Below are 70,127 nucleotides of genomic sequence, written 5' to 3'. Positions count from 1 at the left end.
AGAAGAGGGTGTTGGCAACTTCCCCGGGATAACTTGTGAAGCTTTGTGTCAGAGGCAGCATTTAAGCCGAGTCTTGAAAGGTGTGCAGGCAGAGGGAACAGAGTCAGGAAGGGCCAGTGTGTTCAGAGTGACCGTAACCATGCCCAGCGGTCCTAGCAGGACTATGAGGCCAGGAGAGGCAGATAGGAGTCATATTGTAGAAACTCCCCTACCTAACTCAGAAATTGGCACTTTTTGCTCTGGACAAAATATTTTTGAGCCGTGAATGACATGACCATGGCAAGTTTGTTTGAAGACATTTCGTAGGTTAAACGTGAAGGGAGGATGCTTGGAGATCAGTAACAGGCCGTTCCTTCAGGCCTGGGTGTGAGACGCTGGATCTGGCCACCTCTGTGAACAGAGGAGGGGAAATGGGAAGGACACCATAGGGGAGACTAGTTTCATGAACAGGAGGCAAGGGACGCACGGGTGCGGAGAGGACCCTATGGTGTTAAGCCTTAGGTAACAGAGCAGCGGAAGCCACTGGCAGAAATCAGAACCTACTAAGAATCTCCTAAGAGAAGGAGCTTATTTTGCAGGAGAAGATGGGGCGGGTGGGGGAGGGGTGTCTGGGTCAAGTTGAATTGGAGGTGACAACAGAAAATCCAGCTGGAGCAGCTTCTAATTAAAGGTGGCCAGTTGAGCTCATGCGTTTCCCTTCCAGCCATCTGAAGCCCCGCTAAACTACAGCAGAGGGACTTGTTTTAGGGTGTAGACTCATAGAAACGAATAGAATAGAACAAGGGAGGGAATTCCCTGGCAGTCCAGTGGTGAGGCCTCTGCTTTCACTGCAAGATCCCTGGGTTCGATCCCTGGTTGGGGAACTAAGATCCCCGCAAGATGCACGGCACAGCAAAAAAAAAAAAAAAAAAAAAAAGAAGAACAAGGGAGAAGACAAGTTTCAAGGGAGAAGACAACAGCAAGTTTCAGAAGCTGGAGAGAGGATGGGCAGAGAAAGCTGAGTCCTCAGCCAGTGAAGAGGGCAGCTGAGAGGCAATCTCCCTGCCTCCCCCCGCTCCACACTCAGGGCCCAGAGCTCAGGGCAGGATTGGCATGGGTTACCTTGGTTACCTCTAGAGCTAGGGATAAAAGTGAATTTTTTTTTTTTTTTTTTTTTTTTGCGGTACGTGGGCCTCTCACTGCTGTGGCCTCTCCCGTTGCGGAGCGCAGGCTCAGCGGCCATGGCTCACGGGCCCAGCCGCTCCGCGGCATGTGGGATCCTCCCGGACTGGGGCACGAACTCGTGTCCCCTGCATCGGCAGGCGGACTCTCAACCACTGCGCCACCGGGGAAGCCCTAAAGGTGAATTTTAAAAAGTAAAATGTAGGTGGTTGCCAGGGGCCGGGAAGAGGGAGGGATGAATAGATGGAACACAGGATTTTTAGGGCAGTGAAAATACTCGTTGTGAGACTGTATGGTTGATACTTGTCTTTATACATTGGTCCCAACCCAATGGGACCATGGAATGTTCAACGCCAAGGGTGAACCCTGCACGTAAACTATGGACTTTTGGGGACAATGATATGTCCCTGTAGGTCCATCAGTTGTAACAAATGTCCCCTGGGCTGACGATGTGGATGACGGGGGAGACTGGGTATGTGTGGGGCAGGGGGTATATGGGAACTCTCTATACTTTCTACCCAATTTTGCTGTGAACCTAAAACTTCCCTAAAAAATAAAGTCTATTAAAAAAAAAAAAGCAAACTAGTTGAAAGTCAGTTTAAGGAGCAGTTAGTCCTCCAGATCCCTCCCCTACTCTGTGCAGGCAGCTCCCTTCCCCTCCCTGTAGCACTGTAGATGATGGGAGATGCATATTCTGGAGTGAGTAAAATGGAGGGCCTTTGGGCTGGAGGAAACACTGATGTAGGAGAGGCAGGACCACTACAGGGGACTGGGTGAAGGACTCGGACATCAAGGGTTTCTAAGTTGCAAAGCTTTTAGAGTTCCATGCTTCAGCAGAAACACAGGGACTTCCCTGGTGGCGCAGTGGTTAAGAATCCGCCTGCCAATGCAGGGGACATGGGTTCAAGCCCTGGTCCGGGAAGATCCCACATGCTGTGGAGCAACTAAGCCCGTGCGCCACAACTACTGCTCTCTAGAGCCCGCGAGCCACAACTACTGAAGCCTACAAGCCCTAGGGCCCGTGTGCCGCAACTACTGAGCCTACGTGCTGCAAGTACTGAAGCCCATGTACCTAGAGCCCATGCTCCACAACAAGAGAAGCCACCACACCGCAACATGGAGTGGCCCCCACTCGCTGCAACTAGAGAAAGCCTGCGTGCGGCAACAAAGACCCAACACAGCCAAAAATAAATAAATAAACTAAAAAAAAATCCAGAAACCCAAAGATTCACAGACATATAAGGAAAGCATCTAATGTGAAAAACAGAGGTCAAAACAGATGAAAGCAACTTGGAGGAAATGGTTATGCAGACAGAAAGAAACTTTTAAAAAAATTATTTATTCTCAGAGAAATGTGATATTGCATCCATGAAATAAGAATAAGATGCTATAAAAATGAACGTTCAGAGAACAAAATGAGGTCTCAGCAGTTTAAAACGTAAGAGGAATGAAAATTAAACAGGAAGACTGGCAGTTAAAGATATCCTCCCAAACTGTAGCAAGCAAAGAAAGAAACAAAAACAAAGAAGGAAAACAGAAAAAACAGAGGAGAGAAAATCCCTTAAAAAGTGTTTCAAGAACATTTCCCAGAATTGATGAACATGAGTTCCAAACGGAACAGGCCAATGAGCATATAAAAATGTACCCTCATCGGATGAATGGATAAAGAAGATGTGGCACATATATACAATGGAATATTACTCAGCCATAAAAAGAAACGAAATTGAGCTATTTGTAATGAGGTGGATAGACCTAGAGTCTGTCATACAGAGTGAAGTAAGTCAGAAAGAGAAAGACAAATACCGTATGCTAACACATATATATGGAATTTAAGAAAAAAATGTCATGAAGAACCTAGGGGTAAAGCAGGAATAAAGATGCAGACCTCCTAGAGAACGGACTTGAGGTTATGGGGAGGGGGAAGGGTGAGCTGTGACAGGGCGAGAGAGAGTCATGGGCATATACACACTAACAAACGCAGTAAGGTAGATAGCTAGTGAGAAGCAGCCGCATGGCACAGGGATATTGGCTCGGTGCTTTGTGACAGCCTGGAGGGGTGGGATGGGGAGGGTGGGAGGGAGGGAGACGCAACAGGGAAGACATATGGGAACATATGTTTATGTATGACTGATTCACTTTGTTATAAAGCAGAAACTAACACACCATTGTAAAGCAATTATACCCCAATAAAGATGTTAAAAAAAAAAAAAAAAGTTTCCCACAAAAAAAAAAAAAAAAAAAAAATGTACCCTCACCAAAGCACAGCATCATGGAATTTCAGAACTGGAGACACAGATGCTACAAACTTCTAGAGAGAAAATGAGTCACATGAAAGGATCAGGATTCAAAACACCACTGGTTGTTCAACAGCACAGTCATAGAAGATGATGGAGCATTGCCATAGAAGTTCTAAGAGATTTTTTTCCAACCTAAAATTCCATACCCTGCTAAACTATTAATTTGTAAAATAAAAACATGTTGAGACATGCAAATTCTCCCCAAACTGCAACTCTCATTTACCGTTTCTCACAGCGGGAGGGTGGAGGATGTGTTCCCTCTCCCAAACACAAGAAAAAGAAAGCAGAAAATCAACATAAGAGAGAGGTTAGGATCCGTGCCAGGAGGAGAGAGCAAGCAGGTCCTCCTGGAGAAGTGAAAGGGCTCTGGGAGAGATTTTTTCAAGAAGATGACATGCACAGAATGCCTAAAATTTGGACATATTGAGATGAGATCCACACTACCAGGGAAGATTTAGAGATTGAATCACTAATATGTATGAGGAAAACTAAGCAAATAAAAAAGGGCAGCTCACTCTAGAGAGAAAAAAATGTTGAAATAGTAATAATATACTAACTACATGGTTTAGCTATAAATAACATTCAGTCATAAAAATGAAGACACTGAGATCTCATTTAACCAAGAGGATGATGTAACCATATTGGGAGAATGGGGAGACAAGAAGGGGTTCTTGGGGAAGGTTATAATGGGGAGGGTGGATAAAAGGGAATTTAATCTACATCTTATAAAGTGAGAACTTCATTGGCACTTAAAACTGAAAAGTCGGGCTTCCCGGGTGGCGCAGTGGTTGGGAGTCTGCCTGCCGATGCAGGGGACGCGGGTTCGTGCCCCGGTCTGGGAGGATCCCGCGTGCCGCGGAGCGGCTGGGCCCGTGGGCCATGGCTGCTGAGCCTGCGCATAACGGGAGAGGCCACAGCAGTGAGAGGCCCGTGCACCACAAAAAAAAAAGAAAACAAAAAAACAAAACCTGAAAAGTCAAAAAGTAGCGATGCAAGTCTCTTTTCTACAGATATGTATGATGCTAAAACTCAAAGGAATCATCTAAAAGAATTGAGAGTGGGGGGACTGGGGGGTGGGGGGCAGGGAGCCAGGACACTGATGTTTTCTTCACAAGACTGGTAGAGCTCTATTCTTTCAACCACGGCACAGCACATAGCCCTCTATGGTTTAATTCCGTGCTTATTCACCTGCCTGTCTTCTAGAAGGTGAGCTCTGCAAAAACCAGGCCCCATTCATCTTGTTGCCCCAGCACCCAGCCCAGTACCTGTCAGACAGCAGACCCTCAATTACGTGTTTGTGGAATGGATCATCGTAGGTTCAAGCTGGGAGGGAACGTTCATTTCAACCCTATCATTTTACAGGTTAGAAAACCAAGGCCCACAAAAGAAAGGGCGTGTTCCCCAGGGCTCAGGTGGTGAGTGACAGCTCCAAGGCTACACTGTCAACCTCTGGATTCTTTGTCCATCCTCCTGCAAGCCCAGGGGCACCTTCGAATGTACAGAATAAGTGACAGTTTGGAAACTGAGTTGCTCTCATGGGGAGAGGATTGAAAGAGGGAGGAGAGGTAATAAGAAGAGAGAAGACAAGCGTCCAGGCAGAGGGAGATGTGGCTCCTACCAGAAAGGTGGGGCCCTGCCCAAGTCAGGAGAACGACCTCTCCCAGAAGAGGAGGTGACCACCTGGGACCCACCAGGGACTTCTCCCTCTGAGGCCCCACTGGAGCGCAGAGTTCAAGATCACACCCCATGGCTGCCATCCAGGGATCAGGAAGCTGCTACTGCTTCTGCCAAACCGGCCTCTCAACACCCAGGAAGCTACAGAATGGCCCCTGGGAGGCTGCAGCAGAAAAATGGCCCATTTCCTGCACGTTTCCCGGGAGCCAAAGCAGCCCAAAAGGGCATTCACTGCTGCTTCCAAATACCACCCAGTAAACCTACATTAGGGGGAAACTAATTTGCACCCGGATCCCTATTGCCAGCGAGGTCTGAGAAATGTGGCTTTCAGCTCTCTGACGTCTCCAGAGAAGGGTGGACTGGAGGTTGAGAGCGACACTCCACAGTCCCCTCTGTTGATTTCACGTCACTCCTCTCCTGTCTCGCTCTGTCCCAGGCTATGGCACCAGAAACATCCCTTCTCTTCCCAGGCCTCCAAGGAATGCCCACCTGTCTGTTAGTAAATTCATGCAAACAGATGCCTGGAGGGACCCCTGGGCACCCAGCTCTGAATCACGGTGCGGGCTCTACGGGCCTGAGGAGATACTAGTGTCGTTAATGTCCCCTCTCGGCCATATAAACATCCAGGATCAAGGGGGGGGAGGGGAATTTCAGGTTTACTTTGTGACATGAAAAGATTATTTGTCAGGGTGCCAGCAGACAGGCAGGCGGGACCTCTGTGCCAGGGAAATGCCCACAGTGGGCAGCCCCGTATCCATCACAGCATGGGCACTGGGTAGCAGGAGGCTGGCCACGTGGGTCCCGGGGTTGGCAAGCTGGACAAGCCAGGAGACTGTCTCAGAGATAGTATCCAATTAGGACCATGTGAAGTCTGGTGGTGTCCCAGGCAGGGTGGGGGGCTGGGATCCGTCTGAGTCAAAGAGTTCCTGGTCACGGAGCCTCTTTCTCCCCACGTTAACCCCCAGTGCAGAACCTGGCCTCCTGTTCCATCTTGCAGTGCCCCCCTCAGCCGGCTGCACTCTGGCCAGGGCACCAGAACGGTCCTGGACGAGAGCAAGTTGGGCGGCACCTCTTTCTCCCTCCTGGCATGGGAACACGGGTTCTCCCCCGGTCTCCCAGCCAGCCCCTTGTCCTGCCCATCTTGGAGTTGGACAGACTAGGTCCAGCCTACACTCCAGCACTTTCTAGTTGTGAGACTGCAGGCATGGTGATGTCACCCTTCTAAGCCTGGGTTTTCGCATCCGTAAAATGGAGCGAAAGGTAACATTTCTCCCAGGGATGCTGGAAGGATTAATAACATGTGTAAGGCTGTTGGCGGTGCTTGGCATATGGTCAGTTGCCCACTGTTGTGTAAAAACTGCTCCAAAACACAGTGACTTAAAAGAACAGCTATTTACTTCTCATGATTCTGGGGGCTCAGCTGGGCAGCACCTGTGCTCCTTGTGGCGGTAGTGGGGCACTCATTTGGTTACATTCAGCTGGAAGTTCAACTGTGGTGGCTGGACCTCCTTCTCCAGCAAAGTGGGCTTCTCGCATGGCAGCCCAGGGCCCCAAGGAGTCCAGGCAGAAGCCGTCAGTTCATGCCTGGGCTAGAACTGGCACACTTCGCTTCTGGTGCATTCTGTTGTTCAAGGTGAGTCCCAAGGCCAGCTCAGACTCACGGGAGTGGAGATAGCCTCTGTCTCCTGGTAGGAGGAGCGACATGGCACAGAGATGGGAGAGATTGTTGGGGGCGGTCTTTGGAGACAAGGTACCAGCACATAACGTTAGGTCAGTGGTAGATGGGGAAGTCTGGCTTGACCACTCGGCTTTGCACCCTCAGGAGTCTGGCCCAGAGCAATGTTTCCCAGACGATGCGGGCTGTATCACTGGTGTCCCAGAGATGATTTGATGGCAAAAAGTAACTTTTCTGGGGACTTCCCTGATGGTGCAGTGGTTAAGAATCCGCCTGCCAACGCAAGGGACAAAGGTTCAATCCCTAGTCCAGGAAAATCCCACATGCCGCAGAGCAACTAAGCCTGTGTGCCACAACTACTGAAGACTGAGCGCCACAACTACTGAAGCCCACGCACCTAGAGCCCATGCTCTGCAACAAGAGAAGCCACCACAACAAGAAGCCCACACACCACAACGAAGAGTAGCCCCCTCTCGCTGCAACTAGAGAAAGCCCACACACACAGCCAAAATAAAATAAATAAACATAGCCAAAAATAAATTAATTAATTAAAATATATTTTAAAAAGTAACTTTGCACTTTGAGTCTTTTTTAATCCTTTTGATACCATCAAAGAGAAAGATGTTGGCTTAGTGCTAGCCTGTGTCTAACACGCTCTACCGCTAGCTATTGCTGGCCCGGCATTAGTGGTATCTGGCAGGCAAAGTATCTTGCCAGAACGTAGTATGTTGCTTTGGCTGCGTTGGGTCTTCGTTGCTGCGAGCAGGGACTATTCTTCGTTGCAGTGCACAGGCTTCTCGTTGCGGTGGCTTCTCTTGTTGTGGAGCATGGACTCTAGGCGTGTGGGCATCAGTAGTTGTAGCACGTGGGCTCAGTAGTTATGGCTCGCGGCTCTAGAGTGCAGGTTTAGTAGTTATGGCGCATGGGCTTAGTTGCTCCACGGCATGTGGGATCTCCCCGGGCCAGGGCTCGAACCCGTGTCCCCTGCATTGGCAAGCGGATTCCCAACCACTGCGCCACCAGGGAAGGAAGCCCTCATGCATTTATCTTTACAATCATCAAGTGAACTGGCTTTCCACTCCTGAGGGTAATAGAACATTGGCTGAAGTAAGGAAATCATCTCAACAGAGTGGTCAGAACCCAAGTGCTTTCCAGCTCCAGGCTACAAGCTCTCTCCTGATAACCCTACTTCCAGTGAGTCTGTTGTCCCCAGAAGAAAAGCCCTTAGCATCCCCACCGCCCTTACCTCCTTCACCCATTAAACTTTCCTCCTGTACATTAAATTCCACTCCCACAGACATTCCTTGGCATCTTTACAGACCTTTTTCAGAAACTCCTCTGTGTTTTATTCTTTTTTCCCCCCTACTGAAATATAGTGGGAATCGATTTATTTATTTATTTTTGAATACAGTATTTTGTTTATTTATTTATTTTAATTTTTTTTCCTTTTGGCCATGCCGCACGGCACGCGGGATCCCAGTTCCCCAGCCAGGGATCGAACCCATGTCCCCTGCAGTGGAAGTGCGGATTCTCAACCACTGGACCACCAGGGAAGTCCCATTATTTTATTTATTTTTTAAATTAATTTTATTGGAGTATAGTTGATTTACAATGTTGTGTTACTTTCTGCTGTACAGCAAAGTGAATCAGTTATACATATACATATATCTACTCTCTTTTAGATTCTTTTCCCACTTGGTCTTTACAGAGTATTGAGTAGAGTTCCCTGTGCTATAGAGTTGTGCTTTACTCTTCCCCAATACTCTCCCCGTTCTCTACTAGCAGGCAGTATGGTGCAGTGGGGAGCACTTGGGGTCAGACCACTTTGGTGAGGTCTGGGGTCTATCACCTCCTAGACACAGCCCCACATTTCATGTTTGCAGCCCAGGGCAAGAGTGCAGAGGAGACTCCCCAGTTCCATAACTTGAGAGTTAAAAACTGCAAATAAAGCTAACAAACCATTACATTAAAAAAGTTCCAGCTTCCCAGGTTGACAAATACATCTTCCTTAAAACCAAAAACGCGTAAGCGTGTGTACACAGAGCTATGCTTTTTCTACGATGACAGACAGAAAAATATAAAAGTCACTGAATTTTGTGTAATTTTATAATAAGTCTTGAAATCAGTATAAGTCTTCCTACTTTCTACTTCTTTTCAAATTTGCTTTGACTATTCCAGATCCCAGTTTTTCTAGGTCTGAGAAAGTCTAGGTAGGTTGCCTTCATTTTGAAAGATATTTTTACTAAGTATAGAATTCTAGGTTGATGGTTTCTTTCTTTTCTTTCATTTTTTTTTTTTTTTTTTTAGTACTTTAAGGATGTCTCTCCATTGTCCTATGGCTCGCACAGTTTCTCACGAGAAATATGCTGTCACTCTTTTTCTTTGTTCCTCTGTCTGAGATGTGTTCTTTTCCCTCTGGCTGCTTTTACAGTTTTCCCTTTCTCACCGGTTTTCAGCAATCTGATTATGATGTCTTCTTATGTGGTTTTCTTTGTTTCTTCCGCCTGGGTTCATTGAGCCACTTGGCTCTGTTGTTTTTAGTTTTCATCAAACCTGAAAATTTTTTTATCATTATTTCTCCTTTGGAGAAATATATATTTTTTATTTCCCTGCCCCAATCTGGGTCTCCAATTTCTCATACGTTAGATGACTTGGTAGTATCTCAAATGTCACTGATGTTCTATTTATGTTTTTTTCCCCCTCTTCTTTTTGTGATTTTTATTGCTGTAACTGCATATTCACTGATCATTTCTTCTACAGTGTCTAATCTGTTCTTAATCACATCCAGTGTATTTTTTTGTTTAAGATATTATATATTTCACTTCTGGACATTACAATTGGATTTTTTTTATAACTTCTGTTTCTCTCCTGATCATGTTCATGTTTCTCTACCTTCTTGAATACATGAGACATATGAGTGAGGCACAATTATATTATCTCAGTGTCTTCCTCTGCTAATTACTTCATCTCTTCATTTCTAAATCTGTTTCTACTGATTGATTTTTCTCCTGATTGTGGGTCATACCTTTCTACTTGTTAGCATGTCCTTTTGTTGTTGTTGTTTGTTTGTTTCTAGTTGTTGTTGTTGTTGTTTTTTTGCCCCTCTGCACATCTTGTGGGATCTTAGTTCCCCAACCAGGGATTGAACCCAGGGCCATGGCAGTGAAAGCATCAAATCCTAACCACTGGACCACCAGGGAATTCCCTGTTTCTAGATGTTCTTTATCAGACTGAGGAACTTTCCCTTTTATTCCTAGTCTTCTGAAAGTTTTTAACAGGAATGGATGTTGGATTTTGTCAGTTTTTCTACATCTATTAAAATGATCCTATGGTTTCCCTTTCTTCATTTGTTAATATGGCGAGTTCAATTGATTGGTTTTCAAACATTAAACCAACTTTGCATTCCTGAGATAAACCCCACTTTGTCATGATGTATTATTACCCTTTTTATATATTGTTGGATTTCTTCTTTTTTTTTTTTTTTTTTTTTTTTTTGCGGTGGTACGCGGGCCTCTCACTGTTGTGGCCTCTCCTGTTGCGGAGCACAGGCTCCGGACGCGCAGGCTCAGCGGCCATGGCTCACGGGCTCAGCCGCTCCACGGCATGTGGGATATTCCCGGACCGGGGCACGAACCCGTGTCCCCTGCATCGGCAGGCGGACTCTCAACCACTGCGCCACCAGGGAAGCCCCCATATTGTCGGATTTGATTTGCTAAAATTTTGTTTCGAATTTTTGCATCTATGTTCGTGAGGGCCATTGGTCTGAAGTTTGATTAGATGCTGGACATCGTGAATTTTCCATTGTTTGGTGTAGGAGTTTGTTGCATTCCTTTAAGCAGGGTTGGGCTTTGTTCTGGCACATAGCTAACATACTTGAAGTAAGATGTATACTTTTGAGGCTTGCTTTTAAGATTTTTAGGACAGATACAGAGTAGCTGTTGGTCGAAGGTTCATTTAGACCTCTGCTAAGGGGATACGCTTCTGAGGACTGTATTCAATACCCCGTGTATTATGAGGTCTTTCCACTCTGCCTGATGGGAACACAAACTAATCCCTGCCCTGTGTGAGCTCCAGGCATTGCTCTGCCTTCAGTGGCTCTTTTCCTAGCCTTTCCTTTCATGTGTGTGCAAATCAGTGCTCAGCCAGACCCAGGGAGACACCTCTGCAGATCTCTGGATATATGTTCAGCTCCACTTCCCTGGGACTCTGGCCTGTGAATTTCTAGCACCTTTCTAAATCTGTCTTCTCAATCAGCAAGACATCCAAGCTCTGTTTGCATTCCCTCCTCCCTGCACTGAAGCCTGGAAGCTGCCTGGGGCGGGGAGCTGGGCTAATTACAGGGCTCACCTCATTTGTTTCCCTCTCCCCAGGGACCAGTCCCGTGTTGCCTTTGTCCAAAGTCTGAAAATCATTTTTTCAGCTATTTTGTCTGGAGTCCTAGTTTTTTAGGGCAGGAGAGTAAACCTAGCCCCTGTCACTTCATGATGGCCAGAGGCTGAAGTCTCATTCTGTTAGTAAATTTCTTTTCCCACGTGGCTGTGACATGCAGAGCCTTCGAAACTGCAGATCCCTGGTTGGAGGCCCCTTTGCCTAAGTCTGAGATCACTAGTAACTAGATGTGTTACTTTGGGCCAGTTACTAGTCCTCCTGGTGCCCCCATTCTCATTATGGTCAGATGGAGGGGACAATAATTGTATTGACTCTAAGGACTGTTGTGAGACATGGGTAAGATCTTATATGCTTAGCACCCCTAAAACAGTGCCTGACACATAGTGAATGGGTGTTTAATAAATGTGGATTATTTCAGGGACAATCTAGACCCCCCCAGCTAGGGCTCCCTCAATCTCTCAATCTCCTCCCACCATCTTCACTCAGAGAAAGAGGAATCCTTCCTTTTTTTTTTTTTTTTAAGGCCATCATATCCCCTGTCTGATGAGTTAAAAAGATCCTTCCTGGACATATTTTCTCCTGATTTCTCAGCCTGTCTCTCTTTCCACAGACTCTTTTTCCTCCGACTAAAACATATTCCTGTCTACTGCCTTCTAAACACCAAGGAACACAAACGTTCCCTCTCGTCTCCCTCCCCCTCACGCTCCCTTCCTCCGGCTTTATTTCCTTTCTCTGCCAAATTTCTTGAAAGAGAGCTCTGTGCTCTCTGCCTCCCATCCCTCACCTCACGCTCACCCCACATCTCTGCACACCCCGCCCTACACAGACTCCGCTCTCACCAAGCCCAGGGCCACCTTCTCGGGCAGTGGCCTTTTCTTAATCCTGTTCACTCAACCTCCCTGGAGAATGTGACATCGGAGGAAACCTCTTCTTAGGGCTTCCATAATTGTCTGCAAAATGACCTTTAGACCCAGACAACCAGAGTCCTTGACAGAATAAGGAGTTCATGAGGCCAAAGAGCATGCCCCCTGCCCCCGCCCGGAGCACGTGACTTGTCTTCTAGGCCACGCTCCAGGTACCCAATATTTGGGCATCTTTGCCCAAACAGCTCAAGGCCCACTTCCAGAGCCTGCAAGGGCTTCCTGCCTTGGTTTGTCCTCTTGAGGGTGAAGCATGACGGGTGCGTGTGCCCAGGCCCTGAGGGGCAATTACGGGCAGCTGTTTGCAGGTGGAGAGCACGGACGGAGCTGGGGTTTATGGTTGGAATGTGCATGCATTCCATTAATAGGAGACCCTCACTCTGCAGGACAAGCTGAAAGTGTGAAAAGAAAGGGGGAGGGGCAGGCTGGGAGCCAGGAGCCATTTGCATTTCCCAGGCCCTGCAAATGTCAGGGGTGGGCTTGATTTTACCCCCTTAGCTCTCCTGCAAGCTCTCTGACCACCTTGCCCTGTCTCCTTCGCTGACTTTGCTCCATCTCCCATCCTCCTGGAAAAGGTTTCCCAGGAGCCGGCCTTTGGCCTCCACACTCCCTCCTCTGCCCATCTCTCAGGTGCTCACTGTACAGCAAGGGGATTCAGCATCTGCATGTCTGCCTTCTCCAGATGGGAGCTCCTCGAGTCCCCTTGTTTCCCCTAACCCAGAGCTGCCACCCAGTTGGTGCTCCATCCATGTTTGTTGAATGACCAAGGGAATGGATAAATGAAGCTCACTCATTCTCGCCCATGAGCGTCTGCACTCACCCTGCTAAGCTTGCATTTCCCCAGCAGACGTGATGAAAAGACCAAAAACAGGAGCTCTGGAGTCAGACTGCCGGGCTGCAAACACCCCTCTCACCACTTGTAAGCTCGGTGTGTTCCAGGGCAAGTCATTTAACTGCTCTCTGCCTCAGTTTATTCTTCTGCAAAGTGGGGATAATAATAGTACCTACTCCATGGGCACCCTGTGAGGAGTAAAAGGTCTAACCCACAGCCTCCACTTCTCTTCCTCTATGCCTTTGCTGGTGCTTTTTGTCCTACCTGGAATGCCACTGGCATCATCTCTGCTTAGTGAAGCCTACTTATTCTTCAAGACCCAACTTAAATGTGCCACCTCCTTGCAGCCTTCCTGGATTCCCACATCCTGGTGCCTCCTCCCCAGTTAAACACCTATGGCATGCTTCCTGAAGGCCACAGTCCTACTCTGCCCAGGTTACAATTATGCCAGTCCAAGGCCCACTCTCCCTCATCGGGCTGGAGCTTCTAGAGGGCAGGGGATACTTGGTGCTTAATGGATACTTATTGAATGAATGAATGAATGCTTGCAGGATATTCCAGATGCTCTGGCAATGTCTGATACATCTACCAGGACCCTGAACCAAGGCCTGTAAGATAGCAAACACATCTCCTCTAATTGACCCCTTGGATTGAAAGGGACTTTGACTTACTGAAAATCCACTTCCAACTTGTAAAGAGTTAATTATTAGCAGGGAGCTGACCCAGGAATGAAGAAGGGCAGAAGATCCTTGCCTCTGTCTGTTCTGTAAATTTGGAGACAGCATGGTGCGGTGTGAAGATTAAACGACACAGTGTTCTAAAAGCCCCAGCAGAGTGCCTGGGGCGCAGCTGGCCCCCAAGAAATGGCAGCATCAGCACCAATGTTTTTTTGGTGGTTGTTGTTATTGTTCTGGAAGAACTGAGTTCACAGGGTAAGAGGGCCAGAAAGCTGATTCGTTTGCAGTTAGTAAGCAGCAATTTCTGCTCGAGGACTATATTTCCACTTCCAACCCCGTGCTTGTCGGTACACGTATTAGTTTCCTATCGCCGTCTTGACCAACGTCAGCAGCTTTAAATACTGTAGGTGTATCACCTCATGGTTCTGTAGATAGGAGGTCCAACACGGGTCTCATGGGGCTAAACTCCAGGCGTTGGCAGGGCTGCACGCCTTCCTGGGGTCTGGAGCCCTTCCCTCCACTTTCAAAACTGGCAACAGTAGGTCAAGTGCTTATGCTGCCATCTCTCTGACCCTCTGCCGTCCATGTCACAAGCCACTGACCTTGTGTACCTTCTCTCTGTACTTTTTTTTTAAATAAATTTATTTATTTATTTTTGGTTGTGTTGGGTCTTCGTGGCTGCGCACGGGCCCTCTCCATTTGTGGCGAGCGGGGGCTACTCCCCGCCGTGGTGTGTGGGCTTCTCATTGCGGTGGCCCCCCTGGTTGCGGAGCACGGGCTCCAGGCGCGCAGGCCTCAATAGCTGCAGCACGCTGGCTCAGTAGTTGTGGCTCGTGGGCTCCAGAGCACTGGCTCAGCAGTTGCGGCACACGGGCTTAGATGCTCCGCGGCATGTGGGATCCTCCCGGACCAGGACTCGAACCTGTGTCCCCTGCATTGGCAGGCGGATTCTCAACCACTGCGCCACCAGGGAAGCCCTTCTCTCTGTACTTTTAGCCAGGAAAGCTTCTCCACTTTTAAGGATCTATGTGATTAGATTGGCTCCCCTGGATGATCCAGTTTAATCTCCCATCTCAAGGTCCATACCTTTAATCACATCTGCAAAATCCCTTTTGCTATGTAAGGCAACGTATTCATAAATTCCTGGGACATCTTTGGAGGGTAGGGGGTCATTATTCTGCCTAACCCAGCATACCGTCTTCCAAGTTGCCCTGAGTATGTTTTCTGTGGGGGGACCATCCAATCTCCTCTTCAGAGGGTCTCCCTATCATCATCATAACAGCAAATCGTTCAGAAGAGTTACCCCATGCCAGGCACTGTTCTGAGGAGCATGTATTTCTGCACTGATTCAGTCTTCACAAATTCCTTATGAGGTTCCCCACTCCTTAAGCGTGGACTGGGCACAGCCACTTCCTTCCCAAGAGCACAGCCAGGAGAGAGGGAGGGACTTCACTGCAGAGAAAGCTGACAGCCACCACCTCAGCCAGGTGGTCAGTCATAAGTCATGTTGATAGGATGTAGTATTGAGACAACACGATGAGAAGGGTGCTTTACCCCTGTGACCTTCTCCTCCTCAAATCTAGAATCCCAGTCCAATCACGAGAAAAAGTCAGACACATTCCAGTAAAAGGGCATCCTGCAATATACCTGACTAGTACTCCTAAAAACTGTCAAGGTCATCACAAGCAAGAAAAGTCTGAAGGCTTCCCTGGTGGCACAGTGGTTAAGAATCCGCCTGCCAATGCAGGGGCACGGTTCGAGACCTGTTCTGGGAAGATCCCAGATGCTGCGGAACAACTAAGCCCGTGCGCCACAACTACTGAGCCTGCGCTCTAGAGCCCGTGAGCCACAACTACTGAAGCCCACGTGCCGCAACTACTGAAGCCCATGCACCTAAAGTCCGTGCTCCACAAGAGAAGCCACCGCAATGAGAAGCCTGCGCACCGCAATGAAGAGTAGCCCCCACTCGCCATAGCTACAGAAAGCCCGTGCGCAGCAACAAAGACCCAACACAGCCATAAATAAATAAATTTATAAAAAAAGAAAAGTCTGAGAAACTGTCACAACCAAGAAGAGCCTAAGGAGCCATGACAACAAAATATACTGAGCTGTCCCGGATGGGATCCTGGAACAGAAAAAAGACCGCAGGTAAAACTAAGGAAATCCGAATAAACTATGGGCTTTAGTTAATAATAAAAAGTATCAGTGTTGGGTTATTAATTATAACAAATGTTAATAACAGAGAAAACTGGCATGAGATATACGGGAACTCTGTACTAGCTTCTCAATTTTTCTGTAAACCTAAAACTTTTCTAAAAAATAAAGTCGATCATAAAAACAAATAAATAATAAATAAATAATTTTACAGAACTCTACAACATAGGTGCCATCATTATCCCCATCATACAAATAAGGAAACTGAGGCTCAAAGAGGTAACTTATCCTATTAATGGTGGAGCCAGGATTTGAATACTGGATTCTGGCTTCAAAGTTCAATGCTCTTAACCACCATGTTTTCCTGTTTCTCTAGGGGCTGTCTAATCTCCCCCATTAGACCAGAAGTTCCCCAGGGTCAGGATCTGTCTCTTCCCTCAGACTAGGGCCAGTATTGTGCCTCCCTCCTCAAGGGGCAGGACTATATTTCTGCCAGACTGGGCACCATCTCCTGGCCACTGGCCATGTCCAGGGTAGAGATACACCCTGAGTTTTGGGGATAGACCATTGCTTTTTTTTTTTTTTTTTTGGCTGCGTCGCACAGAATCCTATTATCTGGTCAGGGATGGAACCCGGGCCCTTGGCAGTGAGAGCATGGAGTCCTAACCACTGGACTGCCAGGGAATTCTGACCATTGCTTTTCAACTGGAGCGCTTCCCTCTACCCTGCCCTGGGGACACTTGGCAATGTCTGGAGACATTTTCAGTTGTCGCAACTTGAGGAATGCATCTAGTGGGTAGAAGTCAGGGATGTTGCTAAACATCCTACAGTGCCCAGGACAGCCCCAAAACAAAGAATCCTCTGGCCCCCAAGTGTCAAGAGTGCCAAGATTGAGAAACCCTGAGACAGACCCTATTTCTAACACTCTCTCCCATTTTCCTCATAAAGACAGTCATATGTGTCTAACCACATGTACCAATTTTTGGTTTGGGAAATCTTGTCCCTTTAAGTATAGCAGAGACTCTGCGATGGAGAGCTCCACCCTGGGGAACAGAGGAGGGAGGGTCCCACGCAGGGTCCCGCTCCTGCCTCTTCCAGCCCCTGTCTCCATTGACTAGCTTACCTGACTTCCAGCGTGGCCCGTTTGGCAGAGAGGTGCCAGGATGCCCTATTTCCTGGGGCAGGAGGAAGTTCCCAGCCCTGAGGAGGTCACAGCTGAGTCAGCCCTTCTTGGCTTCAGCTCTGAGAGCACTTGTAGACCTGAAAGAGACATCCACATCACAGCTTGCTCTGGGCAGCCAGACCGGAAGGTGTGGCGGGCAGTGGGGCGCCGACAACTGCCAAGTCAGGCCTGTCCTCGCCCAAAACCTTCCCGAGACTTGTCGGACAGGCATGTCATGGCAGCTGGGTCTCTTTGGGCAAGTCATGACTTTCTGGACCTTGCCTCCTTTATACACTGAAAGCGGAGAACACTCACTCTGTCTCCGTGGGAGGATAAAATGGTCAGGGAAAACAGCTTTATGGAGCACTGACTCAGGTACCCCATTCAAGGTGCTGGAGAAAGTGTGGTGGACAAACAGCACCCTGTCTTTAAGGAGGGCACCCCAGGGGAGGGGAGACAGAAAATTCAGTGGTCCACATGGGTCTGTTTCTGGCGGAGTCTGCAATGGCTGCTGTGACTTGCTGGTGCTCTGTTGGCTCCCAGCTTCATGTCCTCCCTTCTGTGTTCTGCAGGTGCTGGAAGCTAGCAAACTACATTTCCCAAACTCCAGTTAGGTTCTGCGAATGGGAGGGACCGGTGAGAGATGGGAAGGCACGAGGGAGGGAGAAGCAGAGTTCTCTGCTTCCGCAGGTTACTTCTGAATTGGCAGCAGCAGCGTGGGCACCTGGGGTAGGCACTTCCTTAGCATCAGTGGGCAAGAAGGCTCCCTGCTTGCTGCTCAGTGGCAGCTGTTCCAGTGGCAACACTTCCAGCTACTCAACCCCGAGTGTGGGTTCCAACCCAGGGATGGTAGCAGCTTCCTAGCCTCTGAGCATCACCTCCTCCCTTCTAAGACATTTGTGACCAATTCCCAGTATTAAACCCCCTTCTGCTAAAAGCACCTAGAATGGTTTCTGTTTTCCTGTTTGGACACTAATTGATACGAATGGCAATAAGTGAGATGATAGTGAGAATGTGAAAATGGCTTGCTTCTTATTACTGCAAGGTCCAAAACAGAAAGGAAACCCAAATGCAAACTCGCCGTGATTTTCCCCTTAGTGAGAATCTGACATTATCCCACCCATCAGCTTGGCGACTTTAAGCCAGACTATCACCCCAGTGGGAGTCCATGGGCATCTTCAGGGGCCAGGATACACAACCCCCCACCCAACAACCTCCCTTCCACTCCTACCACCACCTTCATCACCTGCAGTTCTGTTTTATTCTCTCGGCTCTTCAGAAGCACTTTCTGATTATTGGATGCAACTCCAATCTCCATATATTTTGCTTTGTTTGTTCTCTTCAGCAATGTCAGGCTATCCTAAAAAACCCACAGACTCAGAAACAGGGCTGCGGAGGTGAATAAAATTCTTTCTCCCCACCTTCAAATGTCACTTTATGCAGATATCTGAAATTCCACCGCTGAAGCAGTCCTTCAGATTAAGGCAAGTCATCTTAAATGAGGCTTTCTGGGCTTCTGTGGATCTCCCAAACTTGTATTGGAAATGCTATGTTTATTGGAGGGAAGTTTTTTTGGAGAGTGCCCATAATTTTCATCAGATCGTCAAAGAAATATGAGATCCTGAGAAAGCTACAACCAGGAGGTTAAGGCAAGGCCGTCTGTCAATCACATATATTCTTTCAGGAAGAGCGGTACCTCATTGTCTCCAAACCAGGATTCACGAAGAAACGCTTATTTATATTTACTTCATTTATGTTGGCTTCATTCCTATTTACGCCTTGTCTCACCCTTTCACTTTTAAGCATATTTATTATGTACACTATATATAACATAATAGCACAGGTATATAATTTATAAGTAAATGACACACATGGGGATTGATGGGCAATTTTATTTTGTTTTGTTTTGTTTTGTTTTGCGGTACACGGGCTACTCACTGTTGTGGCCTCTCCCGTTGCGGAGCACAGGCTCCGGACGCGCAGGCTCAGCGGCCATGGCTCATGGGCCCAGCCGCTCCGCGGCATGTGGGATCTTCCCGGACCGGGGCACGAACCCGTGTCCCCTGCATCGGCAATTTTAAAAACTTGATATAGGTGCACTGTCAAAATACTTAAGAGGAAGCAGGGCTTGAACACTAATGTTCATTGTAGCATTATTCAGAGTAGCCAAAAGATGGAAACAACCCAAGTGTCCATCAACATATAAATGGATAAAAAAAAAAATGTGGCATATCCATACAATGGACTATTTATTCACCCATAAAAAGGAATGAAGTTCTGATCCATGCTACAACATAGATGAACCTTGAAAATATTATGCTAAGTGAAATAAGCCAGACACAAAAGGACAAGTATTGTATCCCACTTATCTAGGATAAGCAAATTCATAGAGACAGAAAGTAGATTACAGAGTGCCAGGGGCTGGGGGAAGGGAGGAATGGGGAGCATTACGGGTTACATTATGCCCCCCACGAAAGATACATTGAAGTCTTAACCCCCAGTACCTCAGAATGTGATGTTATTTGGAAATAGAGTCTGTGCAAATTGAACAAGGTTAAGATGAGGTCATTTTAGAACTGGCCCTGATCCAGTATGACTGGTGTCCTTTGGACACAGAGACAGACATACACAGAGGGAAGGTGATGTGAAGACACAGGGAGAGGATGGCCATGTGACTGGAGTGATGAATCTACAAGCCAAGGAACTCCAAGGATTGCCAGCAAACCCTAGAAGCTAGAGGAAGCAAGGAAGAATTCTCCCCTAAAGCCGTCAGCGAGAGCATGACTCTGCTGACACCTTGACCTCAGACTCCTATCCTCCAGAACCGTGAGACAAGACATTGCTACTGCTTTAAGCCATCTAGCTTTTGGTATTTTGTCATGGCCAAGCTAAGAAACTAGGGAGTCACTGCTTAGCAGTTGCAAATTTCTATTTAGAGTGATGAAAAAGATTTGGAAATAGATAGTGGTGACGGTTGCACAACATTTTGAATGTAATTACTGCCACTGACTTGTACACTTAAAATTACTAAAATGGAAAAATGTATGTTATAAATGTTTTACCATAATTTAAAACAATTAGTAATGTAATATACCAAAACCTACTAAATCGTACACTTTAAATGGGTAAATTGTATGGTATGTGAATTATATCTTCATAAAGCCGTTAAAAAATGGTTTGTATATGGAGGGGTGAAAGACTCAGAGTACCCAACACATTATTGAAGAAAAACAAAGTCGAATAACTGACACTACCCAACATTAAGACTCACTATAAAGCTACAGTAATCAAGAAAGTGTGGTATTGGCAAAGAATAGAAAAATAGATCATTAGAACAGAATAGCGAGCCCAGAAATACTCACATAAATAGAGTCAATTGATCTTTGACCAAGGAGCAAAGGCAACCCAATGGAGCAAAGACACTTTTTTCAACAAATGGTGCTGGAACAATTGGACATCCACATACAAAAAAATAAAAATAATCTAGACACAGACCTTACAGTCCTCACAAAAATTAACTGAAAGTGGATCACAGACCTAAATGTAAACACAAAACTATAAAATTCTTAGAAAATGATGTAAGAGAAAACTAGATGACCTGGCAGTTGTCAATGACTTTTTAGATATAATACAAAAGGCAGGGCCCATGAAAGAAATAATTGATAAGCTGGACTTAAAATTTAAAACTTTTGCTCTGCAAAAAGCACTTTGAAGAGAATGAATAAACAAGCCACAAACTGGGAGAAAATATTTGCAAAAGACATATCTTTTTTTTTAATTTTAAATTTAAGTTTTTTATTTTTTAAAAATTAATTTATTATTTTTTGGGGGCTGCGTTGGGTCTTCATTGCAATGTGTGAGCTTCTCATTGTGATTGGCTTCTCTTGTTGCAGAGCACGGGCTTTAGGCATACAGGCTTCAGTAGCTGCAGCACGCGGGCTCAGTAGTCATGGCGCAAATGTTTAGTTGCTCCACGGCATGTGGGATCTTCCCGGACTAGGGATCGAACCCATGTCCCCTGCATTGGCAGGCTGATTCTTAACCAGTGAGCCACCAGGGAAGTCCCACAAAAGATGTATCTGATAAAGGACTGTTACCCAAAATATACAGAGAACTCTTAGAATTCAACAATAAGAATATGAACCACCCAATTTAAAAATGGGCAAAAGGGGCTTCCCTGGCGGCGCAGTAGTTGAGAGTCCGCCTGCCAATGCAGGGACATGGGTTCGTGCCACATGCCGCGGAGCGGCTGGGCCCATGAGCCATGGCCGCTGAGCCTGCGCGTCCGGAGCCTGTGCTCTGCAACAGGAGAGGCCACAACAGTGAGAGGCCCGCATACCGCAAAAAAAAAAAAAAAAAAAAGGGCAAAAGACCTGAACAGACACGTCACTGAAGATGATATACAGGTACAAACAAGCATATGAAAAGATGCTCAGCTTCATATATCATTAGGGAAATGCAGTTTAAAGCAACAATGAGATACTACTACACACCTATCAGAATGACGAGAATCCAAAACACTGACAACGTCAATGCTATTGACGTCAAGGATATGGAGCAACAGGAACTCTCATTCACGGCTGGTGGGAAGGCAAACTGGTACGGCCTCTTTGGAAGACAGTTTGGAACTTTCTCAGAAAATTAAACATACTCTTACTATATAATCCAGCAATCATGCTCCTAGGTATTTACCCAAATGAGCTGAAAACTCACGTCCAACAAAAACCTGCATACAGATGTTTATAGCAGCTTTATTCATAATTGTCAAAACTTGGAAGCAACCAAGATACCCTTCAATTTAAAAAATGGATAAAGAAACTGTGGTACATTCAGATAATGGAATATTATTCAGTGATAAAAAGAAATGGGCTATCAAGCCATGAAAAGACCCGGAGGAACATTAAATATATATTATTAAGTGAAAGAAGCCAATCTGAAAAGGCTACATAATGTATGATTCCAACTACACAACATTCTGGAAAAGGTAAAACTATGGAGACAGTTAAAAATATCAGTGGTTGGGACTTCCCTGGTGGTACAGTGGTTAAGAATCTACCTGCCAATGCAGGGGACATGGGTTCGATCCCTGGTCCAGGAAGATCCCACATGCCGCGGAGCAACTAAGCCCGTGCGCCACAACTACGGAGTCTGCGCTCTAGAGCCCGTGAGCCACAACTACTGAGCCCACATACCGCAACTACTGAAGCCTGCGTGCCTAGAGTCCGTGCTCCGCAAGAAGAGAAGCCACCACAATGAGAAGGCCGTGCATAGCAAAGAAGAGTAGCCCCCACTCGCCACAACTAGAGAAAGCCCGAGAAAGCCCACGCACAGCAACGAAGACCCAATGCAGCCAAAAAAAAAAAAAAAAAAAAAAAAAAAATCAGTGGTTGTCAGAGGTTAGGGGGAGGGAAGGATGAATAGGTGGGGCACAGAGGATTTTTAGGGCAGTGAAAATACTCTGTACGATACTATAGTGGTAGATGCATGTCGTTATATGTTTGTCAAAACCCACAGAATGTACAATGCCAAGAATGAGCCTGAATGTTAGCTATGGACTTTGAGTGATAATGATGGGACAGTGCGGATCCATCAGTTGTAACAAATGTAGCACTCTGGGGGGCATGTGGGTGATGGGGGAGGCTGGGTATGTGTGGGGCAGGGGGTGCACGGGAACTCTCTATACTTTCCACTCAATTTTGCTGTGAACCTAAATCTGCTCTAAAAAATAAGTCTTTTTTTTCCTTTAAGACTGGCACTGTCCAGAAAATTTTAAGAGGTTTACTTATAATTGTTATAAAGTTGAATTACTTAAAAAAAAAAATTTTGGAGGCCAGTGCATAAGGGCATTTATACTTGATTAACAGCAGCTCAGAATTCATTAACTTCCCTGGGGGATGGAGAGGATCTATCCAGTAGAGGATCAGCCCTGAGACCCCTCCCTCCCCCCAGGGAAGATGGTGCTGAAGGGAAGGCTGTGAGGCTTACGCAAGTTGCTGAACCTCTCTGTGCTTCTGTTTCCTCACCTGTGAAATGGGGGAACTATTGGTACTTAATATTAATTGATATTTAATGTTGTGACTATTAAACTGGTTAATTCGTGTAAAGTGCTGTGAACTGTGCCTGTCGCACAGTGAGCACCAGGTAAGGTGCTGGACACATGCCGTGTGAGGCTGCCCTTGCTTGCTGCTGGGTAAGCGTCAGGGAGGGCAGACCCGGGCAAGGGAGCTACCATTTACTGAAGCCTCTGGTGTTGTACCAGGTGCTCACTTAATTTCTCCCAATTGTGAAGTGGGAACCATCATCCTGGGTTTACACAACAGAACTGGAAGCTCAGAGAGTTCAAATGACTTGCCCCAAATCACAGACCCAGGTAGAAGTGAGTGAGCCAGGATGCAAACTGGGTCTCCACGATACCAAACCAAGCCCCACTCTTTCTACGCTGCCAATTACCGATGAGACAGAGGAGGGGGGCCAGGGCCATGCCTCCATCTCCAGCAGCCAGCTTGGAGGTGGGGGACACATCCCGAAGAATATCACAGTTCTCTCTCTGTGCTAAAGGCCATGTCAGGGATTGGAATGAGCACTGCAGTGGGCTTCAGAAATGTGGTACAAGGGACTTCCCTGGCGGTCCAGTGGTTGAGACTCCGCGCTTCCACTGCAGGGGGCATGGGTTCAATCGCTGGTCAGGGAACTAAGATCCTGCAAGCCACACAGCACAGCCAAACAAATAAAAAAAGAAATGTGATACAAGTCCCAGCTGCAACCCATACTAGTTGTGTGGCCATGGGCAAGTCACTTCACCTCACTGCGCCTCAGCTTCCTCACCTGTAAAATGAGGATAATAGCTTTCCGGACTGTGTGGGTATTAAAGGAAGCAACATGGGAGGGAGACGCAAGAGGGAGGGGATATGGGGATATAAGTATATGTATAGCTGATTCACTTTGTTATACAGCAGAAACTAACACAACATTGTAAAGCAATTATACTCCAATAAAGATGTTTAAAAAAGTAAATTTTAAAAAAAGAAAAGAAAGGAAGCAACAAATCTAGAACTATCCAACAAGGGGCTGGCATATAGAACATACCCAACTCATGTGCACTGAATGTGACACACCACCGTCTTCTGATCACCAAGAATAGAAGAAAAGAAGAGAATCAGGCCTGGGGCCCAGAGCTGCCCTCCCACGGTCGCATGCCATGTCCTTGAGGAAGGGGGGATTACAGCCCCATTCTCCACTCTGCTCATTATGGAGGGTGTTCCTATCTAGTTGTTCAGTTCCTATCCAGCATCCCCCTCCCCCCACTAGACACAAACACACCCTCTTCAACACAGCCCTCTGCAGGGAGGTCGCGCCACAATGGCCTGCTCCCCATTCTCCAGGGTATGGAGACCAAAGCTATGGTCCAGCTGCGGAACCCAGTCCAGCCACTGACCAGCCCTGTGCCACAGACAGGAAGCCAGGAAGAGCTGTGCCTGCCTGCTGGACACTGGAGAGGGGTGGACGCCGGGGTCTGGAGCCTGGCCAGGCTCTGTAATCACATTGTGTGGAAGGGAGCGTACAGGAGAGCTGTGCAGGGTCACCCTTCGCTGTCTGGAGGGCTGTGGGGGTAGGGGGTGAGGATAAGCCCCAGGAGGCAGGAAACAGCACTGAGCTGGGAGTCTGGAACCATGGGATTTAGTAAGCTTTTGCCACCAACTCACTGCGTGACTTGCTAATGCCCCTTCCCCTCTCTGGCCCCTTGTTTTCCATCTGTGAAACGAAATATTTATTGAGCTCTCTGGGTCAGACCCAATTCTAGAGAATACCCTAGCAGACAAAGCAAAGTCTCCTCTCTCCTGGAGCTTTCATTCTACTAATCAACAAGAGGTGAAAGGTTTATGAAGAATAATCAAGTGGTGGGAAGGGACAGAGAGTGAACGGTCTGGGATGCCCTCTCTGAGAAGGTGACATAAGTAGAGGAAACAAGGAAGGGGGCCAAGTGAATATCTAGGGGAAGCACATTCTGGGCAGAGGGAAGAGCAAGTGCAAAGGCCCTGAGGCAAGCACATGGGGCAATTTGAAAAAACAAACTCAGGGAGCAGCAAGCTGGAAGGAAATGAGTGAGGGGAGATGAAGGCGAAGGCAGGTCGAGCCCAACTCTTGGAGCCTGAAGGCCATTGCAAGGACTTTGCATTTGACTCTGAACTGATCAGTGGGCCCCAGGAAAGCTGGGCCTGGGCTTGAATGCAGAGCCTACCTGGCGTTGAGGGGGGTGGTGAGGGGGATGGAAGCATCTTCAGCCTCCCGCTCATTTACTCTGGGGTCCTAGCCAGGTCCTTCAGGAGAAGACAGTAATAGGCCAGGGACAACGGCGAGGTGTGTAAGGCCTAGAGTGAGTGAGGCTCAGGTGCAAAACCTAAGGGAGCATCAGAAAACTCGGTAATTACAATTACTCGGTAATTACTCGGTAAACAATATTTTCCTGCAATATATCTAAAAATCAAAATTAATGCAAAAAAATCTATAATGAACAAAATGCCAATATTTTAAATAAAGACAGGATCTACCCCTGAACTTGCATGATCCCACCTCACTGGCTTCACCCTAATCCTGTCCCTGTTTCCAATAAAACTTTATTTATAAAAATAGGCAGCTGGGGAATTCCCTGGTGGTCCAGTGGTTAGGACTCGGAGCTTTCATTGCTGAGGGCCTGGGTTCAATCCCTGGTTCCATCCTTGGTCAGGGAACTAAGATTTCACAAGCTGGGACTTCCCTGGTGGCACAGTGGTTAAGAATCCGCCTGCCAATGCAGGGGACACGGGTTCGAGCCCTGGTCCAGGAAGATCCCACACGCCGCGGAGCAACTAAGCCCGTGCGCCACAACTACTGAGCCTGCGTGCCACAACTACTAAAGCCCACGTACCTAGACCCCGTGCTCCGCAACAAGAGAAGCCACCGCAATGAGAAGCTCGTGCACCGCAACAAAGAGTAGCCCCCGCTCACCACAACTAGAAAAAGCCCGCGCACAGCAACGAAGACCCAATGCAGCCAAAAATAAATAAATAAATTAAATTAAATTAAATTAAAAAAACAAAAACGATTTCACAAGCTGTGAGGCACAGCCAATAAATAAATAAAAATAGGCAGCTGGCTGGCAGGGCTGTAATTTGCTGATTTGGCTTTTTAAAAATATTGAATTAAAACATTTTTTCATCTTGGCATCTTCCTAAATTTTGCACCCCAGAGGAACGCCCCACTTACCTCACCCTAGTCCTGGTCCTGGATAACAATGAAACTATTAGGTTCCACACGGAGGGCCCCAATGTTCATCCCTCTTGAGGCTCAGAGAGGTAAAGGGACTTCTCCAAGGAAACATGTGGACGGTGGAGTTGGGATCTGGAACTGGAGTCCCTTGCCTGGTCATCACACCATACTGTGTTTTGCCCTAGAATGTTGATTTTAATGAGTGCTGATTTTTTAAAACATTTTATTCAAGTATGATAGTCATATAAAAAAGGGTATGTACCTTAAATGTTCAGCTTGCTGGATTTTCACAAACTGAGTACACCTGTATAACCGGTATGTGGGATTAAATGTAACTATTTTACATTTCCAACAAACCAGACATATTAATTAGTGTTGGGCCAGATTCCGAGGACTTTGGATCCCAAGCAGCTGATTTCGGACAGTAAGGCTGGGAGACTGGGCCGATCCAGAGTTTAGGGGCCCTGGATAGAGACTGAGAAGCAGGGGGGCGGCGGGGCGGGTTAGTGGTGTAGGGCTAGGGTCTGTGGTTAGGGAGGGGGCCCCACATTCAGGAGAGGACGGAGAGCGACGGTGGGGACTGCACTGGGGACCATGTCCACCACCCCGCTCCCTTACGCCCTTCCACTTCCACTCCTGGCGGCGGATGAGGCCAAGCTCGCGGACCCAGATCCAGGTAAGCTGGTCAGAATGCTGCAGTCGCCAAGCCCCGCGGGCGCGTCCCAGTGACTCAGCCCTTGCCGGGAAGGGGGAGTCCTCACCGCTCCCCAGAATTTCCATGCAACAGACTGATCCGGGCTGGCTCCCGGAGTTCCAGGCCGGGCCCCGCACCAGGCTGCGCGGCCGCGGGAGCCGGACCCCTTCCTCCCGGCCCGGGGGCCCCCCACTTCCGGCCGAAGCCACCTGGCCTCATCGCGGGGACGCGGCCTCGGGTGGCGAAAGCCCTGGGGACCACGGCGGTCCTGGCCTCGACGGCGCCGCGAGGACCTTCGAGCGTCGTAAGTAGCGACTGCGGGGACTGGGGGACACCAAGGAGAGGCCCCGAGTCCCTAGCTCGGCCCCCGCGTCCCAGCCCCAGCTTCAAGCCCGGGCTGGAAGGCGGGACCGGGAGAACAGGCCTGGCGCCACCGTCGCCTCCCTAATTGCTCACGGCCCCTCGTGGTGGGGAGCCCATACTCGGCTCCGAGGAGTCCTTGGTCTAGCTGTCACCACAGCGGGCGGTCCCACCTGATCATCCCACGGGCCCGCCCACCCCCACCCAGCGGGCCGCAGGCTCCATGCCCTCCCCCATCCTCGGGGACCTGCTCCCTGGGCGACGCTGAGGGTCCCTGAACTCCCCTCACCCCGACTCTCTGGCCATGGCTCCTTCCTAACCCCGGCCCTGAGGAGGGACCCAGCTCACAATTCCAGATGTGTCGCCGCGCTGCCCCCGCCGGGAGGGGCTCCCTGTCTCCCCTTTCCCGAGCGCCCGTAATTTGGAAGGCCTCGGATTCCAGTCTGGAGCCAAAAGAAAGGCTGAACTCGAGAACCTCTCTTTGCCTCCAAAGTTGGGTTTCTGACCAAATTCCCACGCACGGCTGGTGGAGGTGGGGGAATTAGGGCTGCTCTAGGACACGGGATGCTAGGTGGTCACTAACCGGTTTTCCCGGAGGGACAACTTCTGGTCTGTGCCCAGGCTTAGGACCCCGGGGCAGAGACCAAGGGGGTGGGCAAAGGGTGCCTGAGAAACTTGATCACTCCCACCTTTGGGACAACGAGATTTGGGGGCCACAAATATTCAGACAATTGGCTCGAGGTGCTTGTGGTCACCATGGTTTCTCTCTCTCTCCCTCGTTCTCTTGCTTTTTCAAAAACTTTCGCAGAGTTTAGGACAGGCGAAGGGGAACGCGCGCGGCCCCTTTTGCACGCCCCCCGGGGCGCTGGGCCTGGGAGGGGGCGGGGATCTGGGGAGACTGGGCCCAGCTCCGAGAGCGCGGAGGAAACGCGCGGAGCCGGCTTCCTGTGGGGGCTCCAGCCGCAGCGCCCCGCGGACAGACGTGTCCCGCCCAGGCAGCGCCAAGCCCGGCGCGGGGGAAGGGACGTGGGGGGGGGGCGCCTGGGAAGGCGAGGAGGGGGCGGGGAGAGGGTGGGCCGGGGAGGAGGGGAGGGAAGAGGAGAGGCAAGCAGGGGAGGAGCGAGGGGGCTACAGGGAAAGGAGGCAGAAGGAAGCGGGCCAGCGGCGCGCGCTGGCGCCGAAATGGGAGAAAGGAGCGAGTGAGAGGGAGGGGCGCGGAGCGAGCGCAGTGGCGCCGAGTTGCCCCTGGGCTGGGGCGCTCGCGGCCGTCGTGCATGGCAGGCCCAGCGCAGTGATCCCCGCGGCGCGAGAGAGCGGCGCGCAGCTCGCACGAGTAAGTCGGTCGGGGGCCGGACTGGGAAGGGATGGGCACATGGCTGCCGCTGGATCGCCCTCTGCCCGGCCCCCTTTTCCCCTTTCGCGCGCGCGGGGACCTTCCGCTCCGCCCGCTGAGCCCTGTTTCCCGCAGGTCCCGGGCCGATGTCCCAGGTGAGTGGCCAACGCCCCCCTCACTGCGACGCGCCCCATGGAGCCCCCAGCGCAGCCCCCGGCCCAGGTAGGACCGGGGATGGAGAGCTAGACTGGACGAGAGACGGGTAGGGGGTTGGGGGCGGTGGTCATTCTGCCCCCTCCTCCCTGAGAAGCGGGGAGAGGGTTCGGGGAAGCTTGAGTGGAGGTGGAGGCGAGGAATCTGGGTATCGGGGACCGGGTCCAAGGAGAGTGGAGGGCTGAGGCGATGGCGGTAGGGCCCGAACGGAGGCGGTGGCCGCGCCAAGTTGGCTCCAACTCCCCACTCCCAACACCAGACACACACATACCGCAGTGTCTGTCTGTCCGTCTGGGATTTGTGTCCCAGCCTTTTCTGCCCAGTGTGTAAATATTTATGGGGGCCTCAGGCGGGGTGGGGGTGTCTGAGTCTTTCTCTCCTTCCCTTCCCCCAACCCAACCAGAGCCTAGTGCTTCCAGAAAACTTTTGTCCGACAGGACCCGGCCCCTCCCCTCCTTGCCATTTCGTCTCGCTCGTCTTCCTCCCCACCGGGGCCCGGCCAGTCCCCACCACCCCTACCCTGCAGGGACGCGCGCGCGCGTGTGCGCGCGCACACACACACACACACACGTTTTACCTCCTTCTTCGCCTCTCTCTTTCTCTCTCTCTCCCTCTCTCTCATTCACTCACCCCAATCAAGTGCTCACCACCCGAGTGAAACACCCCTTCCCTCAACTCACAGGGTCTGTAACCTCCCTGGGATTCCTGCAGGAGCCTCCCAACCCGGGAGGGTTTGTGACTTCCTGAGGGGGTCCAAGGAGGGGGCAGAGGGGAGTCCTGGGGCTGTGGCTCTCAGTCAATCCCCTCACCATACACATGTGAGCTGAGGCTCACAATGGACCACAGGGACAGGGAGAAGTAAGGAACATCTGGGATTTGTTGCGGGGGGCTGGAGGGGTTGCATGCAGGAGTACAGGCCCAGATTTCATGCCTTTAATCCCAGCTCTAAGTTAGTCTAATCTTCTGCCTTCCTCTCACCCAGCCCCATTCGCCCTTTCTCCCCTCTTTGAGTCTCTGAATAACGGAGGTCTGGTCCTGGACCTCTGACACTAACTCCCTGCATGGCCTTGGACAAGTTCCTTCCCCTCTCTGGCCTCAGTCTCCGTATCCGCCCATGGGAGCTGGTCTGCCCGTTTGGAGAGGCCCAGGTCTACCTGGTGTGGATGCTGGCCCGTTGGAGACCCAGGGCTGTGAAGGTGCGGGGTGAGGCTGGGGGTCTCCTAGAGTGGGGACAAGTGGGAGACGTTTGGTCAGGGGCCGGCATGTACGTGAGACTAGTGTGTCTGCTGTGCATCCCACCAGCCCTCAGATTCCCCCCTCTGTGGGGACCCTGGAGTAGGGACTTCTGGGGAATAAACTCCGCCAAGAGCTGGGCTCCTGCAGCCTGGAGAGAGGGCTAGGGGCAGAGGCCTGGGAAGGCTCTTTCTCTGTCCCTCGCCCCTCCTCTCTTTCTCAACCTCCTGCTTCTCTCCAACTCTCCCATTCTTCCCCTGCTTATCCATTTTCTCTGCTCTTGCCTCCACTCCTTCCTTCCAAGATCCTCGCCCCTGTGTGACCCATTTCGAGCCCCAGTAGGGAAAGAAGGGGCTGAATGTGCTCGGGGCAGGGGCAAGGGCCAGGGTGGGCCACTGGGAGGGTTAAGCCCTGGGCTGTAACTTGAGGCCCCCCAGTGCCCCAGCGAGCCCCCTCCCCAGCCTGGGCTGGGCCAGACAATGTGGCTTTCATAACATGAGGAGGCCTGGCTCTGCTGCCTTGGGAGAATGAGCCTGCTGCCCAGGAAGCCCAAACCGCAAGAGACCGAGCCAAAACCCCACAGACGCCTAAATCGGAGCCCAGAATCCCCCACGCTCCCTGCTGAGCGCTGACAGAACAGCACGGCTGAGGCCCTGCTGGCAAGCTAGCCAGGGAGCAAGTCAGCCCCTCCCGCAGCCACCCAAGATGCAGACAGGGGTGCAAGGGGACCCAGGGCAGCTCTGGTAGGGGAAGGTGGCCAGGCCCGCGCACCCTTGGCTCCCCCAGTGGCCTCTTCCCCATCCAGCCCCGAATGCCCCAGGAGCCTGGCTCCCTAACCCACAGATTTCTGTCCAGCACTGTGGCGTCACGTTCCTGCTCTTGGTTCTAAATTGAATTTCCTGGGGAATTGGAGCCTTCAGACCTAAAATAAAACCAACTGGACCCAGCCTAACTGGCCATCTCAGGCCCTCACAAGTCCTTAGCCTGGTGACCCGAGCCTGTGACCTGTGTGTCACAAGTGTGTATCAAGCGAGTCCACATTCTTGCCTTCTTGGTGCTGGGCGCCAACCCTAATTCTCACCTTCTCGTTCTCTCTCCTCCTGACCTGGGGCTCCAGGCCCCAGAACTCAATCCTCAGCAACAGACATTTGCTAAGCAACTCCTAGGGGTGCAGAGACTGACCGGGGCTGCAGTCTGATTGAGGACCCACACTTCACTCCCTAGTTACAGTTCACAGCAGGGAACCCTGGATGCTGAGTTCTCAGTAAGTGGCCACTCCGAGGAGAGACTATTGGCTCGAGGGTCAGGGAAGGCTTTCTGGAGGAAGAAGTGAAACTCCAGCTGGGTCACGAAGGATGAGCTGGATTTGGGGAGAGGGGAGAGGTAGGACATTCTGATCAAGGGGAACAAGATAAGCTTCCCCTTGATGGGGAAGCTTGGATGGATGGAGCAGAAGTCCCTGTGGTGGCCTGGGGCCATGGAGAGGTCGGCCGGCCTGGAACATAGGATCCTGGTCCATTGAGTAGGCTGAAGATATAGACCAAGGCCTTGGATACCAGTCCAAGGATAGATTGGAATGTGGGGCTTTGGTCACTACTCTCTGAGCAGATCAGATCCTGGCCCTCTCTCTGCAGAGATGGTCGGAGCTCCAAAGGGGAAGGCTGGGTCCACTGTCCACGAAGACACGAGAGGGCTGGGCAGGAGGCACCAGGCACTGGAGCTTGGGGACGAGGGCCCTGTGGACACTTTCCAGGCTTGGAATGAACGCTTCCCACCTGGAAGAGGTCCCCCGAACTCCTTCTCCATCCAGGAACAGCAGGCAGAGGGAGCGCACAGGGTCTGGCTGAAGTTTGAGTCTCTCTGCTTCGCTCTCGGGCTTATGGATTTAAACGTGACTTTTCCACCCTAGAACTCAGGGCATTGACCTGAACCTTATCGCGTGTTAGGGATGAGAATGTGTCGAGGCACACGGGCTCTTGCCTTTCTGTGTTTCCCCCTTGGAGATGGGGACTCTTGACAGACGTGCAGGGCTAGGGCTTCTGCTCAGAGACGCCACCAGCGTGGCTGGCCCGCTGTGCACGTTATTATTTTTTTAAGTTTATTTATTTAGTTAGTTTTGGCTGCACCGTGCTGCATGCAGGATCTTAGTTCCCCAATCAGGGATCGAACCCGTGTCCCCTGCAGTGGAAGCGCGGAGTCCTAACCACTGGACCGCCAGGGAATTACCCCCTGTGCACATTAGAAAAAGGTGGCTCTGGTGGGGCCCCAGCCAGGGACTCCAGCCCCACTCCCACCCGGGGCAGATGCCTTCACACACAACTTGCGTTTCTTGTCCACACAGTGGCCCTTGTCCTTTGCTGGCCTCCCATCCTCCTGGAGTTTCTCCTCAGAGATGTTCTCCTCTCTGTGGCTGGGCAGGGGTCTCCTGGTCGCAAGAAGGAAAGCTGGGCTCTTTCTGTCTTCTGATGGTTGAGCACGTGGGCTCTGCCTCTAGTCTGGTTTTTCGGCTCCGTGTGCTGCAGGGAGAGCCATTTCTTCTCCAGCATCTTGGCGTCGGGGCCCCTGGGCAGCATGTCACCCGCAGACCAGGTCCTCCTGCCACTTCTTGCTCCTTCTCTGCCTGCTCCCACATCTCTGGGCCCTCAGCACAGTTTCCCCTTCTGCCCTCAGCGCTGCTCCCCCAGTGTCTGCTGGGTCCCCTCCGCAGCCCTTCCGGCTCCAGGAGGTCTGTCCCTCAGTGTTTCCAGGTCAAGATGACTGGACTGGACCTGGTTTCCTTCCAAGGTCTGATGCTCACCCCAGAATGGCAGGTTTCCTGCAGGAGGGGCCTCCTCGGGACTTTGTCTGTGCTCTCTGTAATTTCCTGTTCCCACCAGATTCAAGGTCACCAGCCCTGTAGGTGACTTAGGAGAGACTACCCAGAGAGTGGCAGGCCACACAGGGGTAGGAGGGCCCAGGTGAGGACCAGTCTCCTGACTCCTAACCTTCCTCCCTCTTCAACCCTGGGGGCCAAGATGCTACAATCCTGGCTCCTTCCACTGCAGGACTGACAGTGTCACCTCTGTGTGCCCTGGTGACCCCAGGAGAAAGCCTGGGAAGTGACCACAAGGCCCACCGTGCCTCAGTGATCATTCTAGTCTCCCCTCGTTCATGCCGTAGCTGTTCACACTGGGCTCTTGGCTTCTGCTGGTTTTCTCGAAAGGTCCTCTTCCCCTTCTTTGCTGACTGATTGATTATTTAATACCCAGCGTAGGCATTGCCTTCTCCAAGCAGCCTCCTAGACACACACACACACACACACACACACACACACACACACACACACACACACACACACACACACACGCACACACACACCCTGGGGTAAGTGCCCACCTTCTGTGCTCCCACAGTTCTTAGATGCCCCTGCTGTAACTCTTGCCCTGCGGTATATGTGACCGACCCCAACCCCGACAGAGAACTCCTGGGGGAGTGACCAGGTTTTCTCATTTTGGTCCACCCAGTGCTTGACGTTTTGGGAGGTGCGTCATAGCTGTTACACCAAACAGCACAGGAAGGAAGGAGGAAAGGAAGGAAGGGAGAGCAGGGAGGGCAGGCAGGGGGATGGGCAGGTGGAAGGGTATGTGAGTGGCCCACTGCATGCCACGCTCTGCTGAGCGTTTCATTTACTCTTTGAAACCCTGAGGGACGAGCATGGTGAGCCCCCTTTCACACACGGTGACCCAGTTCCTGGTAACTCGCCCAAGCTGGTATCTGGTAAAAACCAGGTCTTGGGTCTTCCAGCTGCTGGCTCAGGCCTTTGTCACTACACCACCTGGGAGAGCCAGCACTCCGCTTCAGGGCTTTGGCAAGACGCCTCTAGGGCCAGAGGCTGGAGCTGGGCAGCCCCCTCCCTTTCTGGGAATTAGGACTCAAGCCGTGAGCCTCCCTCTCCAGGCCAGGTTGGTCGTGGCCCTCCACTGTCCTGTCCCGTCTGTGCTGCTGTAGACCAGGCTCTGGGCTGGGAGAGGCGCCATGGAGCAGGTGGCCTGGATCCCCCTTGGGGGTCATCTCTGCTTCCCTGCTCCCCCTCGTCCGAGCCCTGCGATCTTCCCAAAGCCATTTGACCTCTCATTAACGCACAGAGCTCTCAATAGGCCCAAGGAATGGATGGGGCTGGAGGGACCTGCCCCCTGCCTCCCTGGGCACCAGGAGGGGTTCCCAGCACAGAACTGCCACCGTTCAGGAGTGGTGGGAGCCCCAGCCCTCCCTGCACCCTGTCCCAGCTCCAGGCAGGGTCAATGGTTTCCCTAGGCAGGTGGGAGCATGCCGGCTGCTCTCTGTACCACCCACGTGGGGTCCCTGGGGCCTCGGTCCCCCTGGCCGTGGGGGACCAGGGTCTTTGGAACGAGGATTGTTCAGGGGTCTCTGAGCCCCTGGATCGTCCCCTCCCCTCAGGATGCTCCCATCCCCCAGACCTACTTGCCCAACCTGCATTGGTCCCTCTAATGGTCTCCTTCCCTACCCCTCCGCCCCCATTTGGAGACGGCTCAGGGAAGGAACCCCTGTGTAAGGCCCTCTGCTCTGATTCGTTCTGTTACTGTTTCCAAGACCAGCTCTCGTCTCTCTCTGTCGCTGTGGGCGTGTCTCGTGATTTCTGTGTGTGGTGTGTACGGGTGGGCGCTGACCTGTTACTCTCTGGGTTTCATCACCCTTTCTCTTCATCTTTCTCTGTGGCTCCCTGTGTCGCTCTCCTCTCCCTGGGCCCTTTGGTCTCTGTGTCTCTCTGAGTCTCTCATTTCTGTCTCCCCTGCTCCCAGTGCGGCTTGGGGGAGGGGCACCCTCTTGAGGCCCCTGTCATTCCCACTGCACGACCTGGGGGCTGATGGGAGGCCCAGGCTGCACCCTGTCATTGCCCAGCCTGGCCCCTGGCCCCATGACCCTGGGCTTCACCCTTCCCGTCCACCCTCAGGCCTTCCCACGCCCAGTCACCTTTCTGCCACCCTGCCCCACCTCTCAGCCCCCAGAACTTTCCTCCCCTGGGCCCAGGGGCCCCTAGTCCTGCTGCTCAGGAACCGTAGGTGGCTCCATTTCTGCCTTCCGCCCACCCTGCACAGAGGGGCCGAGCCATTCACTGTAATTACATGTGGCTGCCGTAGGCCTCTTCCAGCCCTCTTGGGCCATCTCCCCGTCTCTCTTCCTGCCCGGAGCCCCTCCGCCTCACCCCCCAGGGTTCTCTGACTCTTTCTCTTGCTATCATCCTCTTTCTCGGCCCCAGTTGCTCGCTGTCTGTCTCCCTCTTGCTCTGTCTGTAGCCCACTCCCTCTCCATCGCCTCTGCCTCTGATCTCACCTTTATCTTTCTCTCCATCGCTGACTTTCGCTCAATTGCTGAGTCTCCTGCCTGTCCCGGGCTGTCTGTCACTGGGCGTCTGGGGCGCCCTCCTCCGCGCCCAATCTCCCACGTTCTGATGCACTGTCTGTCTTTGCTTCTACCTTCCACTGTGCCTTCGATTCTTTCTCTCTCCATGTCACTCTGGATGCCTGTCCCTGTCTCCCCATCACTGCCTGTCTCTTCTCTCCTGCGCTGTGTTTCTGCCTCCCCCCACTTCCCTTATACCATGCATCTCGGGCCCCACTCCCTGACGGTGCACACACACACACACACACATGCACACGTACACACCCTTGGTTGTTCACGGGCTGTGGTTTGGGAACTTTCTATTCTAGACTCTGGCACTGTTGCCAGATAGGGTAAGGGCTGTGTAACTGGTACTGAGTCCGAGAATGAGGGCTCACGGCATTCTGGGCCATGGGAAGGGGACCAGGGCTGGGCAAACAGGAGGGCACCAGGAAAATGTCCTTCAGTCGTCTTCTTTTTCCCTAGCTCAGACCCTATCCCTCCTGCCTGGGCTGGAGGTAGTGACAGGATCCGCTCAACCTGCGGAGTCAGCGCTAGAGGAGGGCTCCCTGGAGGAGGCGGCACCCTTGATGCCCCAAAGCAATGGCCCTGGGGCCTCCCAGGCCCTGGACAGCACTGACCTCGACATCCCCACAGAAGCTGTGACACGTGAGTCCTAGGGGTCAGGGGATTGGGATGGCAACATGTACGGGTTGCTCTAGGGAATCCAATGCAGAGGGGCTGGCAGAAATGCCGTGGGTGCCTGTGGGAGCCTAGCGGTGGGCCAGGACCTTGAGGTGTGGGCACGTTGCCCTTTCTGTCTAGGAAGAAGACCTCCACGTACCAAATGATTCGGATACATTAGTTCAAAATGAGTGTGGACAGGCTCCAGGCAATGTGGTGCAGGACAAGAGAGCGTGAGGCCAGGGCCAGGGAGCCAGAGCCTGAGGCAGCCCAGCCTTCAGCGTGTCAAGAGCAAACCGGCAGGAGAGACACCCGCAGTTGCTCTCTGCAGAAAGGAGCAAAACTCAGCTCTATTCCCAGGTTTAGCTCAGTGTCTCCAAGGAAGTCCTGGAGGGGGAGAATTCGCCACTGTCACCCTCAGAAGCAGGGGAAGGGACACCCAGAATCATTTTGTGATTACCAGTAAGATCCGCAAGATCTACGGACGCATCGGCACTTCCCAGCTTTCTTTCCCTGCGTGATCTCACGCACTTTCCAAATTGGCCTGTATTGAGGCAGCAGGATAGCTCTTGCCAAGCGCGTTTTACAGATGAGGAAACTGAGGCACAGAGACCCACTCTCCCTGAACACAGGCTGCGGAGCTCAGGTCTCCTGGCCCAGTGCTCTTTCCTACGCCTGCCTGCCCAGCTGGCATGGCCGAGGGTGGAGCCGCCTTCAACCAGGGCATCTGGGGTAAGTCAGGGTTACTAAATCCTGCTAGTGCACTGCCCTCCAGACACACCCACCAGCAGAACTGAGAGAAAGAGGTGAATGCCGTGGTCACGGAGGAGGGGGCCTGGATGGGAGTTGGACAGGCACCCCTGTGTCTATGGGCCCTGAGTGTTTGCTTTGTGACTCAGCCACCACGACCACTGCCACGGCCATGGCCACAGGCGAGCTCTGTGTCTGCCCCAACTTCCTGGGCCCTTAGCTCACCACACGCTCCCGCCCTCTGGTCACTGTGCCCATGTTTAGGCAGCAGGGCAGGGGGCACTGAAGCTGGCCAAGGACTCAGCCCAGTCACTCACCATGGGGCCAGGAGGTGGGGGCAGGATGATTCAGGCCTGGCCACTTCCCCTGGCCTTACCCCTGTTTACCCAGATGCAGGTCAGCCACTGCTCAGGGCCAGAGGCTCCCAGCGCGGTCCTCCCCAGAGCCCTGTCTCCCATTGTATCCCTGACTCCCCAGCTTGTCCTCAGCTCCTTTCTCCCAATCTCCATCCCCTCCCCCCTCCATTTCCTAGCTGTGGAACCTCTGGCAAGTTTTACCCTTTCTGGGCCTCAGTTTTTCCATTTGCAAAATGGGCTAGTAATAGTACATCTGTTTGATGCTTAAGGAAGTTACTACTGGGAATTCCTGGTGGTCCAGTGGTTAGGACCCAGCACTTTCACTGCCATTGCCCAGGTTCAATCCCTGGTCAGGGAACTAAGATCCCACAAGCCACTCGGTGTGGCCAAAAAAAAAAAAAGCACATAAGGAAGTAGTTACTACACTTAGAGCTCTTAACACTGTGTGTGTCTGGCACCTAGTCACAGCTCAAACCATGTCAGCTACTAGTTATAAGAGTAGTGATCCCGGCTCCTTTCCTCTCTGCTCTCGGAGTCCCAGCTTTTAGCCTCCAGGCTGGTCCCACCTCTGACCCTTCGCTGTGTGACCTTGGACAAGTTACTGTACTTCCCTGGGACTCGATTTCCTCATCTGTAAAAGGAGGATACTGCCCTCTAGAGATACCGAGAACAATTTGCATGCCAAATGCTCCGAACAGTGCCCAGCGTGCACTGCGTGCCCAGCAGTGTGCTCCCACCATTACTAAAAGGCCCAGCTCCCTCAGTTAGGGGAAGCGCTGAGGCCCCCTTCCGCTCTCCTCAGCCTCCAGCTCCTGCCCCAGACACCCACTCCTGCCACAATCCAAACCCAGAGACCTGGCCCAGAGGGAGCTGGGGATCTAGACCACAGGGCCTGAGAGATGTAAGTGCCCCACGTTCACGTTTACTGAGGGTCCTCAGCGCCAGAGGGTCCCGCCCAGGAGTCAGGGGCCCTGAGCAGAGGGATCCTCGAACTCTTGTGACCCCTTCTCAGACTTCTCCACACACACACACACACACACACACACACACACACACACCCCTGCCCTCATCTCTTGAGACACACACACACACACACACACACACACACACACACACACACACCCCTGCCCTCATCTCTTGAGAACAGAACCATGCCATCCAGGTGGGCAAACCTGAGGGAAGGAACGGGGTGTTTGGGGGGATCTCCAGGGCCAGCCTCCCCACAGCCCACTGATAAAGCTGTTTTGTTTCCTCAGCCTGGGATGGGGACCCAGGGTTCCCAGCTTCTGGGGTCTCCCTGCTTGGCCTCCCTTTTCCTTTCTCCCCCTCCTCAGACCCAAGGGGCCCCTCAGCAAGCCCTTTCTGCAGGTGCCCCACAGAGGCTGGATGGGGCGGGGAGCTGGAGGTGGAGGAAGCGGGAGATAGGGGGCTGCTCTGAGGAGCCCCTGATTCCAGGGCCAGGGCATTCATCTCCAAACAGATGTTTCCAATCAATCACCTGGCACACGAAGGGCAAAAGCAGCAGGGGGCTTGGCAGGGGCCGAGGTGACGCTTAACTGCTTCCCTGCTGCCCCTCCACCCCCAACTGCCACTGCTCTCGCCAAAATCCCAGGACCCCAAGAGCAGGAGAGTGGATTTCACGTCGGGTAAGAAGGTGGGGTCCAGGGCCCTGAGCCTCTCCCTTTGCCTTGCACCTCTGTCTTTTCTGGAATGAGCATGGACCTGGGAGTCAGGAGCCAGGCTCGACTCTGTGGCTGTTTCATGATGTGCCACTGGGCAAGTCAGTTTCCCTGGGCCTCAGTTTCCCCATCTGCAAAATACAGATCAGCTAGATGACCTGTGGTGTACTAGGAACAAAGCAGGTGGGATTCAAGCAGAGCCCCGGGAGGCTGTGCGGGGACCCCCCCCACCAGCTTCCCCTTCCCCCATTGCCCTTTCTCATCATCTTCCTAGGCCAGCCTCAGGGGAACCCCTTGGGCTGCACCCCACTGGTGGCGAATGGCTCTGGCCACCCCTCGGAGCTGGGCGGCACCAGGCGGACAGGGAACGGTGCCCTGGGTGGCCCCAAGGCCCACCGGAAGTTGCAGACACACCCATCTCTAGCCAGCCAAGGCAGCAAGAAAAGCAAGGGCAGCACCAAGTCTGCTGCCTCCCAGATCCCTCTCCAGGCGCAGGAAGGTAAGCACCCCATCTCGTCTCCCTCTGGGAGAAGCCTCCAAAGCTGGCTTCCTCGAAGTCTGATGCAGGGGCCAGCGGCAGCATCTTTGCAAGGTTGCCGGTTAGAAGTGCAGCATCTCAGCCCCACGCCAGGTCCACCAGATCTGAACCTCTGGGTGGGGCCCGGGAGTCTGGGTTTTAACAAGCCCTCCAGGGAGTCTGATGCAAGACTCTTAAATCAGAGAACCTTGCAGAGGACACATGTTGGGTAAGGTAAGGCACGTGCGAGTTCTCAAGGCCAACCCCTTCTCATCCCTACTCTCCCAGAGTTGCTCTAACAAGAAATGGAGCCATCTGGGCTCGTCCAGCTTAAGCCACCTCATTTCTGGAAACAGAAATTTTCCTTGAGGAATGGACCATCTGTTGAGTGAGAGCACAGCACTTAGCGTAATAAAATGACGCACCATCAGATGCTTAATTGGGGGCGGGATGGGGGCTGCAAGGTTCAGTGGGAGGTCAGAGCACCCAGATATACCAGCCATTGTTCCTGCCACACAGAGGTCCTCTGAGGGACTGACCTGGGCAGCCAGGTCCCCCTCCCCACCAGGCATCAGTTCGGCAGGGGTGACGGCTACCTGTAGCCCAGGGATGCTTGACCTTCACCCAGAACATTTAAGTAATTTCTGCCGATGCTGGGGGACTCTGGCTGGTCGTCTGCAAACAGGATTCAGTGTACACATTTGCACACAATGTGTTCATGACTTTCATCCCCCAGAGCACATTCTGCCCAGCAGGCTTGTTTATGAAGGGGGTATTCATGCATCTGAAGTAAACTGGGCATCTGCTGTGAGCCAGGCACTGTGCTGTGTGCTGGGTACCCAGGCCATGGCCTCATAAAGCTCTCATCAGAGAGAACCAAACAGGTCATCACTCTGTGATGTGATACAAGATAAATGATGAGTGATGACGTGAACTCAGGGGGACACCCACACCAGCCCAGAAAGCTGGGGAAGGCTCTGCAGGTGTCTGAGCAAGCCTTAAAGGATCCGTAGGAGGATCTAGCCGGGGTGCCTTAGGACAGAGCTGAGAGCTGGCTAGTGTGGCTAGATTATGAAGTTCCAGGTGAGGAATGGTGGGAGGTGAGACTCCAAGCAGACCGGGACTCCCGCGGTGGAGGGTACATACTAAGCTGGATAGTGGGTCTAGACTTCATCTGGAAGACAGTAGGGAGCTTCGAAGGGTTTTAAGCAAGGTGGTGACCTCATCAGATTTGCACCTGAAGAGAACTTCCTTATCCAGTTTGCCGATAGATGGCAGGGGTTCCAGCTGTGCGAGCCCCCATTCCCTGTACACAGGACTGGGTGGGGGCGTCAGAGCCTGCATAGTGATGTGAGACTCCCACAGGACCAGTAGCCTCGAGCCAGGGGCCCGCCTGGTCAGGGGAACTGGACACTGCCCATGGCCCGACCCCTGCCAGCCCAGCATCTTGGCAGCACGCCAGCGGTTCAGAACACCGGCTGCTGAGCCAGCACCACCGCGTACCAGCTGGGTGCCCAAGGCAGGATCGTGTGTTAATTCGCTTCCTGTGTATTTACTCAGCACCCACGATGTGCCAGGCACCGGTCTAGGGACCGTAACAGCCAAAGACGCCGGCCCCTGCGGTGCTTGCCCTGTAGTAGGCGGGGAGAGCTGTGTAAGCTGCGGGAGGTGCTAAGTCCTGGGCGGGGAGGCAGAGCAGGCGCCGGCAAGGGGGTGGGGCTGGGGCCCGGCAGTATTGAAGAGGGTGCTCCCGGAAAGCCTCCCCGAGAGGGGACATTTGGGCAAAGCCGGAGGGGACAGAATGAGCAGAGCACGTATCTGGGGCTGGAGCACCGGGGGGACAGGGGGCAGTGCCTGCATGACCAGGAGTAGCCAGTGCGGCCACAGCAGAGGGGTCTGGGGAGGGGCCGTCGGGGCTACTGGGAGCGCTTGGGCTTTTCCTCCTGTTGAGGCGGAAGCCACTAGAGGGTTCTGAGGGCAGGAGGGGTGGAATGCAACAGAGGTTTTTCAAGGGTCCTTCCAGCCTCCATGGGCGGAGTAGGTGCGTGCGGGCCGGCAGCAGTAGTCAAAGGCAGGGAGTGGGGAGACCAGCGAGGATGCAGTTGCTGTCACCAGGCAAGAGCTGAGCAGAGTGGTAGGATTCTGGAGAGATTTTGAAGTGACTTCTCTGTGCCTCAGTTTCTTCATCTGTAGAGAGGGGCTAATACAGCCCCACCTCAAGGAGTTGTTGCAAGTTTAAATGAGTTTAATTCGTGCACACTTAGAACAGTGCCTGGAACACGTCATCCCTCCATGTTCGTTAAATAAATGACCAAGGGTGGTCAAAGCAGGGACTCGGGATCCAGGCTGCCAGGGCTCAGACCCTCACTCCACGTAACTCTCCGTGTCTCGGGGTCACCTGGATGGTGGGTCCCCGTTTCACGGAGCCGGGGGAGGGCTGCACGAGCGTTATCTCTGCATTCGGTGAGCCTGCCGCCCGCGGCTGGTCCCCGGCCCCTGGCCATCTCGCCTGCAGACTGCTGCGTCCACTGCATCCTGTCCTGCCTGTTCTGCGAGTTCCTGACGCTGTGCAACATCGTCCTGGACTGCGCCACGTGCGGCTCCTGCAGCTCCGAGGACTCGTGCCTCTGCTGCTGCTGCTGCGGCTCCGGCGAGTGCGCCGACTGCGACCTGCCCTGTGACCTGGACTGCGGCATCCTGGACGCCTGCTGCGAGTCGGCCGACTGCCTGGAGATCTGCATGGAGTGCTGTGGGCTTTGCTTCTCCTCCTGACCCGCCGTGTCCCCGGCTGTCACACGAGGCTGGACCGCCCCCTCCCCCGGGCCTCTCCCACCCTCCCCGAGCCCTCTCGGAACCCCAGCCCGGTGAGAGGGCGGTGCTGGTCCTCCTTGCTGGTTTCCCTGGACAACAGCACCTAAGACCTGGGGGGAGGGGGGACCGTTCCTGGCTCAGCTGCCAGGGCTGCAGAACACTGTGAAAGTTGGGGGAGGGGGCCGGGACATGGGGGAGGCTGGGGTGCTGGGGCTGTGCGCTTTTCTACCTCTCACTGCCCCTGTGCCTGCCTCCCCCCTCCCCTGCCCCCAGGCTTAGAGGACAACAAAATGTGAAAAGAGACACCCCACCTGACCTCAGCTAAGCCCCTCCCCGGTCTCCCCTCCTGTGGGGCCTGACCCATACAGTGACCCCAGAGGGCAGGGCTGGGCTTGGGCCCAGGGTGGGGTGGGAGGGGGGAAAGGTATAGAAAAGACTGGAAGGGGAGAGGGAGGGAATGGAGGGAAGGTCTGTTCTATTTGTTGCTGTAAATAAAGATATGGGTCCATCTCACATTTCCTCAGGACTCATGAGTGATGGCCATGGACCACGACTCTGAAAACCAAACACTCCCACAACCCCCTACAAAGTCCCGAGACGGATGGGGCTTTCCTGGCCTCCGAGGTCCCCTCCCTTGTTTCATGTTCCCCCCTGAGGGAGGGAAGGAAGACGGGTACACACGCCCCACCTTTATTTCCTTCCCTGCCGAAGGGACAGAGAAGCCCAGAAAGGGAAGAGTTAACCCTTGGCATAGAATTAATTAACAGCAGATGTGTTCAGGTTTTGATTAATTAATCTCCTGCTGACTCCTGCTTCTCGAAGCCATGGTGGCTCCAAGGCATAGGGTGACGCCTATGTCAGTGGCAGAGCAGGGCCTGGGGAGGGGGCAACCCTGGGCCCCCGCACAGCCAGGGCTGCACTGGGAGGCAAGTTTGGCCTGAATGGAGGTCACGTGGCCCAACCTCCGTTGTCCCCCTGATTTCCAGGGGCCCTGAGATAGAAGAAAACTGTCAGGGCTGGCGGGAGCCTCAGAGGTCAGGTGTCCAGAGCCCTTGGGTGCAGGAAGGAGGGGCAGACCAGAGCACTGAGGCCGACAGCGGGGAGGGCTGTGTGGACCAAACCCCTCTCCACCCCATCCTGGACCTGGAGGAAGCCAGGAGGGGTCCAGGGTGAGTGAGAGGACAGCTCATGGTTGGACTTGGATTGTCCTGAGGAGAAGACATGGCTGAAGAAGGCCTTGAAAAGTGGAGACCTCATGGGAAACCGGTGGGCTGCTGCTTCCAGGAACAAAGGGTGGAGTGGCCCTGACGGATTCTGGAGGGGAGGAGGGAGCTCAGGAAGAGAGCCAGATGAAATCCGAGCTCTCTTAAGGAATGCCACATTAGGGAACAGCCCATGGCCTTGGGCGTGGGTTGCAGTGTCAGCAGAAGGAGGTGACAAGAGATGGTGAGAGGGACCCCACCCCCCTCCCCTGCAGCCCCTCCCCTCATACACGTGTACACAGGCCTCACTTTGCCAACACCAAGGTTTTCCAGCTTCTGGGACCACATAGGAAACTCAGGACACAGAGAGGAAGTGACCTCCCCAGGGTCACATAGTCAAGATCAAAGCCAGGAGAGAAGCCCCATTTTCTTGGCCCCCTCCATGTTCGTCTGTCTCAAGGGTTTTTTTTGTGTTTTTTTGTTTTTGCTTAGTTATTGTATGCTCAAAGTACAAAAGGTTCAAAAGTCTCATCAAAAGTGCATACACAAGCATTTACCCATATCATTTTTCTTTTTTTTTACAAAATGTCAGAATCCCACGCACGTTGCACCATTTTTATCACTTGACCATTTGTTTTGGGGCTCTTCCTTACCAGCACTTTGAAGAGCGGCCTGGAGCTTCACGGAGGGATGAGCCACACATGACCCAGCTGCCCAGCTCCTGCTTAATCCCTTCCATTAATTTCTCTGTTATAAACAAGGTTGCGTGAGCATGTCCTTTTGCACAAATGAGCTGTATCTGTAGAATATTCCTGAAGGTGGGATCACTGGGCCTCAGGGTGTGTGTGTTTGTGACTCTGACCTCGATGAGGGGATGCCAGTCTGCCCCCGTGGCTGCGGGGAGCGTCCACGTTTCTGCTGCACTCCTTTGTCCACAGGAGGATGGATGACGGTGGGAGGGCCTCCGTTCAGTCCCCGCTCAACCCAGCTTCTCCCCAAGGCTGAGGTTCGAGGGACGTTAGGGAGGACCAGCGTGGGGGGTTCGCCTGACCAGCTCAAGGTCTGGTCCAGGTGGGCAGGAAGGCCCCTTCCCGGCCCTCTCCCCTCCGTGGCGGCCGCTGCAGGAAGAGGCACCTCTGAAGTCCAAACAGCGGTTTCCTGCAGGACAGGGGCTGAAACCCGAGAGGCTGAGCTGGGTAGGGGTGAGACAGAGGCGGGATTCAGCCACACACACACACACACACACTCTCCTTACAGCCACATACTCACATACATTCCACAAAGACACACACATACCGCACACACACACCCCAGACGTAGACACACACACGTGCTCACACAGTGCACATTTCAGAACCTGCAACGCCACCGGCCCATTCAGCCTGATCCTTGTGTCTGCTACCCGCCCCCCTGCATCCCACGCCTTCTCCACCTTCCCCAGCCCCCGCGTCCTTGCCCAGGTGGCCTCATCTCTGCCGGGAAGCAGACGGCATTTATCTTAGAGGCCACTGACCCACCCAGCTCTGCCCACGTGTCCTTCCAGGGCAAGCCCTGGTTCAGGACCGTTCCCCTCCACACCGTGGCCCTTCTCTGTTGTCTCCCAGTCTCTGCTTTCTGACCAGCTGATCTGAGCCGGGTTCTGCTGTAGGTCCTGGGGAAGAGGCCCTTTCACTCTCGGGGCTTCAGTCTCCTTGTGTGTACCATGGAGCAGCGAGGAGGCTCTGGAAATCGAATGGCGGCCACAGTGTCCAGGGAAGTCGCCTGCTTCTCTGGTTTTCTTTCAACCCTGGAGCAGCAGATCAGCACCCCCCTTTGCCCAGGAGACTTCCTGAGGGCCACTCTCCTGCCCTGGGTCGTCTAACTCAAGACAGGCGTTACCACATTTGTGGGAAGACAAGGTGGTGAGGCCAGGCTGAGCTGTCCCTGGCCAGGACCACCCATAACCCCTGGGTGACCTGGTGTGTTTGCCCTGTACCGAGCAGGCGGCTGAGCCAGGGGCTGGCTTGTGTGGGGAGGGGTGCTCTGCCCGCCACGCCCCGGCCTCCTGCGCCCGCATCAGCTTCTCCCCATTCTTTGGTACATTTAGTCGGCATTCTCTGTGCTTGTGCTCAGAGCTGGGCCAACTCCAACCCGGCTTCGGGCCTAGACACCCCATGTCTCCGGGGCAAGGAGGGGACACCTTGAAGCGGCCCCAAGGCTGGACTGCCTGCAGCCAGCCATGCCCTGGGGCCTTCACTAGCTCCCCGGGCAGAGGAGGCAGTGGTGGGGGACTGAAGGCTGGTCCCCAAGGCTCAGGACAGCTGCTGCAGACACTCCCCGTTGCTGAGCGGGGGCAGCAGAGAGGACAGAGATCATAGACCTGGCCCCTTGTCACTTCCGTGTTTATGCTCCTTTCCACATTCTGACTTTCCTAGAATGATACGGAGACAGGCATGGGATGGTACCTCCCACAACCCCAGCCCTCCCCTCCCCCCCACCTCCTCCAGAGAAAAGCCCCTCCCAGCCTTCCTTGCCCCGCACCTGGTTTTCCTATCTTTCCCCGACCCTGTAGCGGCCTCTGTACCCCACAATTCCTACCATCCCTGGGTTACAGCCTCATTCCCTTGTGATGCGGACAAGTGTCCAGGGGTGCTCGGCGGCGGGAAAGAGAGGTGTGTTCATGTGCTGTGTCTCAGGCATTTCTCAGTCTTGCCACCTCAGGGGGCCCGGGGAAGGCAGTAAGGCCCATCCCTGGACCAGTCACCACGTCAGGGGACAGAGGGCTACAACGAGCCAGGCCTTTGTGGCCAGAGACGGTGGGTTACGTGGCTGCCCTTCCAGAATCAGGTGGGCACATTTCCCAAAGAAATAGGGGTGCTGTGACAAAAAGTGGGGGGAGGATGGCAGGTTAAAACAACAGAGGTCACTATAGGTGGATCGAGAGGAGGCACCTGGGCTGGGGAGGCCTGGCTGGAAACCTCGAGCTGCACAGGGCATCTGGCTGGAGAGGGAAAGACAAGGACAAAGGCTTTCAAAAGTCTGCAGCCTGGGAGGAGAGTGAGGCTCAGTCTCGGGGCTCCAGTGGCAGAGGTAAGACCCAGAGGCAGAGGTGATGACACGGGGAGAGAGATCCCAGCCCCGGGCAAGAGAGAGAACCGTCCCAAGGAGAGCGCACTGCAGCAGTGGTAGGGGGACCTCCCACTTCCAAAGACTGTTCCAGGGGAGGGGGTGTCCAAGGGGTCCCCGCCCTGGTGTTGACTGTTGGCAGGGAGGCCAGATGGAGGAGGGTGGTTCCAGGTGGCGCCCACAATTCCTGCTAAGTCAGACCTTCTGCGGCTCAACCATGCAGCCAGTGACCGCCTGGTAAGAGAGAAACAGAGACTGAAGGTAGACAGACCGGAGATGGAGTGAGATGCAGAGGAGGGGAGGAGACAGCGAGGCAGACGGGACAGTGCAGACGAAGCCTCCCCAAGCCCTGGAGACAGAAAAGCGAAGCAGGGAGGCTGCGGGCATGCGTCCCTCGGCTGCTCCCAAGGTCACCCGCCACCGGGGCTTTGGGGGCAGTGGCGCCCCTCCTTTTGGTCCCGGGTCCCTCCCGTGCCCGGAGCCTCTACAACGCTGGGCAGCTTGGCATTAATTAGGGGCCTGGCTAATGGCTCGGAAGATTGGCCCGTTCCAGGGACGCTGCTGGATAGAGACCTCGGTGAGATTTATTCCTAATTATCTCATTTGTCTCCCCCCATTACTCTTTACGGCTGGGATTTATGGGGCCATTAATGGGGCCTGGCCAGGCCGGGATGAGTGTGAGCCTTGAGACGCTTCATAATAATAACAATAACAACTCTCACCCTGGCCAGATTAATGGGTTCTTGCCCTCCCCACCCCCTGTCCTTGGGACCCCAGCTCCCTGCTGCCTAGAAGTCCCTCTCGCTTCTGGGACCCCTGGCCCTCAGCCACCTGTGGAGTTTGAGCCCATGGCCCCTCCTCCGCCCCCCTGCACCCCAAGCCTGTGTCTTAGTCCTCCTCTGGTGTCACTAATTGGGAGCTTCAAGGTGGTAGCAGGAGTGTCGAGTCCAACGGTAACACCTCTGGGACAAGGCCTGTATCAGCAATTGATGAGCTCGGCAGCAAGCAGCAGAAAACCCAGCTGAAGGTGGCTTAGTCTGTAAGGACATGCACTGTGTCCTTAACAAAAGTGCAGAGGCAGGTGATCCCAAGCTGATTGGGAGACTCAAAGATGCTGTCGAGGAAGCTGGCTTCCATCCTTTCACTCTGTCATCCTCATCGTGCGGTCCAGGTCTCCCCTCCTTGTCACAAAGTGGCTACCGCAGCCCCAGGCATCAAGCTCACACAGCATCCACACAGAACAAAAACAGCTGAGCGGGAAAGAGAGACCTTCTCCTCCTACGCCTTTCACCAGAGGGGCGAAAAGCACTTCCAGAAGCTTCTAACAGGTCTACTTACATTTTTGTCCAGACTGGGTCACATGTGGTCTTAGGTTAGCTCCCCCAGAAGCAGGCCCTAGACAAGGCTTCAAGTGCAAGTAGGTTTGTTCAAGAGGGGATTCCAGGAAACATCAGTAGGGGAGGAGGGGAGTGAGACTGGGAGGGAAGGCAGACAATAAAGGGTGTGTTATCAAATTGGTTACCACTGTGGGTGGATAGCACTCGGTCCTGCCTCTGAGGGAGCTGAGGTGTTTATACACCAAACCCACCATCACTGGTTGAAGGCTCTTCCCAATGGAGCGTCAGTTTTCTGGTGCTTGCTGTCTGGTTGGGCTGCTGAAGGAAGCCCTCCGGCAAAGGGGCAGAGCTGCAGAGAGGCAGAGGTTGGCCAGAGAGCTCTTCACTGGTAATGCCTGAGGGGACAGGCAGCCCCATCACCTGCAATGCGTGTGCAGTGACTAACAGACAGACCAACCTGGTCCACCGCTGGGCAGGGAGAAGGGGGCCGGCTGTTGAGATCACCACAGGGTCTGCCACAGCCTTCGCCCCGTCTCTCCAGGGCTGAGACTCTGCCACCAGAGGCCAGTCACAGGGGCTGAGCAATTTCCACATCAGTGTGAGGGGCCAACCCCACAGAGAGGAGGTGAGTTTCAGCCCCGGTGCTGTTGGAATGTGGAGCTGTCACCTCAGCCTCCTCTACCTGCTTAGCTCACGAGGAGACCAAGAGACGGCCCTTCCAGACCCTTCCGTGGCCACCCTCCCTACAGGCTGCCAGTCCCCCTCCATCCCCATTCCCGGGTGTGGTTGCCCCCACCTTCCCACTGCCACCCACTCTCAGGATGGAGAAGTCCAGCTTTTTCCATCCAGGCACCAGCTTCCCCCCATTTTGCTGTAGGTAGAGACTGTCTTACCTCATGTTTCAGCACCAAGAACCCTTGTACACAACCGCTGGGGATGCATCTCCTTTGGCAGAATAGACGTGCATAAGCCATTCAACCCAGCGATTCAATTCCCTTCTGGTGGCATATGAGAAAGGTCTAGGTATGCACACGCTCCAAAAGGCACAGACTAGGATGTTCACCACAACACTATTCAGAGTGACCCCCAAATGGAAACCCAATTGTCCAGTAATGGTAGAATGGAAAAACAAACTCTGGTGCAGTCACCTGATGGAATTTTGCACAGCAGTGAGAATGAACAAACCCGACTCAAGAGAAGAAAGCCAGACACAAAAGAGCAGACTATGTGATAATTTTTACATAAAGTACAAAGACAGTGGAATCAATCCGTGGTGTTGGAAGTCAATTACTCTTTCCCATTGTTTCTTCCTTCTCTGTTTGCTGTACCTATATGAGATGATGGGTGTTAGTTGAACCTATTGTGATAATCATTTCACAATATATATTAAACAATCGTGCCATACACCTTAAACTTATATATATCTCAATGATTTCTTGATAAAACTGAAAAAGAAAACATACTGACTGGGCTTCCCTGGTGGCACAGTGGTTAAGAATCCGCCTGTCAATGCAGGGGACACGGGTTCGAGCCCTGGTCCAGGAAGATCCCACATGCCATGGAGCAACTAAGCCCGTGCGCCACAACTACTGAGCCTACGCTCTAGAGCCCTCGAGCCACAACTACTGAGCCCGTGTGACACAACTACTGAAGCCCGCGTGCCTAGAACCCATGCTCTGCAACAAGAGAAACCACCGCAGTGAGAAGCCCATGCACCACAACGAAGAACAGCCCCTTCCATCGACAGATGAATGGATAAAGATGTGGTACATATATACAATGGAATATTAGCCATAAAGAGAAATGAAACTGAGTTATCTGTAGTGAGGTGTATGGATCTAGAGTCTGTCATACAGAGTGAAGTAAGTCAGAAACAGAAAAACAAATACCGTATGCTAACACATATATATGGAATCTAAAAAAAATAAAACAAAAAATGGTTATGAAGAACCTAGGGTCAGGACGGGAATAAAGACGCAGACGTAGAGAATGGACTTGAGGACACGGGGAGGGGGAAGGGTAAGCTGGGACAAAGTGAGAGAGTGGCATATACACACTACCAAATGTAAAATAGATAGCTAGTGGGAAGCAGCCGCATAGCACAGGGAGATCAGCTCGATGCTTTGTGACCACCTAGAGGGGTGGGATAGGGAGGGTGGGCGGGAGATGCAAGAGGGAGGAGCTATGGGGATATATGTATATGTATAGCTGATTCACTTTGTTATAAAGCAGAAACTAACACACCATTGTAAAGCAATTATACTCCGATAAAGATGTAAAAAAAAAAAAAAAGAGAATCCCCTGCTCACTGCAGCTAGAGAAAGCCCACGCGCACCAACGAAGACCCAATGCAGCCCAAAATAAATGAATAAAAATAAATTTAAAAAAAAAGAAAACATACTGACTGATCTACTTCCCGTCTTGTGACATTAGTTGCTCTGTGAGAGGAATGAAGAGTTTGCCCCAAAGTCTTACTTTCCTGGCGAGGAATCCAGAGAGCTCTGCATCTACCATGCCGGTGACAGAAATCCTATGCAAACCAACTTAAACAAAAAAGGAATTTATTGGCTCTCATTGCTGGAAGGAACACTCTGGTATTTGAAAAATTAAAGAAAGATCTTCAGCAATCGGTGGGAGCTGGGGACCGAATGCCACCAGGATTCTGTCTCTCTCCTTCCCTCTGTCTCAGGTCTGTGGCCCCCTGAGTGTTGGCCTCAGCGTCTCCTGTTGCAGACACATCTCCTCCATGTTGGTGGAGGGGGAGAGAGCAAGGCGGATAGAAGCTAGAGATGCCAAGAACCCCAGTGAGGAAAAGAACTCTAATCCTAGGATAGGACTCAGGATGGCTCTCTGGGATCACATGTCCATCCTCTGGTTGGATCACTGTTGCCAGAAGCATTGGCTACACTAATTGATGGGCCTGGATCATCTGTTTACTCCTGTTGGGGAAGGGGCTTTGGTAATTGAGAGCCTCATCAGAGCCCCAAGGAGGGGAAGAGGAGCAGTTCCCCAAAGCAGGGACATTATTTTAGAAGAAGGAGAGAAAGGTTGCTGGGAAGACAAAAGAAGAGTAGATGCTTAAGACACATCCACCTGCCCAAGGAGAGAAGCCCCCTCTAAGGGGTTCTTTCTACTAAAATTTGCCCTGCATCTCGCTGGTACATTGAAACCGACCCCACTGCCCAGAGAAGTACTTCCCATTGAAATCCTCCAGGGGCCACTGACCCCTGTGAATGGTGCCTCTTAAAGCCAGACAGTGTGTGGCAGCCCCGAACTTGACCATGTCTGGTTGGACCAGGGATGGCTGGCTGAGCCATGAAGGAAGCATTGAAAACGATGAAATACTTAGTGATAAACCTGACCAAAAATGTGCAAGACTGGTTCACTGAAAACTTAAAATATTCAATACATTGTTGAGAGAAATAAAAGAAGAAATGGGTAGACGGTGTACATGGATCAGAAAACCCAATATTGTTAACATATCAATTCTTCCCCAAACTGATCTATAGATTCAGTGCAATCCCAATCAAAATTCCAGCGGGCTTTTGCATGGATATTGACAAGCTGGTTCTAAAATTCATATAAAGAGACAAATGACATAGAACAGCCAAAACAACTTTTAAAAGGAGCAGCAGTTTGGAGAACTTACACTCTCGGATTTATAAACCTACAGGAATCAGGGCAAATTGATGGAACTGACAGATGGACAAATGAATCAATGGAATAGAATAGAAAGTCCAGAAATAGACACATGCATATATGACCAATTTATTTTCAACGAAGTTGCCAAAGGCAATTCAAATCTCAAAGGTGGCCCCTTCCTAGTCCCTGACATACAGTAATTCTATGTCACCAAAACCTGGTGGGATGCTACAAAGGCAAAAATACAGATGACCCCCACATCCCTGTGGTGTCGCCTGATGGTTTCCAACTGGATTGCCAGCTTCTGGAGCTCAGGCAGCAGGAAGGGGACACAGACCGGTGGGAGGCATGAGGAGGACCAGGCCTCCGCGGGATATCGAGGGATGCGGGGTTAGAGGCAGGAGAGCTCAGATCATCTAGCTTGTTTTCTGGGCAAAGCCCCCAGGACAGAGAAAACCAAAATGTTCTGATAACATATTCCTTCCCCAGATTTCATCCTGGTAGAATTACTGGCCAGTAATTACCTAGCAAATTAGAGAATCTACCAGAACTGGTCCCTAATTAGAGAAAGTTGTCAAATGGGAACAATTATCTCTGTTCTGTTTCATTTCCTCCCCCCTCAAGCCAAATGTCTCTGCTTCCCCTCCCCCACTGGGCCTTCCTGCTACTCTTGAGACCGGGGGTTGGGGGGGTTGAGGAGGTAGAGGCTCCTGTCTGTCACCACCACTAGCACCAGCCCGAGAGGTAGTACCAGGGGCCTGTCCTGTGTTCCCAGGAGCCCCATGCCCTCACCACCTTGTTTTCGAAGGGCTTGTCTCTTCTCCCACTAAGCTACCGGGGCATGGGTTCGTCTTAATTCTCTTCCCATCTCCGGATCTAGCCCAGGGCCTGGCTTCCAGCGAAGGCTTAGCAAAGATTGTTGAAAGGACGGCTCTGGGTCCCAGAGTGATAGCCTCCATCCAAGCACAGGGGAGGGGCTGATCGCCTGACCTCAGCTGCTCTGCCATAGCCCAGAAGCACCATCCTGCCCACATCCCGAGGAGGAAGCCTGGCAGGAGGTGTGTGACCTCAGCCAGCCTCCTGCGTTCTGTGTTGCTGTGAAGTTGGAGACGTCGCTTCTGGGTTGAGGGCTCAGGGAGAGCTTCACGGAGCAGCTAGTGTTTGGTTTGGGGATTTAGAGTTCAGAGGAAATGCCCACAGAAGCAGCACACACAAGAGGAGCTTGGTCGGGCTGAATTAGTGGAAGTTTGCAAGAGGGAAGGAAGGCAGGAAGCCACGAAGGAAGGCCGGCAGGCAGGCAGGCAGGAAGGAAGGGTGGAGGGAGGGACGAGGGAGGAAGGGGGCTGGGCTTGTGATAAACCTTCAAAGACCACCAAGGAGTGTGGGCTGCCTCCCATAAGCCTTGGGAAGCCATCCGGCAAAGACACTCCTGGAAGCTGAATCCAGAGTCCATGCTCACGATGGAAGCAAAAGGAGAAAGATGAGCGGCAGAGAACGGAGGCCAGAGGTGGGGGCAGGGGGAAAAGTACAGGAACTAGAGGAAGGTGGCTGTCACCTGTCATGGGGCAGGGATACCCCCCAACAACTCTGATCAGACAGTGAAGGCAGGAGGGAGTGGGGTGTCAGTTAAACAAAAAGCCTCAGCTTCTGTCCTAGCAATTTCCCTTTCAGGAATTTACTCTGAAGAAACTATTCAACATGTACGTGAAGATCTTGAGTTCCATGATGTCTATCACAGTATTTTTTTATTTTTTATTTTTTTGCAGTACGCGGGCCTCTCACTGTTGTGGCCTCTCCCGTTGTGGAGCACAGGCTCCGGATGCGCAGGCTCAGCGGCCATGGCTCACAGGCCCATCCACTCCGCGGCATGTGGGATCTTCCCGGACCGGGGCACGAACCCGTGTCCCCCGCATCGGCAGGCGGACTCTCAACCACTGCGCCACCAGGGAAGCCCTATCACAGTATTATTTAAAATAGTATTAACAAGAGAGGGGAAAACATTATGCTAAATAAAAGAAGCCAGTCACAGAACCCATCTTGTTTGGTCCCATTTATATGAAATGTCCAGAGCTGGCATATCTGTAGAGACAGAAAGCAGATGAATGGTTCCCTCGGGCTGGGGTTGGGGGTGGAGGGTGGATTAGAGGGTGACCGCTAATGGGTACAGGGTTCAGTTTTGGGGGTGATGAAAATGTTCTAAAATTAGATTATGGCAATGATCAGATAACTCCAAATGTACTAAAAGCCACTGTATTGTACATTTAAAATGAATGAACTTTATGGTTTGCAAACTGTACCTCAATAAAGCTGACCAAATTGTTAAACAGCGCAGGGGGATACTGTGTACTGTGAGGAAAGTGGTTTCTGCTCGAAACCGTGGTCAGCCCTGGACCCCAACAGAAAACGAAGCCACCTGCATTAGGAGATGGCGCCCCTCTGGAAGAGAGAGGGACGAGGTAGCGGGGGACGGGAGGCCCTCAGGGAAAACAGCTGGCTGGGAGCTGAGGGTGAGAGAAGAACCCGCTGAGTGTGATGCTCCAAAGATGACTGTTATCCCAAGTCCCTCCCTGTGGACAGCCAAGCAGTTGGGGCCCAGCTGCCATGCTCTACTGCACGGTGGCTCTGCACCCAGCCACCAGGTCAGGTCCTGGCTGAGAAACAGAGGAAGGTGGGGTGCTCAGGTAGGGGCAGAAGAGAGAAAAGCAAGAAAAAAGAACCCAACAGTCTTGGAGTTGAATCCCAGATCTGCCACTTAATTGGCTGTGTGACCTTGAGCAAGTTACTTAACCTCTCTGTGTCCCTGTTTCCTCACCTTCCTCAGAGGAGAGCGGCTGAAGTTACTGGCTTTAGCAGTTGTAGAGAATGGGGTTCAATGCCTTAAGGGCCCCCTGTCATAGGAACTGTGCAGGGGCCTCATCACTCGCTGGAGTGAGCAAACCCTGGTGATGGGGGAGAGCCTCATGAGGTCACCAAACCTCCATGACCAGAGTCAGTGGGGGTGGAGCCAGGGGTCAATAAATCACGAATCCCAGAACTGCAGGGGGCACAACAGGAGGAAGAGGGGCTCCCCTGCAATGCCTGATGTCTCTCCTAGAATCCACCTCCCCACCCCACCACCCCCACCTGCCATTCCAGAAGCTTCCAGCATGAGGGTCTTTCAGGCTTCTCTGAAGAAGACACTAATTAAACCTTAATTGACACAGCACTAATTAGCTTCTTAATTACATGGAACCACACGATTAGCCACTCAGCAGACACTAATTGCTCATTAGGAAGCAGCCTCCCCTCTCCCCCTTCCCTTTTCTAGACCCTACCAACTAAGGCACCTGAGGGGCCCCTGGTAGGCGGTGCCCCCGGAGCCCAGCCCAGCCTCTGGGCCCATCCTGATGGTAGAGGGGGGCAGCTAGACGAGCTCACGCTGCCCTGGCCTGAAGTCAGGTGCCCTTCCGTTATGATCTAAATAATAACAACTTCTACCATTTGAGCATCTCAGATTCAGGAGCCTGTAGCCTTCCTCCTTCAAACCCCTGGCCCCGAATCAGGATGGAACTGTGGACTCTGGAGCCCTGAGTGTTGGCCTCCTTGGGGTGAGGGGAGCCCAGGGCAGGCCCAGCTTGGAGAGCAAGAGGACAGGGACCAGTGTGCCTGAAATACCCACCTTGGGCCGATCAGTCACCTCCCACAGCTTAGTGTCTGGAGCCTCTGACACCCAACAGGACAGTATCTTCCGGACGGGGAGACCGGGGCTCCATGCGCGTGAGAAGTGTACCCGGGGGGTTCACACAGCGAGTAAGCGATGGAGCCAGAGTCAAACACGGGTCTGACTCCAGAGCCGAGCTACTTTCTACTAGTCTTGCTGCTTCCTGCAGAATTTCCCAGATCTCACGACATGCAGAACTGGGAACATCGGCCTCCATCGGCACAGTCTAACTTCTCTGTAAGCCGGGAGCAGGGCCTCAGAGAGCAGGGACGGGCCGCCTGCGTTCAGAGCCCAGGAGCAGGGCCTCAGAGAGCAGGGACGGGCCGCCTGCGTTCAGAGCCCAGGAGCAGGGCCTCAGAGAGCAGGGACGGGCCGCCTGCGTTCAGAGCCCAGGTCTTTCTAAGTTGTGTGGCATTGGGTGAGTTACCCTCCAGCTCTCTGTGCCTCAGCTTTCTCCTTTCTAAAATGGGGATAATAATAGTACCACCCCCACCCCCAAGGCTTGCTGTGAGGATTAGGTGAGTGAATGCATGAAAAGTGCCCAGAAGAGTGTCTGCCTTGCAAAGCCAGTGCTTTATAAGGGCGGTGGTCACTATTTTCTGTAATGGAGGTTGTTGGTACCTCCAGGAGAGCACCTTGGGATTCCCCCACCCCTCCTTCCTACCTCTCAGATCTTTCTCTCCACTGTCTAGCCTTGGAAGCCACTCCCAATAGCTAGGATGTCACCTCCACTTCCTGAGATTCTGCCCCCAGCTGTGACCCTCTCTATATGCTTCCCCGGGTCCAGGTTATGCTGGCTCCTGAGGGCCCCAAGGTGGCCAAGCCTACTGGCCAATGGGGGCACACAGATGCCCCAGCGCATCCTACCAGAGGTGTGGGCAGGAAAGGGAGCAACATCGCATATAGATCTAGTGACCACACATCTTGCATATCCCAGGACAGGCCTACTTTTTGCCTGTTGCCCTGATGTAATTATTCATAGGGCCTCCTTCCACTTTTAAAGGGCCCAGATTTGGACAATAAATGATATGATCCTGGGACTTCCCTGGTGGCGCAGTGGTTAAGAATCTGCCTGCCAGTGTAGGGGACACGGGTTTGATCCCTGGTCCGGGAAGATCCTACATGCCGCAGAGCAACTAAGCCCTTGTGCCACAACTACTGAGCCCTCGTGCCACAACTACTGAAGCCCACACGCCTAGAGCCCATGCTCTGCAACAAGAGAAGCCACCGCAATGAGAAGCCTGCGCACTGCAACGAACAGTAGTCCCCGCTCGCAGCAACTAGAGAAAGCCCACATGCAGCAGCAAAGACCCAACGTGGCCAAAAAATAATTTTTAAAAAATGATATCCTGAAACGGAGCAGGACCCTATGGTCCTTCCTCCCCTCATGCCCTCCACCTGCCTTTTGTCTGTGGAAAAACTTTAGCCAAAGAATAAGTTTAATCAGAGAAGCGAGCAAATGCAAAAACAAAGGAAAACAGTCCAGCAAGACTAAATAATAATAGTGTAGTCATTATGCAGAGTCAAGGACTTTTAGTTCCTCCTCAAGGGCTGTAGATAATATTCTGAGCCATGCCCTGTGAGCTCTTATGGATACTGGAACCCCCAGCAGGTGGAAGAAGTTAACTACATGATGACCAGATGGTAGCCATGATATAAGCTGCCACAATTCTGAGAACTGGCCTCAAGGAAATGGGAACAAACCAACCCTGGAACTGAAGATTAACTGTACCTAAAACAATCAAGATGATGCTAGTTAGACCACCGCATGACCAACTTCAAGATGACTGTCAGAGCTGACTGTGCGGTTTCGGCATGTAACCCCCTCCCTCAGCCTATAAAAGCTCTTGCCCACTGGTTGTACGGGAGGCGGAGTCGGCCTTTGGACAGGCATCTGCCCTCCCCTCCACCCTGGTTGCCGGCGTCCAAAGTAAAGCAAACTTTCCTTTCCACCAACCTTGCCTCTTTATTGCCTTTGGAGCAACGAGCAGCCGGACCCCACTTTCGGTTACAATCCCACAGTGTACACCCCCCCCCCCGCCATCGGCCAGGTGCTGTCCACACCAATGGGCCGGAGGTAGTGCTCACCCATCCCAGGGACTCCTCAACCTGAGGGTAGGGTTGTCGGGACCCCCTCCCCTGACAGAAGAGGCAAAAACAAAAGCGTGAAGATATGGGTGGAGGGCTTCCCCAAATTCCTACCACCAGAAAGGGGAGGAGTTGAGGTGCTAACCCACGACTGGGGGGGCCTCGGAAGCCCACGCCCCTTCTCCTCCCGCCCTGCCACGCTCCCTCTCTGACTTGGCAAGAGGGCACTACGAAAGAAGGGTCGTGTGGGATGAGAAGGTCTAGGGGTACATGTGGGGAGAGTGGCTGGCGCACACTGGGATTTATGAAAAGGAGTTAAAGCAACTCGGCGTCTGGAGGAAAGGCTGCTGGGGGCGGGCACTTCTGGGGGCGACAGGTAACTGAGCGGATTGGGAGCAGGTGAGAGAGAGGAACCTGGGGACAGGGGCTTAGGCCAACTCTCCAAAGAACCACCCGACCAGATGAAGCGTATTCCCTTCCTTGTGTTCCGCCACCGGCCTAAGGACTTGAGATACGGGGGTGGGGGGTGGGGGCAAAATGCCTGAATCGAGAGCTTCAGGGAGGATGGGGCACTGATGTGGGCTGGGTATCGGAAAAGGCACCGCAAGTGGGAAGAGCTTGTGCAAAAACTGGAAAATACATCTCTGATCTCTTCGAGGATGACGAGTGCACCAGCTTGGCAGGCCTGGGACGCTTTAATGGACGTGAAGCCAAAGGGGATATTGTGGCCTGTTGGGGAAAGCTCTGGGTGCCCTGGTGAGCATTTATTCCTTATGGAGGAATCCAAGGGAACCAGCCCCTTGGGTGCGGCCATGCTGGCTTCAGGGTTGTGGGCAGAGATTTGCTCATGGCCCCTCAACACCTCCTCCCATGCCTTCTTGCCCTCCTGAGTCCTCTTCTGGTCCCTTTCCAGAGGGCCAGGCCCGGTCTCCAGGGCCAGGATGCTCAGGACGACTCACCCCTTCCCTAACTGGTCCTTGGTTGCAGGAGGAAGAGGTGAAGATGCCCCAGCATCTTAGGGAAGTGCCGGCCACCCCACCCCCACCCCCACCAGGTCCCTGGTGTGGCTGCAAGAGACACAGCAGTTAGGGGAGAAACTCCTCCAGATGCTGTTACAGTGTATCAAGGAAAGCCCTCTGGGGGCGTTTTCCCATCTGTTGCTCTATTTCTTTCTTTCTTTTTTTTTTTTTTTTTTTGCAGTATGAAGGCCTCTCACTGTTGTGGCCTCTCCCGTTGCGGAGCACAGGCTCCGGACGCACAGGCTCAGCGGCCATGGCTGACGGGCCCAGCCACTCCGCGGCATGTGGGATCTTCCCAGACCGGGGCACGAACCCGTGTCCCCTGCATCGGCAGGCGGACTCTCAACCACTGCGCCACCAGGGAAGCCCATGTTGCTCTATTTCTGACACATGCTGCTCGCCCACCTGGAATTCCCGGGCCCTCCTCTCCTCTCCTCTCAGCCCTTCCTGTCCTTGGACAAGTTACCTAGTCTCTCTGGGTCTTTTTCTCCTCATCTGTAATGTGGACATGACAGTACCCACCTCCTGTGAGCCACAGAAGATTCAAGGGATTAATTCGTACCAAGTGTTTAGTGCAGGGCCCAACATGCAGCCTTTAGACACGTTTCTGCACAGACATGATCCACGTGCAATGACCACAATTAGGTTGCTCAATTAATGGTGGCTACAGTTCTTCTCAAGGCCCAGCCCAAAGCCCTCTTCCTCCAGGAAGCCCTCCCTGACCACCCCAGGTTTAAGTGGGCACTCTGTCTTCTGCTTTCCACTGCCCATCCTTCACTGCTTGTCACATTCTGATGTGCACCCTTTGTTGCCGATACACACCTTGCCCCGACATCTATTGGGAGCTTACCATGTGCCAGGCACAAGTGCTTTACATCTGTTAACTCATTTAATACTCACAACATCCCTATCCCATTTTACAGAGGAGGAAAACAAGACACAGAGAGGTTAAGTAACTTGCTTAAGGTCACACAGCAAGTAAAGTGATGGACCCAGGCCAAGAACCCAGGCAGTCAAACTCCAAAGTCCATGCTTTTACCCTCTACTATAATCAGGTTGATGAACATTTGCCCAGGGCGGGGAGGTGGGGGGTGGTAGGATATACACATGACAAGTACCATGGGTTTTGTGGAGTTTCCGTTTTCACTGCTATGCACACTTGGGGCTCTATACCAGGGCTGTGCATGTGTGGTCATTGCACATGGATCATGTCTGTGCAGAAATGTGTCTAAAGGCTGCATGTTGTATGCACAGAGAGCTTATACACCACACTTTCAGAGTGCGTGCACATCTGTACGATGTCTGTGTGTGCACCCGGTGTGTATTTCTGCACGGGGGCGGGGGGGGGCGGATGTTGTAAGAGGGCACGTCACACGCCTTTGTGTAGCTGTCATTCTTCCTTAACAATAGTTAACTACTTGGGAGGGAAGTGGACCAGGACTTACTTCCCATTCTTTAGAAATTGAGATGCCAGAGCCTGGAGCAGCTGCATGACTAGCACCCTGTGTGCACGTGGAGTATGAACAGCATGTGATCCAAGCACGTACGCACGTGTGTGTAACCGTGTGTGTGCTAAGTACACCCACGCATCTGTGTGTCGACAGTGCCTGGGTGAATGTCCACACAGTACATTGGTAGCCGTATTTGGGTGCACAGAGGTTGTATGTGACCTGGGTGTGATAAATATACGTGCATATGCAGGCGTGCAGGTGTCTGTACTCGGAGAGGTGTATAAGCAGGCACACATGAGAGGAAGCGTGGTGGGTGCCGAGACTGCAGAGTGAGACAGACCTGACCTCCGCTCCCGCGTCTGCCGCTGTCCAGCTGTGTGATCTTGGACAAGTTGCTTATCTCCCGAAGCTCAGTGTCTGCCTCATAAAGTGGGACTCAACCTCCCCACTCAGGAGAGTTCGGAGGATGAGAGGCAACAGACCTGAAGCACAGTAGGCACTGAACATACGTGCGCCATTTAAGGACGTGTTTGTGTGCACACGTACGTGTGTGCCACGAAGGTGTGTACGTGGATCTTTGTGTGTTCCCAGGGTACGGAGTATCGGGGGGTGGGGAGCATAATGGGTGAGCACGGTGTGCTGGGCACACGACGGGTGTGTGCTCAGGCTGCGAGGGGCACAGTGGTGTAATTGCAACGCGTGTGACTGTGTGTGCGCTGTTGCACACAGTGTGTGCATGGGGGGGCGGGCCCCAGGCCCCTGCTTTTGGGAGGGGCTAGAGTTGGGGGGCCTGGCGGGGCGTAGGGGGGTATCTCTGGCTGTCAGGCCCGCGGTGGGTGGGGGCGCCCCCGGCGGCGGTGATGGAGCGCCCCGCTCTCCCGCCAGGGCTGCCAAAATACAGCGAGACAGGGTGTAATTACCGGCACTTACCGCGGCCATTACCCCCCTCGCCGCCGCGCGTGACACACGACCCGTCAGCTCGGCGTTCGCACCATTAAGGGGCCTCATTAGCATCCCGGCTCAGAAGCAAAATTACCCTCACTGCTCATTTCAAGATGTCATCAATTTTAATTTAGGGCCCCAAAGATAGTACAAAGGGAAGCCCTCCCTGCCCGCCGCACACGGAAAGGGAGGAGAGGATGGGGGAGGGGCGGGGGGCAGCCAGGCCAAGGTGCGAGGGGAAGGAGGAGAAGGACAGCGGTGGGGCGGGTAGCAGAGGCCCAGCGGGGAAGGGAGGAAAGCGCTGGTCTCCCCCTGCCCCCAGAGAGGTCCCCAGGCTATGCCTCCGCTGGCGGCCCCTGGGGAGGAAACCGGAATTGCAGGGACAACCAGGGACAGGGCCCTGACCCACCCGCCCCTCGAGGGCCAACTGAAAGTAAGTCTGGACCACACCTTGACCAAGATGCTGTGCCTGGCATTTCCCTTCAGTTATTCCTTTAATTCCCACAACAACCTTGGGAGGTAGAGATGGCAGTCCCCAGTTACAGAAGGGAAACCGAGGCAGAGAAAGTCTCCCCCACTCCCCTTAACACGGCAAGCCGCGGCACAGCCCACATTTCAACACAGGCCAGTTTAGTTCTGCTGCTCCCTGCCTCCTGGACCCAAAACCTGTGCCTCGTGGAATAGTCTTCTGGTCAGTGTCTGGGCCCCCCAGCTTCATCTGCTGCCAGTCTCCCCAGCCCTCTGGTCCACAGGCAGCCTTCGCACACTGTGCCTGGAATGCCCCCTCCATCTCCTTGCCAGCCTGGTCCCTCATGATTCAGTTTAATACCGCCTCTGCCTTCCTGTAACCCCCTTGCTGAATCATCATGGCTGTTCATGTGCCTGTCTCCTCGCCCCCACCTGCCTGGGGACTGGCTCCTAGAGAGTAGGGACTGTCCCGTATCCACCAGGACATCCCCAGCACCCAGCACAGAGCTGGCTCTAAGGAGTGCTCAAGGTTTGCTGAGGGAATGAATAACCACTATCTCGCAGCCCTCAGGTGGAGGCGGGCTGCTGTCTGGGTGGAAAGGGACCACAGACGTCTCCCCAGCCCACCCTCCATCGCTCAGATGAGCACCTGGGGCTCAAGATGTGGTCGGTGGGCCCTCCAGAAGGGCTATTTCAGTCTGTCCGAGATGGCACAAGAGTGGGCATGCCACAGATGTTTGAGTGATTGAATGACTGAACACATGAATGAATGCACAAGTGGGTGAGAGGCGCGCTCCCCAGGGTGCTTTCAGGGCTCTCCAGTGTCAGAAGTCTTAGCTATTTCCTCTCCAGGCCTCACAGCAACTTGACTTATCCGCACTCCTGGGACATTTTCATTTTACAAGCAGAGCCTGGGCACATGCTATGCCCTTAAAGAGCCTCTTTCTTCTGAAAGGGGAAATACACAGGCCAATGGAGATTTTCCAGGAGGCAGGGGGAGCCTTCTTATTATTCCAGCCAGCTCCACCATCCCAGTCTGTCTTAACTCATAATGGGGTTCAGGTCAAGGCCCTGAACCCAGTGGGCCTCGGTTTCTCCAAGTGTAAAGGAGGAGGCCATAACCCACACTGCAGCTTCTCAAGCTATGGCGTGTGGCTCAGCGACCAGGCAGCAGGAGGAGGGCCAGGCTGAGGGCAAAGGGCACTGCCAATCATCGCACCTGCCCCGGCCCAAACCGGGTCCCGCCTGCCTCCCCTGCTACCCACAGCCCCTCCAGCTCCCTGGCCACCTCCAGAGGGAGAGGAGGGGGAAGGATCCCCTTCCTGAGCCCTGAGACAGGGTCCTCGCTTGTGGCAGGTACCACTCCCCGGCCTCACAGAAGACAGATCGCTCCCTTAATCATTCTAGAAAAGAACCCCAAGCCGATATAATATTATAATTAATTAATTCACTAAAAAGGTATTAAATTTCTCTCCCCCCTGAATATTATCTGAATTCATTGACCTTTAGAAAAATCACCCTCTAATTGTAACCAGGTCCAAAAGCATTTGCAGCCCGTCCCTTTTACATTAATAATATCTTCCCGGACTTGGCTCTGGCGGCTTAAATATTGTATAAATTTCACTGCCCCCCTCAGAAAAGAGAGAGCAAAGGAAAAAGATGAGGCTGGAGGAGCCCAAGAGGGGGATGGGGCTGGACCCTGGGAGGTGAAGGTCTCAGGAGGTGAGGGACAGGAGGTGAATTGAAGGAGCTCTTTCTAGCTGCTCCAGCTGGCATGCCAGGTGGCGTGGAGGGGCCCGGGCTCTGAGATGGGGAGGGAGGCATGGGTTGGGAGCGGGAGGGAGGCATGGGTTGGGAGCAGGAGGGTTAAACTTAGGGTTCGTTGTTAGGAGGCTATGTGGGGGGTGATATCCATAGTGTATATGAGACGCTCATCCAAGCCAGTATCTCCTAACAGTGAAGAATCTCCGATTTAAAGGAACGATGGGTGAAAAATCTACAAACAATAAATGCTCGAGAGGGTGTGGAGAAAAGGGAACCCTCTTGCACTGTTGGTGGGAATGTAAATTGATACAGCCGCTTGAAGAATGGTATGGAGTTTCCTTAAAAAACTAAAAATAAAACTACCATACGAACCAGCAATCCCACTCCTGGGCATATACCCTGAGAAACCGTAATTCAAAAAGAGTCATGTACCACAATGTTCATTGCAGCTCTATTTACAATAGCCAGGACATGGACGCAACCCAAGTGTCCATCGACAGATGAATGGATAAAGAAGATGTGGCATATATGTACAATGGAATATTACTCAGCCATAAAAGGAAACGAAATTGAGTTATTCGTAGTGAGGTGGATGGACCTAGAGTCTGTCACACAGAGTGAAGTAAGTCAGAAAGAGAAAAACAAATATCATATGCTAACACATATATATGGAATCTAAAGAAAAAAAAAGGTTATGAAGAACCTACGGGCAGGACAGGAATAAAGACGCAGATATAGAGAATGGACCTGAGGACACGGGGAAGGGGAAGGGTAAGCTGGGACGAAGTGAGAGAGTGGCATGGACATATATACACTACCAAATGTAAACTAGACAGCTAGTGGGAAGCAGCCACATAGCACAGGGAGATCAGCTCGGTGCTTTGTGACCACCTAGAGGGGTGGGATAGGGAGGGTGGGAGGGAGATGCAAGAGGGAGGAGGTATGGGGATATATGTATATGTATAGCTGATTCACTTTGTTATACAGCAGAAACTAACACACCATTGTAAGGCAATTATACTCCAATAAAGATATTGGGGGAAAAAAAAAAAAAGGAACGGTAGGTGATGGAAACTTGAGAAATTCCAAGAAGGACATACTGAGGTCCTGCTTCTCCCCGCTCCATCCCCACCCCAGGCTTCACTCCACTTCTGGCTTCCCAGACAGCCCTGTTCTACAGATGGTGGAGCAGGCCTTGGAGGAGATGCTGTTGGACGTCCAAGACTTCCCCGTGCTGAGGAGGTGGGTATAAGGAGCCGAGAGCCAGCGCCACCCCCGGCCTGTCCTCAGCAGGGCCCGGAGTCCACTCTTGGCCTTCTATCTGAACAAGCAGGGAAACGCTCCACAGACGTCAGGGGTAGAAAGCCACCTTCCTGTGTGTGCACTCCGGTGAGTGTGTCTATTTTCCTTCATGGGCCTCGGATCCCGACTTCCTCCCAGTATAAGAGGTGAGAAGCCAGCAGCTGGTGGGGGAAGGACAGGCAGATACAGGGGGTGGAGCTGGGGATGGCAGGACCCTCACACCCAGTATACCTGCTTGGCTTTGGGGCTCCACAGGGGACCCAAAGGAGCTGCAGCTGCTTGTCCTCCCCCCAACCTGGCTTGGACCCCTTCCCAGACCCCATGACCTTTTCACACTTTGGCTTGTTCTCAAGGCCGTGGGGTTTTCCTCAGTGAAACGAGGGGGTTTCACAGGTGCGTCTCTGCCTTCACACCAATCCCTCACCCACTCCACCTTTTTACAAACAGTTTCCCCGTCGTGGACCCGACGTCTGGAAAGGTGTTGTCTACCAAGTAAAGGGTGTGGATGAAGACTGCATCCTCTTCTGACTTAATCAGAGATGTTCATAGCCACCGGTTAGAAGCTGGTGGCCGACGCCATTCCAGCCACAGGCTAAGGGTCATGCAGACCAGTCTCAGATGCACGAACACTTTCTGGTGGCTGGCTGAAATTCTGGAGGTAGCCTCTGGGCCTGCTTGAACCAAACCTGCAGGGCCCGCAGGCACACAGCTTGAAAAGCACAATTAAGCTGAGACATCGGCCCCACCCACCCCTGCCAGGGGAGACGGCAGCTGCCCGCTCCTGGCTCTGTGGCACCCTCCTGTGGGCAGAACCGCCCCCCCCCCACTTACTCCCCAGTGCTGCCCCATGGGCTGGCTATCCAGACCCTTCTTCCCAAGCTGCAGGTGGTGGCCAGGCTGAAGGAACCTCGGGGCAGCAAGCCTGCAGGCAGGTGGAGGGGGATACCATGGTCTTGAGGGGCTGCTTGAGGAAGCAGGAGGGCAGCTCTCTCCACTCCACTGAGTCAGTCCCCAGGGTGAAGGGGGAGAACAGGTGGGGGTAGGAGAGAGCCCTCAATGGCCTGAAGGATGGCCTTCAGATTTCCACACCCCCATGCCTCCCCCATCAGGTATCTCCCAGCCAGAGTGCAGGACCTGCCCCAGGAGGGGCTGAAAGGGAGGCTCCCAGGCTGTGGGCAGGTCCGGGCAGTAGGGTGGCGCCTGGAACTGGAAGGAGGTACCAGCACCTGGGCTGGCTCCAACTCACAAGGTCATCCACGGCTCCATCTGACCTTGAGATTAATCCCCAGCCCAGCCGCCATCAGCACCCACACACCCGGCCCCCTTTCCTTCTCTCCCGCACACATTAATTGTTCCATCGTTGATTCAATCTCCCATTCTGCAAGGAGGAAATTGCCCACTTAGCCATTTTCATCCTGGGATTTTTCTTTTTCTTTTTTTTAAATTAGGCCCCTTTGGCCTCATAGGGCCCCATGAGGGGGAAGCCACTTTGGCCTTTGCCTGAAGAGACTGTGGGAAGTCGAGGGAGAACCAGGGAAAGCCCCCAGAGACCCTGTCCTCCCTCCCTCCCAGGAACCCAGGGCTCAAAAAGCTCCCCCTTCACCCCTCTCTGCCCCAAGCCTGTTTCCGCTTCCTGGGTGAGGTCATGAAGTCCCAGGATCCCCTTCCTGGGTGAGGTCATGAAGTCCCAGGACCTTGGCGCAGAGGCCCCAGGAACTATTGAGCAGTGAGGGAGCGTTAGCCCAGAGAGAGAAAAGGGTTAGTGGGGGCCTGGCTGCCTGATGGTTCCAGAGCAGAACCCACGCCCTGGGCACCACCCAGCGTCCTGGGCTCCCACCTCCTCCCAAACTGGTTTACATGGTCCCTCTTTCCTCAAACCCATAGAAGGATGTAGCCCCTCACTTCCTAGGGAGCCTGTCCTGCTAGAGACACTAAGGCAGAGGGCAGAGGGCCTTGTCCGCACAGATCAGGCAGCCCACCTATGGAGGGGAAGGAACTGGGGGTGGGAACAGGAGAAACAGGAGAAACATGCCCCCCGTCCCCGGCCAGGAGTAGCCTGGACCCACAGCGCCCAAGAGCAGCAGACTTGGTTTACAAGCAACGGGGTCTCCCACATCACCCGGGTCAGCGGTCTCAGGCCACAGCTGGAGGTGTGAGACCAGCAGGGCTGTGGCGCCACCTTGTGGCCGCGAGGAGGGACAAGGCCCCCCGGCAGCTCCCGAGCCACCTAAGTAAGGCTAGATCTCCAGCTTCCCATGGGGCAGGGCTGGGGAGTCGGGGGAAACTAGGTGATGGACTCAGTCCCTCCTGCCTGTATCCCCCTTCCCTGATCCCCATGGGGGCATCTGAACTCTGAATCCAGAAAGGAGCCCACTGGGTTGAATCCTCCCATCTCTGTTGTCCCCAGACCCCCCTCCAAAGAGACAGGACAAACAGGTACAAAGCACAGTGTTTACTGAAGGCACAAGTGGGGAGACTGGAGGGGAGCTGCTCTTCCAGCAGTGACCCCACTCTAACTTGAACCCAGCGCCTCCTCTTCTGGCCACCCCCGCCCTCACACCACTTGGTGGAGAGCTGTTAGCACCAAAGGGGGGTGCGGGGAGTGCCAGGCTGGAGGACGGGCTTGTTGCCATCAGAGTCCAGAAAGGCAGGCCTGGGCACCCCCTGGACCAGTCACTGCCTCCAAGAAGGAACGTCTGGACCCCTGGTTCCAACGAGTCCTCCTTCATCGGTGGGGGGACCAGGCTCAGAAGGTAAGAGCTCGTCTTACCTCCAGCACACCCTGTATCCTCCCTCACCCTCATGATTTCACCTCCGGGAGCCGGGCTGAAGGCCTATCTCTGCCCAGCCCCATCAAGAGGGCTGCCCCTGGGTGGGGGGCTTCCAACCCCACGGACTGCCAAGGGCACTAAGCCCAAACAGGGGGCCGACAGGGCGGAGTGAGGCAGGGCAGGGGCTACTTCACACACAAGTACAGGCTGGAGGGTGGGAGGGAGGTGGCCCTGGCTCTCCCCCCCCCAGGCCCACCCCCGTGGCCCCGGTCACAGCACGTCGCCCTCCTCCATGCTGAAGCTGCTCCTGCGGCTGCTGGCTTTGGAGGCCGCGGGGGACATGGTGGAGAAGAGGGGGTCGGAGGCCAGTGGCAGCAGTGAGTCGTCCAGGAGCATGAGGTCCAGATCCTTCTTGGACAGGTTGGGGAACGGGGAGCCATGCTCTGGCCCCAGAGGTTCGGGGTAGCCCGGGGGCCCTTCGTTGCCCCCGCCCCCAAAGCTCAGGCTGTGGCTGAAGTCCAGGTGGTGGAATGGGGACGGTGGCTGGGCTGGCTGGGCTGGCGGAGGCAGCTGGGCCTGGGGGGGCAGAGCCGGCAGTGGCTCAGGGTCGGGGACCTCGGCCCCCAGCAGCAGGGCCTCCCCCGGACCCTCCTCGCTGGGTAGCTCCTGCTTCACCACCTGCTGGGCCAGCTCAGCCATGTTCATGCCCGAGGGTGAGGTGGTGGGGAGGCCGTGCACTCGAGCCTGCATCTCCAGCTCCTGCAGGTGCGGCAGACAGAGGCTGGAGGCGCACACCCGTGGGCACCCGTTGCCCGCCCCCCACCTCCACTGCAGCCCTTGCCCCTCCCTTTGTGGCACCCAAGACCACAAAATGTCTCAGCTGGGAGGAAGCACAGGGTAGCTCTAGAGTCTAGACCAGCGTTTTTTCAAACTACAAGTCGCAACTCAAGAGTGGGTTGGGAAACCACTACAGTGAGCCTTAGACCAGCTTTCTATTTTTTTAATTGAAACAGACTTGCCTAGATTAGACTAGACGAGAAACTATCAGAATGCACTTCATCTATTAAGGATGAGGGTTCTTTCATGAAACTTTGGTTTTTCACTTTGAGTATGGCCATGTGTGCTGGACTGTAATGTGAATTGTATTATCTACCATAAGAAATAGAAGAATTTTAAGCTGTAGTCCAGCTGCCCTTTGTATAGGTGACCAGCCTCAGGTCCAAAGAGAACAGAGGCCTTCAACACAGAGCCAGGATTGGCAGCTCTAGGTGGTAGGATGGACTCTCCCAAGCCTTTGTTCTTTCTCTTGTCCCCTGTGGTGATTCTTAGCATTACCCACCATAAAGTCCCAGCTCTCTGCCTCCCACAGGGGTAGGTTTGCCCTTTCCTGCCCCCTTGACGTTAGGTATAGGCATGTGCTTGCACTGATGGAGGAAATGTGAGCAGAAGGGACAAGTGTCACCCTAAGGGCGACACATGGCTTTAAGAGCCAGCTCTAGATGTGCCTGTCCGTCAGCTTGGGTCCCAGAATGAGGGTCTCACGGAACAGGCCCTCCAACTGACATCTGTTGCTTAAAGCTGCTGGGGATTGTTTGTTACCAAGCTATAACATCCTGACTGATACGTCCTCCCTCCTCATGGGCATCATCCCCATGTCTCCAACTTCAGAAGTATAAGCACTGCCCCTGGGGTCAGGACTCAGGCCAGGGGTCAGGAGTCAGAGCTACCCAAGAAGTCCAAGTTCAGGGGCCAGACCTGGATGCGGAGCCAGAGCTGCTTGTTGGTCATCTCCAGGCGCCGAGAGTGGTTCTCCAGCTCCCGGGACTTCTGCAGGTCCTTCTGCATCCTCCGGATGTAATCAACAGAGGCCTTGAGGATGGTGCCCTTGTTCCAGCGCACATCCCTGTAGGCCAGGTAGAATCAGAGGTGCATGCTCAGGGGAGGGGGCAAGTATTTGCCAGGAGTTTAGTGGGTGGAAGTAAAACCCTGTTCGGAGCTCATGTCGCCTCTCCCAACTTTGCCCCAAATCCCAGATCCAGCCAACCCCTACTTATGAAGGAGGCTGATCTCCATCTGCACAGAACGGCCTTCCCAGGTAACTGTGGTGCTACCACCCACGTCACTAATCCCAGGAACCAAGCAATTTGGAGCAGCCTCCTTCCCCAGGCCTCCCATTCCTGCCACCAAAACCCACACCCACAGTCACCCTTGACTCTCACTACTCCTGTCCCTGGACCACCTCTGCACCAGTCCTGTGGCCTTGCCAAACTTTCCCAGCATGACTCCTCCTTCAGGAAGTACCCCTGACCCCACTCTCACTTCTGGGACGTCTGCTCCTCTAGTCTTGAGCCTTCCTTATTTGGGGGAGGGAGGAATCTTCTTTCCCAAATAGATGATAAGCTCTTTGAGGCAGCAACCAAGGGATTCTCTTCCCATCCCTTCCCCCTGGCGACCAGCAGGTAATACCTGTGAGCTGCTGCCCTCCCTTCCCTTCCTCCAGGAAAGCCACTCACAAGTCGTTGGCCTTGGGGATCAGCATTCCCAGCTCCTTGATGCGGTCGTTGATGTTGAACCTCCGTCTCCTTTCAACTAAAAGTAACAAATTCCAGGAGGGGCCATTAGGGGGATGAGGACCCCACCTGGGACGAAGGGTCCAGCCCAAGCAGGGATGCCTTAGTCCTTCTGGGAAGGAATGGGTGACCAACCAAATGGGATTTCTATGGGGGTGAGGGGGTCGGGGGCAGGTCGGACACAGCTAAGGGGGTCAGGCTGTAGCGGGCGAAGCTGCCTGGGGAAGACTCTCTCTCTCTCCACTGCCCAGAACTCCTTCCCAGACTCCACGTCCTAAAGAAAACAATCTGATAAACTCATTCCCTCTGAAGTGCTGGGAATTTCATGAATATCCCCTCCCTGGAGCGCCTCTCCCACCCCTTCCTAGAAAGGGCTAACGGGAAGAGGGCTGTGCTGAACCCAGTCACACCAAAGCCAGGATTTTAAAGCCTTGGGTAGGGAATCCTTCCTAGAAGCTGTGCAGGTCAGAGAGTGGCTTTTGAGCCAGCCCAGGTGAGGGGAGGAAGAGGGGCTGGGGAAACTCACTGAGGTTGTGATTGTCTTTCTTCTGTCGCTCCTTGGCCAGGGCC

The 70,127-nt window shown here is 53.0% G+C and overlaps 2 protein-coding genes across 7 annotated transcripts in view; one reads left to right on the top strand and one right to left on the bottom strand.

Annotated features, from left to right (window-relative positions):
* The first annotated feature begins 28,402 nt into the window (after positions 1-28,402).
* Positions 28,403-42,609, top strand: MDFI (MyoD family inhibitor). 2 transcript variants are annotated; one of them, XM_082663579.1, is made up of 5 exons: positions 28,403-28,574; positions 28,710-28,796; positions 35,891-36,068; positions 39,143-39,367; positions 41,901-42,609. In XM_082663579.1, the coding sequence occupies exons 2-5, from the start codon at positions 28,767-28,769 to the stop codon at positions 42,155-42,157; spliced, it is 690 nt and encodes a 229-aa protein (XP_082519705.1). In that variant the 5' UTR covers positions 28,403-28,574; positions 28,710-28,766; the 3' UTR covers positions 42,158-42,609. The 2 variants fall into 2 exon arrangements, with proteins under 2 accessions (XP_082519705.1, XP_082519704.1); XM_082663578.1 differs by having other exon boundaries at positions 35,886-36,068.
* A 24,056-nt stretch (positions 42,610-66,665) lies between these two features.
* TFEB (transcription factor EB) overlaps positions 66,666-70,127 on the bottom strand; it is a 47,935-nt gene continuing 44,473 nt past the window's right edge. For all 5 annotated transcript variants that reach the window (XM_082662739.1, XM_082662743.1, XM_082662741.1 and 2 more), the window contains exons 6-9: positions 70,084-70,127; positions 69,501-69,576; positions 68,743-68,890; positions 66,666-67,746 (exon numbers count right to left, since the gene is read on the bottom strand). The exon at positions 70,084-70,127 is cut by the window's right edge and continues 13 nt beyond it. In XM_082662739.1, the coding sequence (XP_082518865.1) occupies positions 67,258-67,746; positions 68,743-68,890; positions 69,501-69,576; positions 70,084-70,127 (757 nt within the window). In that variant the 3' untranslated portion in view covers positions 66,666-67,257. The remainder of the gene's footprint in view (positions 67,747-68,742; positions 68,891-69,500; positions 69,577-70,083) is intronic.

The sequence above is a fragment of the Grampus griseus genome (genome assembly GCF_964374135.1).
Source record: "Grampus griseus genome assembly, chromosome: 10".
Lineage (NCBI taxonomy): Eukaryota > Metazoa > Chordata > Mammalia > Artiodactyla > Delphinidae > Grampus > Grampus griseus.
The sequence above is the reverse complement of the archived record's forward strand: the minus strand, read 5'-3'. Positions and strand labels throughout refer to the sequence as shown.

What these genes read in the sequence shown, in the direction of transcription:
- MDFI (XM_082663578.1), top strand. Translation starts at nt 28,721, where the DNA reads ATGTCCCAGGTGAGTGGCCAACGCCCCCCTCACTGCGACGCGCCCCAT. An exon ending in CCCCACAGAAGCTGTGACAC is followed by an intron (nt 36,069 to 39,142) that starts GTGAGTCCTAGG and finishes TCATCTTCCTAG; the next exon opens with GCCAGCCTCAGGGGAACCCC. An exon ending in CCCTCTCCAGGCGCAGGAAG is followed by an intron (nt 39,368 to 41,900) that starts GTAAGCACCCCA and finishes TCTCGCCTGCAG; the next exon opens with ACTGCTGCGTCCACTGCATC.